The 72089-nt window shown below is 43.3% G+C and overlaps 1 protein-coding gene across 3 annotated transcripts; it reads left to right on the forward strand.

Annotated features, from left to right (window-relative positions):
* The first annotated feature begins 12671 nt into the window (after window positions 1-12671).
* DYRK2 (dual specificity tyrosine phosphorylation regulated kinase 2) lies at window positions 12672-34959 on the forward strand. 3 transcript variants are annotated; one of them, XM_075931376.1, is made up of 3 exons: window positions 12674-13028; window positions 13502-13638; window positions 29082-34959. In XM_075931376.1, the coding sequence occupies exons 1-3, from the start codon at window positions 12971-12973 to the stop codon at window positions 30681-30683; spliced, it is 1797 nt and encodes a 598-aa protein (XP_075787491.1). In that variant the 5' UTR covers window positions 12674-12970; the 3' UTR covers window positions 30684-34959. The 3 variants fall into 3 exon arrangements, with proteins under 3 accessions (XP_075787496.1, XP_075787491.1, XP_025039678.1); XM_075931381.1 differs by lacking the exon at window positions 13502-13638 and having other exon boundaries at window positions 12672-13028; XM_025183893.2 differs by lacking the exons at window positions 12674-13028; window positions 13502-13638 and adding an exon at window positions 27172-28190.
* Window positions 34960-72089: the final 37130 nt, after the last annotated feature.

Here is a 72089-nt window from a genome sequence, read left to right on the forward strand (position 1 = left end):
TCCATGCACCTAAAATGCACGGAGCTCTGTGAAAAAGGGGGAAACTGAGAATTTAACAGTTCAAAACTCTTCAGAAATGTAGAGAAATATATTCATGAAAATATTTACAAAAATAAAAATTGCTCCTTCAAGCCCTGCAAAAAGGAAATGGTATTTTCATTGAATTCTCTCTCTCTCTCTCGCTCTTTCTCCTAGCGCAGCCTTAGTCTGTTGGGGTATGTCTACACTACCCCGCTAGTTCGAACTAGCGGGGTAATGTAGGCATAATGCACTTGCAAATGAAGCCCGGGATTTGAATTTCCCGGGCTTCATTTGCATAAGCGGGGAGCCGCCATTTTTAAAACCCCGCTGGTTCGAACCCCGTGCAGCGCGGCTACACGGGGCTCGAACTAGGTAGTTCGGACTAGGCTTCCTATTCCGAACTACCGGTACACCTCGTTCGAACTAGCGGGGTAGTGTAGACATACCCTTGGGGAGTATGGTATTTTGTCCTCTCAATGTTACATACAGGTAAATAGGTGCTGCTACTAGGCTACATATTTTAGATTTTTTGAATGTAAGGTTTAAAACTATAAGGGTATGTCTACACTACCCTCCTAGTTCGAACTAGGAGGGTAATGTAGGCATACTGCACTTGCAAATGAAGCCCGGGATTTGAATTTCCCGGGCTTCATTTGCATAAGCGGGGAGACGCCATTTTTAAAACCCCGTTGGTTCGAACCCCGTGCAGCGCAGCTACACAGGGCACAAACTAGGTAGTTCGAACTAGGCTTCCTAGTTCGAACTACCGTTACTCCTCATTTCACTAGGAAGCCTAATTCGAACTACCTAGTTCATGCCCCGTGTAGCTGCGCTGCACGGGGTTCGAACCAGCGGGGTTTTAAAAATGGCGGCTCCCCGCTTATGCAAATGAAGCCCGGGAAATTCAAATCCCGGGCTTCATTTGCAAGTGCGGCATGCCTACATTACCCCGCTAGTTCGAACTAGCGGGGTAGTGTAGATATACCCTAAGAGTTCATGTTCACCTTAATCCTTCCCCATCCTGCAGCCCTTTGCTATTATATTCTCCATAGAATTTCCATCGACTACTTGATTAGTTGAGAAGAAGGGGAGGTGCAGCAGGGAACCCAGTGCAACCAGGATTGCTTTAGTCCCCGCAAGCACTAATTCCCATCTGCTGCGCCTCTGCCTTTTAAATGTAATAAGAGCTGAGGGATGGGGGGGGGGGGGAAATGTGCTTAGTCGACTCGACTACTCTTTTACATCCCTAATCAGGGTTTCGCATATTGTGCTCTAAGTGCACAGCTATGGAGAAGCCAACAATCAAGGCCTCATTCCTGTGTTACAGTATGTAGTATTAGTTGTCTGCTTTCCCAGCATGTGTGGGAGCCAAGCAGATGCTGCAGAGGGGTCTATAAATAAGTTATAATCAATGTGTAAAAGTACAAAACTTACAGGCTGTAGCTTTCTACATGATACAGTATCAACAAGCTTTATTGTAAGTCCTGAAACAAAGAGTTAATAACAGATGGGTTGTAGCCTCTTAGCTACCGTACTATTACCAAGCACCACTACAGTAACAAATGTTGCTGCTTTGAACTTCAGTATTGTTTCCTTTGTTTTTTTGCTGACACTCACTGGGAAAGCCAGGAATCTGCACAGAAGCCCTGGCAAGGGTTTCACTGTCTTTCTGATGACGTGAAGCTACACATTTCAGAGGTGAGGGGAATTTATGGGGTGGGCTGGGATTTGTTTTAGTTTTGTACTTTGGAAGGATTTGAGAGGGGGTGAAACTAGGTTGGCAAAATGGATCCCTTCTCCCAGACCACTCTCCCAAACATGTCATGCACATACGCTCTTCCACATCACCTCTGAATTTGGCTCACTTCATGCAGCAGAGCTGAAGCTGATGTATTGCCAGGAATACAACAAGAAAAGCAACTAGCAGGAGGAGATGAGGCAGTGTAAGTTAAAGCAGGCTAGCCCTTTCTTTACCATAAACATTATCAAAGCTCTTTCCTTTTTTCTCTGGATATACACTTCACCAGCGTAGGCTCACACATTTGTAAAAATGGGTCTAGATGAATAGAAGGGAATCTAATGTATATCAACTCACACCTCACCTCTGAATGTGGCTCCAGAGAGTATATATTTATTTGTTCGATTTATACACACTAAAAGAGTCTTCAGTGCCTGGGAATTCATATCAAAAATCGACTCCATTATCAATGATTCAGTTCTGTCCCATTTAGCTCCTAACCAGTGAGCTGTGCACACTCAAAGTTAAAACCACTCTTCAGCAATTAGCTGCTCTTGTAATTTCCTGACATCACCAAATGCTGAAGGGAAACAATGTTGTTTGCAGCATGACTGAGATCCACTGAGTGACCTTGTGTAAAATCACTCCCCTGCTCTGTGCCTTGGTTTTCCCATCTGTAGAACAGGGATAATGATACTGACTTCCTTTGTAAGTGCTCTGAGATCTACTGATGAAAAGTGATGTATAAAAGCTATTATTATTATCTGATTCATTTCAGACCAGGTAGGAAAATGAGCTGCAAAGCCATGGGGCTCCCCTTAGACAACTCCCTATTAGTAGCCCCTTCTCAAAGACAATGACAATATTTTAAATGTTACCCAGAAAGCCACAGGCTGATTATGGGCATTGGCATCATATGCATGTGGCAGGATAATCCCAGTTATGTCACTCACAATAGGTATACTGTAAAAATCAGTCATCATTCCCATTCACAAACCAGAGTACGATATGCAAACTACCTGGAGACACTGATTCATAAGTAGCTTGTCCACTGGTGCAGTTCTCTATACATCTCTGCTTCCTGCATCTCTCTCATTGGTTGCTTCATTCCCTGGGGAACTAACTGCAGAGAGAAATTTACCAGAAAACTGATCACTGCAGAATCAGCACACAACATATGCAGACTGATTCTAGCAGATGGGGAGGAGCAGCCTGGGAAGGCAAAGCAGACACTGGACGGGAGAGAGGGATAGAGGAAATAGGAGAGACCCTCAACACCAAAAGAAGAGAATTACAGCTGATATGGACAGTCCAATAAAAAGCCCTTCATTACCAAGGGCACCTCATGGTTTAAATCAAAACTTTCTGAAGTTCCATTTAAAAATCCAGCATTTTGTTTTACACCTGTCTGCTCAGTTTTTACACTGTGACCTACATTTTGTTTTGCCCAGGGTTTGCCTTAGGGACGGATGTGCAAAATGGTCACTCTTGGCACCAAATTCTGGGAAGGGTGTCAAATCAACATGAGGAAAGGAGATGACCATTTTGTTTTGTTATCTGAAGTCACCACTTCAGGTCAGAGTAGGGGGACAGTTTTCAGCCCTAGGTGGCAAGAATCCCAGGGTGAACCCTGATAATGCTAAACAATGTCCCAAGGATCCTGTCAGAGAAGCACTTTTATAGTGTCCAATAGTGTAGATATTCTTCTCATCAGAACCTTGAATACACCTGACCCAGAATGGGTTTGAGTGTTAGCCTTACACTCCATGAACATTTGGTAGACCTGGACTTACTGATATTTGTACAATACCACACGCTACCAAGAGGCTTTGGCCCTTCAACCCAAACCACTGTTTTGTTATCTTCAAATTATTGATTCTTCTGCTTATTCCTAAATCTCCTCTCCTGAATCTTCAGAAGTATCACCAGGTAGCTGCTTCTTCTCAGTTAGAGGGCAATTGTCTAGTTGGGTCCATTATCCCCCCCCAAATCCAGGGACCCTGGTGGGGTGTTAGAAATCAGACTGACCCTCCTCCAACGGCAGTTACTAGGTGCAAGTAGGACTTTGTCAAGTATCTAAAATGGTGTTACAAAGAGGAGGAAGAAAAATGGTTCTCTTTGGCCTCTGAGGAAAGGACAAGAAGCAATGGGCTTAAATCATAGGATCATAGAATACTAGGACTGGAAGGGACCTCGAGAGGTCATCGAGTCCAGTCTCCTGCCCCCACGGCAGGACCAAATACTCATCTCTGATAGACATTTATCTAACCTAGTCTTAAATATCTCCGGAGATGGGGATTCCAAAACCTCCCTGGGCAATTTATTCCAGTGTTTGACCACCCTGACAGTTAGGAACTTTTTCCTAATGTCCAACCTAAATCTCCCTTGCTGCAGTTTAAGCCCATTGCTTCTTGTTCTATCCCCAGAGGCCAAGATGAACAAATTTTCTCTCTCCTCCTTATGACACCCTTTTAGATACCTGAAAACTGCTATCATGTCCCCCCTCAGTCTTTTCTTTTCTAAACTAAACAAACCCAATTCTTTTAGCCTTCCTTCATAGGTCATGTTCTCTAGACCTTTAATCATTCTTGTAGCTCTTCTCTGGACCTTCTCCAATTTCTCCACATCTTTCTTGAAATGCGGTGCCCAGAACTGGACACAATACTCCAACTGAGGCCTAACCAGCACAGAGTAGAATGGAAGAATGACTTCTCGTGTCTTGCTCATAACACACCTGTTAATGTGTGTTGTGTGTTAAATTGTAGCAAGGGATGTTTAGGTTGGACATAAGGAAAAACTTCCTGCCTGTCAGGGTGGTTAAACATTGGAATAAATTGCCTAGGGAAGGTTGTGGAATCTCCATCACTGGAGATGTTTAAGAGGGGGTTACACAGACACCTGTCAGGGATGATCTAGATGGTGCTTGGTCCTGTTGTGAGGGCAGGGGATTGGACTCGATGACCTCTCGAGGTCCCTTCCAGTTCCAATATTCACGATTCTGTGGTTCCGTTTCCCTTAAAGTTGTCTGCTCAGCCTCAGATGGTGCTATATTGCTCTAGTAGTTAGTTTAGGAGCTGGCTGCTACGGGGGAGGGAGTGTTTCCCTTTTCTGACTGTTTGTACAGGGAAGGCAGGCTGCTGCTTCCTGATGGCTTTGAAGGCTGGGTGGATTTTAAAGGAAAATGACTAATGCTAGAAGGTCCCCAAAGCTAGAAAATGGAGAAATCAGCCTCAGAATCCTCAGGCATAAGGCTTGGGAAAGGGGAGGGTAGGCTGGAGGGAGGAACAACCCAGCAAGAGGTGAATGGGATCAGGTCATTGGCCTCACTAGAAGACGGCAAAGGTGAGGTACAGGAGTCCAAAGACCTGAATAAGTGAGCTCCTGGGAGGCAGTGTGCTCTGGGATGCAGTTGCCTGGCAATTCAGATCTCCTAAAATACATACGTCCAAATGAACTAATAGGGGCTCAGGAACGGTTCCAAACTTCTCAGCAAGTCAGCAGCAGCTAACCCATGCCAGGGAACCCCCTCATTTGAGTTGATGAGCCCATATAAACCAGACTCAGGTTCATGGAGTCCTTCTTATCTTCCTTTAATTGCAGTAAGTGACTGATATTGAGAAGGCTGTATCATAAAACATGGGGTAGAGAAGATAAACTTTGTGCATTCTGTTAACCTCCCCCATTGTTATGGGAGCACTGAGAGATCTGTAGGGCCAGGATACAAGCAAAGAGAGACTATATAGAATAGAAAGCAGTAGGAGACAGACAGAAAATGAGTTGACAGAAAATAGGAGGAGACAGGTAGAGATAACACTGGCTGAAGGGAGACAAAGGTCACAGGTAAAAGGAAAAGCTCATGCCAGCAGATAAAATGTGATTATCTTTACACCACTTAGCTTCCCCTTTCTTGCTCCCTTTTTCTACTTGGCTCTCCATAATCTCCTTTTATAGCACTACTACTGCTTATTGTGTGTCTTTCCTGTGTCTCAGCTATTTATCACATGGTCATCATTGTGCTTTCTAATCAGAGTGACAGATAAAGGATCATTAACCTCCATGCACTGAAGTTAAACTATATTTAAATATATTGATATCACATTGAGAAACCTTCAACTGACTCTTGTGTGAATTGGAATTCTAAATACAGTTCTTTACAAGGGGAAAAAAGGACACAACATGACAGACCATTTTAAACAAAAAGAACCAATAAATATAATGCTCATATTGTGTCTTTCATCTGAGGTCTCAAAATATTCTAAATACATGTATTAATAAGTCTTGCAATATCCCTGGGGAATGAGAAGATAATATTTTTATACTTATTTTGTATCTGGATTAACTGAGATTCAGCCAAGGTATTGGCCTGATTTTCAGAGGTGCTGCATACTCACAACTCCCACTGCCTTCAGCACCTCTGAAAATTAGGCCGTAAGTGCCTAAGATGACACAGCAAGTCAACAGCAGAATGGCAGATAGAACCTATTTCCTTCTGATATCACTTAAAACCCAGCAAATAGGTTATGATCAGTAGCCAATGATCTCTCCTTTCTACAGCTTAAAACTAACAGCTACAATTAGAGCTGAGCAAAGAATTTGTTCAACGAATCAAGGCCCAAATCCTGTAAACTCTTAGTTCAGTGGCATTGAGTTCAGTGGTCTCTTCGTTTGCTTGCAGAATATCTGTGAGAATTCCCTTGTATTAATATATTATTCAGCAGTTTTTAAATTAATGTATTTATTTTTGCATTTTAACTCCTCTATAGATTGAGAAAAATAAATAAATATTTAAATAAAAATGAAGATAAATAAATAAAGGTTTTATGCCTCAGAAGAGCAGAATACAGTCAGAGCTATGGAGAAACCTTGGTAAGAGATCCCCTTGATACACCCATCCAACAGGTTTAGCCAGCATTTGCTACAGTGTGACTACACAGTGGGGGCGGAGCCATGACAGTTCTCTTGCTTCCTTGAGAAATGCCCTCTAACATTTCTGAGGAAGCCACCTTATCAGGCTTTAGGAACCATTCTGATTATGTGCTTCATCCTTACAGATGCACGTATAGAGGGTTGAAAAACTCCCAATACTTTTTCTCTCCTTCAAATATACCAGAGGGAGGCATAATTTAGCCAATATATCAGGATGATTTCTTTTTTGTTGCCCTACCACAAACCCTGAATATATTTTAATGAAAAAGGTGTTTCCTAGTATGTACCCTTACATTTGATTTTCAGCACTTGTTCACAACTTAGCTCAGAAGTCAGAGTGTAAATCCTGGCAGTAGATCACATCAGTTAATGATAACCGGCCTTGGGACGCACAGTTCATTCCTTAGTTGTAATGAATCATTTTCCTTTTATGATTAATAAATTCTGCCCAGAGTCATCCTATCTGAGGAAAGAAGTTGGTTGGAATGAGCTCCTTTTCGATTCTGAGGGTCTCTGACATGATTTAATTATGTCTCACTTTGGTTCTTTTGTAGCATGATCATTTAAATGAGCTTTACTGTAAGTGGCCTAGATTTGTAATTTCACAGTTTTAGCGCATCCTGTGAGGTAGCATTGCCTCAGCTTTCTTTGACTTCAAAGGGAGGTGAGGAGGACATGCAGTGCCATACAGAATTAAGCCCTGATCTCTATAAAATATTGCAATGGAAGAGAGCTCCCTTCTCCCTCTCCTCCCTTGTGAAGGATTGTCAAACTTACACATACTGTGGGGGGAGGAGGCGGGTAAAGATTAGCAGAGTTTATATTGCTGGGGCAAGTCCTGCCTTTATGTGAACAGCTGGCTTGGAAACACAGCCCTAGAAGCTGATTCACCCACATAGGTGCAAGAGAGGTTGCACAAAGTTTCTAAATTGGCTTTCAGTGTGACTGGAGAGAGGAAAATAATGCAAGGAAAAAACATAGACTAGCGTAAATTGGTGTTTTTTATCTGAAATAATTTCTCTGACTATCCCAAACTTGATCATTATCCTACTTAGGGAGGTTATTTCCTATGAAAGTTTCAGTAAAAGTCAACCTGAGACTGAGATAAGAACCAGTCATTTTCAACCACACCTAAGAGCCTGAGCATATCCCTGAGAATGTGTCTACATGACTGGGAATGAAAGTGAACCACCTTAAAAAAACCATCTCTGCCTCTGGGCGTGCAGAGGAAGTGGTGTGGATCCAGTGTCCATGCCAGGGAATGGGGAAGAAGAATAAGGGCCAGGATGATGGGTGCTTCACAAAATAGCTTTACTAATATAAGGGTGAAATTACCATTAGGCTTGCAGTCTCAGACAGTACCTGAGAGCATGCCTTTAAAGGCATATTCATAGACCAGTAAAAAACACCTTGTAATGAAAGTGTCAGCTTATCTTTTCTTCGAGTGCAGGATGAAAACACCCTAGAACAGAGATTGGCACCCTGCAACGTGAGGGCCATATATAGCCCATAGAGGCATTTTGTTCACCGTTGCTCACATGCAGGGCTGCCATAATCCGGTGGTTTCCATCCATGTCATTTTTTTCCCTACTGGTATCATTAAAGTGCCATGCATGTAAAGCAAGGGAACTTGAAGTGAGGTGCATGCTGATTATACATAACATTGACTGTGTGAGTTGTACACTTCCTCTGCATCCAATCAAAGAGCTGCTATGGTTCAACTGGAACCATATTGGAATCATATTCAATTGGCGGCAAATTCTAGGTACACAAGCGCAGTTAGCAAAACTACCTTATCTTGGGTCACCATCTTAGTTATGAGAGTCTTGCGGCCCACTGAGATGAAGGAGGGCGGCTCATGCGGTCCACTCACTAACCTTAGTTTCCCATCAGTGCCCTAAACCGTGAGATTGTAGTGTAGCTGGAGTGGAGCGTAGGTGAAGGAGTTTATGAGAGCCAGCAGCTATTTGAACCATGCAAATGACTTCAGCTTGGTATTATATTCCCACCACGCCTTGCTAGCATACCTTCTACAGTTCTGGGCAATGGTCCTCCACAGGAGCGGCTCGAGGAGTGACAACTGGCGCCCTAGGTGGAATGCGCGATCGGCGCCCCCACCTCCATAGCCCTCAATGGCGTCATCATTGGGTGCTGCATTTAACGTGGCGCCCTAGGCAACTGACAAGGTTGCCTACATCCACGGGCTGCCCCTGGTCCTCCAAATACAACATTTTCCTGTCTGATGCTATCTATACATTTCCCTTTATATCAACAAAAAACAACCGCAGAAATGTTTCAGAACTGTGTTGAAAAATCATCTGGACCCAGGCTGCAAGGGACATTGTGTTGGGTGAATAAAATGTTGGCAACAAATGTGACTGGTGGGGGGCATCAATTATCAGTTTGAATATACACAACTCAGAAAGAAAGGGCCCAAACCTGCTTCCAAAGATTTTTCAATGGCATTAGGAAAGGGAAGGCAATTCATCTGGATTCTCATGTTCTTCCAAAGCTCTGCTTGGCATAGGCAGGGTTAGTGGTAAAGGTACCTTTATTCCATCTATGTGCTTCCCTAATTCTGGGCTCAGCCCCCAGTATAAGTTAGAGTAGCCTTACTTTATGCCTGGCTGGCTTTGGCCAGAATGGGCTGTTATGACAGCTGAAAATAGCCAGAACACAGCAATGCCTGAACTGTACTGTAGCTTATGGGGATCCCTTCTTGTACTGTTTTCTTTTATGCTGCACATTTCCTTCTTTAGATGTGTCCCTATGTTTGTGAAGGTCATTGCTGGGAGCTGCCGCTTACAGGCAATGCCATTTGTAGTTCCATCTGCCTTTTCTCTCTCTATAAGCCAAATCCATGGAAATGCTCTTAGTTGCAGTTAATGCAAGTTATGGGTGCTCAGCACCTCTCAAGACTTGTCTTTCTTCCTGTCGTTCCTAACGTGTCATCACTGTAGCCTGCTATGTAGCCATCAAGTACACAATTAAGAAATGAAAAAATTAATTCACAAAGGCCGTGTCCACACTCAGGGGTTTTTTCGGGAAAAGTAGCCTTTTCCCGAAAAAACTTCCCCTGCATCCAGACTCAAGCCGCATTCTTTTGAAATTATTTCGAAAGAACGCGGCTTTTCTTTCGATGGCGGTAAACCTCATTTCACGAGGAAGAACGCCTTCTTTCGAAAGCTCCTCTTTCGAAAGAAGGCGTTCTTCAATGTAAAGAGGCCGTCTTCGAAAGAGAGCATCCAGACTCGCTGGGTGCTCTCTTTCAAAAAAGCAAGCCGCTTTTTCGAAATTTCTCCGTGCAGTCTAGAGCCTCTTTCGAAAGAAGCCTGCAGTCTAGACATAGCCAAAGATAACACTTGTCTCGTCTCCATGATTTCACTACCATGTTTTTTCTCGTTTCTTTTTCTGGAAAAAGAGCTGTCAGCCATTCATTAACCATATGTAGAGGTGTCTGGCACTGTGTTCTATGTCAGGGTTTTTGCCCTGATCTCCAGTTTCACTGTAGAGCCACAATGTGTACACCTCATTGATCTCAACTATCCAGCAGGATTGCACAGAGAATCTTTGAGTTATCTAGGCCTCAGCCAATGTTCCCTGTAAGCAGTGTGCTTGTGCATCCATGCTGGAGAAATTCAAATGCCACCCACCTGATTAACCCCTTGGTTTTTCTGTTTCTCTGGTGGTGCATATTTCCATATGCCTCAGTATACATAAAATTATTCTGCACATGAATGGGAAAAGTCTACACATGGATGGAAAAGATTAGAGGACAAATTGAAATATTTGAAGATTAGCACTAAAACCTTGAAATGGATATACAATTGGATAGGGAACCAAATGGGAGGGTCAGGCACTAATGGGATGTGCTCTTGTTGGTCTGGCTTATCTATCTGGCTGTTCACTGCATGAGGACTTTTCTATGTAGCCTTCAAAGTAGTCCAATGTTGAACAAACTGCAGTAAGCAAGAAGGTAGTCTCCTAGCTTGCTGATACTGGAAAAAAACATGTTGCTGTTATTTAGATGTTTTGGAGAAACAATGAGTCCAGCTGGAGCACAAGACATAATGATAACCGGAGCACACATCTTCAGTAAAGGTAAAATCAGAGCTCCTGCTTTGTTTTCCTCGTATTAGTGTAATTTCTTTCCAATCTGGATTGAATGTAATCTAGCTTCTTTTTCACCTCAATATTTATCTTACTCACACGTGTCTCTCTCTGTCTCTTTCTCCATATACAGTAATCCTGCACTTCTCTTGACCATTCCTTGAACTTCTGTGCTATCAGTACAGTTTATGGGAAATGATAATGTTCCCATGGTGACTGTCATCTCTGGTGCTCCTGACGTGCAGTTTCATTGCTTGTATAAATGTTTCCACTTTTTGACACAGTTGGAGTTGCAAATGATAATTAGACACCAGCATTTATACAACTTTATTTTTATACAACTACCATAGAAGCAGGACTCCTTTTCAGCTTATTTCTCCTTCAGACCTCTCTCCTCTGTCCTTTTAGTTTTGTTTGTGTTTTCTGAGGCTTCCTAGTTGGTCTTTGTACTATTCTCATCCCAACATTGTTTCACCTTTCCTCAACCCCATCCATTTCTTCTCCCCATCCCTGTCCTCTCTCCACTGGTGTCTTATTGATACTCTCAAGCAAGGATGGGGAACCTTTTCAGGGTGAGAGTCTGCACAAAAGTGAGAAACAAAGAAAAAAAACACTTTGCTGATGTGGCCCCTGACTATGAAGTAGAAAGACACTCCCCCACATTCCCCTCACATACCAGAGCATGGGAGGGTGGGGACGGGCTAGTAGATTCTCCTAGGCTCTGAGACTGGGCCAAAAGTGAGGGGTTTAGTGTATGGGAGGGGGGCTTCTGGGAAGCAGGCTTGAGGTGTGGGGTCTGGGAGGCAGGTGCAGGCGTGGAGAGAGAGAATTGAGTCTGGGCAAGGGAGGGGTGCTTACTCGGTGCAGCTCCCCATGGATGCACATGGGTCTGTGTCCCTCCTTGCACCCAGGCAGCGCCCCCTGCAGCTTCTATTGTCCATGATTACAGCCAATTGGAGGGGTGGGGGGAAAAGCCTCCAGGCAATGCTTTGCTTGCTGCAGCAGCTGGCAGGAGGGGTAGTGCAGGGAGCTGCTTCCTTCCCCAGACAGGCAGTTGGTTCCAGCTCTGGCTTGCCAGACTCCTGCCTGCAAGAGTGTAGCAGGGAGCTGATGCTGGCGCTCCAGCACTGCAGGAAAGGGGCATGGGACTGGAACACCAGCATAGACTACCAGATGCTTGGGAGGGAGTTCTGAACCTTGGGGCCGGCTGGATCCAGGCAAGCCAGGGACCCCAGGCCTTAGGTCCCCCACCCTTGCAAGTTCTGCTCACCATCTAAGGGCAACTGATTTTTTTTGCTGGGGGTGGGAAGGAAGGGGGATATTTTGTAGCTGTCACCCTTTGTGTCACTGAATTGTCTGCCCTCAGCCAGGCATGTGAGGAGAGGGAGGAGGATGTTATTTCTTTGGAACCGGGACTCCTTTCCATCACTGCCAGGCACAGAAGAGGCAGGGAGGGAGCCTTTACATACCTTTCCCCTTTCCTTTCTTGCCCCAGCCAGGGAGCCTGTGGCCACGGGGAAGGGGAGCTAAGTTTTGCACGGCGAGCTGCAGACAGCAGCATCTTGCATGCAGCTCACTGGAGCTCTGCTTCCCCCCCCAGGGGAAGCCTGCACAGACAGGCAAGGAGGCAGGAGACGGTCACCGCCGCCGCCCAGCCCAGGCCCTTGGGGAGCAAAGGGGGCGGGGAGAGATTCCCCTTTGGGGTTGCTGGGAATTTCGGGGCGTGCCCGGGGCTTTTAGCTTCTGAAAGTGAAAGTGTCGCTCGGGGTTGGGGGCCAGGCGGGGAGAGAGGCGGGGGCTGGGGGCGGGGAGTGGAAGCGGCTGGGGGCGGAGATTGCCCCTCTGGAGCTGTGTTGCTGTGTGTGCGGGGGGAGGAGGGTTCTGGCCGGCCGCCGTGCCCCGCTCTCTGCCAGGGGACCGGGGAGCCCGGCGCCGGGAGGGGCGGGGGGATGTGCCTGGGCCGGGGCGGCGGCGGCGCTGCTGCAGGAGGAGGAGGCTAGCGGGGCTGCGCTCTGTCCGGCGGCCCGGGGCCGGGGGGATGCCGCGGCGCGGGGGCCGGGGGGGAGCCGCTCGGAGGAGGCAGGCAGGCGCCGCCGCCGCCGCCCGGAGAGGCCGCGGAGGAGCGGAGCGGAGCAGCCCTGACATGCCTTTCCCTCTGCCTCCTCTCCAGCGGCCATGTTAGCCCGGAAAGCCTCGGCCAGCGCGGCGGCTGCGGGAGCTGCCTACCCGGCGGGTAAGGAGCGAGCCGGGCAGCGCGGCCTTTGCTGGGCAGCCGGGGGCGGGCTCAGCCCGCTGCCCTGCCGGCGCGGCGGAACAATGACCCGGCCGCGGCAGGGAGCGAAGCCCGGCGCCGGGCAGCGCCGCCTCCCCGCCCGGGGGCTGCTCGGAGCCCGGCCCGCAGCGGGAGGGGGGATGTGGCGGCGGGGAGCCGATGGGCTGCGGGGGGCGTCGCGGCCAGACCGCGCGGGCGGCGCCGATCCGGGCTGCGCTGCCCGGCGGGGTGGGCAAGGCGGCTGACAAGCGCCGCGCACCGCGCGGGGCCCGATCCTGACCCTGCCGGCTCCCCGCCGCCGTGCCACGTTTGCGGGCCGCTCGGCGCGGCTGCACCACGGAGCCAGGCGGCGGCAGGAGGCGACTTGCTCCCGGCCTTGGCGCTGTCCACGAGCCCCTCTGCCCGCTCACCGTCTGCTCTCCCTTCCTCGGCAGGCAGGGCAGGTGAGAGTGGCCGCCAGCTGCAGTCTTCCCCGGGCATCGGAGCCGGGGGATCCCGGACGGGAGCTGGGACCGGCCCGCCGTCACCCATCGCCTTGCCGCCGCTTAGGTCGAGCAACGCCGCCCACACGGTGAGAGCCGGGAATGGAGGGGGCAGGGGGCAAACGGCTGGCTTGATCCATTTGCAGTGACCCTGAGCGGGGCAAAAACACTCCCCCTCCAGCCCCGGAGCATGTTCATTCTCCAAATGCAACCACCTCCCACCAGCCGCCCCCCTCCCGTATTAATAGAAATGAATGTGCTAGGTGCAGTCAGGCTGCCAGCCAGCCCGTCTGCCAGGGAGCTGTGAATGAGACTGGTAGGATGCCTATTAATTACCCTGCCTGTCTGATCGTGTCTCATTATTCCTATTCCCAGCCTGCTTTCAACAGGCATAGTAAGGGGGGAGGAAGGCGCTTTTTTGAGTCACCTGAAGTTGGCATGGTTGAGATAGGACCCCCATGAGTCCTGTGTGAAGGGCTCAGGCTTGGGGAGATGCGGTAGGTTAGCCAGGCTGTTATCTGTAAAATGAACAATACATAAACACTGCTCAGTTCATTTTGAAGGCTCTGATTAAATGTGGCATGACTAGTTTTGAAGCTGGCACCTTGTGATTCCATTGAGAAGCTGCAAATTCCCCCCCCCCCCCGTCTGTTTTACTGTCTGATTTTCAGTGACAACTTACACCTTCCAGATTTGCATGGAAGGCCACACTGCTGGTACCTGTGTTCATATGAATTGACATTGTTTTGAAAATGAAGTTAGTCACTGTCATTAGCGAGTGGCCTTTGCTACAATGGAAAATAAAAGCTGTTCTTTTCTCATTTGTTTGATTAGCTCAGGCTGATAGCTCTTTCCCAAGGTAACAACTATTACTGTATTCAGGGACAGTAAGTGGATGAAAGACTGATATTTTTGCTGCAGCATTGCACTAAGGAAGCATGTGCTGCTTGACCTGAAGGGGATTTTTATTTTTCAGGTCTGTGGTATCTCACATTATCTTCCAGTCCTAGCTAATCCCAGAGGAATGGAAATTCACAAGTGTGCCACTATTTATGGATGAGAGAGGGCATATCCTCAGTCTGTGACTGAGTGGATGGGGCAGGTCTATATGATTATATATTAGCTCTAAATATCTCAATTTTTATAGCACAGATTTTAAACGGTGAAAAATATATTATTTAAGAAGCATAGTGAGAATATTTTTCTTTGCGCTAATGATTACTTCATTGGATATTCACATGCTATCTTGGTAACCATATGGCATAGCTTTCAACTGTAATGTGATTATGGGCTGATGGAAGGTGGAACTCTGCATTTGGATATTACTGTGGCACTGACTTTCTATGCTTTGTGTTAAAAGCATTATCCATTTGCTTTTAAAAGAATAGGCCTTTTTTAAACTAAATTATGCATTTAGGTTGCACTAGAAATACTGATATGATAGTGTACAAATTGCAGCTGCATACTCAAAATCAACATCACTATATATGTGCCATACAGTACGTGTCCACAGATACAAGTGCCAAATTTTGTTCTGAGTTACACTTATGTGAATGAGTCGAGGTGGTGGTTGAATTAAAAAGGAATTAGCAGCAGTTTTAAAATGTTTCTATTAAGAGCAGAACATAAGGCAATAACAAAAATCTTAAGCAGTGAGCGTGCAGATGCGTGGGTCCATTCTTGAAGAACACCCTGGACTTAATTGGAGATCTGCATGGATACAGCTAATCCTGAAAAATTTCCACTGCATCCAGGGAACACGTTTGCTCTTCCACTTTCTTTTTGCGGAAGAGCAAACGCACTCTTTCGGAAGCCCCAAAGTCCTTGTTCCACGAGGAAGAAGGGGGCTTTTGAAAAAGGGTTTTTTTTCCGAAATTTGGCCCAGTCTAGACAGGCCAAATTTTGGAAAAGCCTCTTCTGACAAAAGTATCAGAAAACTATACACTCTGGCTGTGTCTAGACTGCATCCCTTTTCCGTAAAAGGGATGCAAATTAGACACATCGCAATTGCAAATGAAGCGGGGATTTAAATCCCTCCCCCCCCGCTTCATTTGCATAAACATGGCTGCCGCTTTTTTCCGGCTCGGGGCTTTGCCGGAAAAAAGCGCCAGTCTAGACGGGGATCTTTTGGAAAATAAAGCCTTTTCCGAAAGATCCCTTATTCCTTTTTTCCTTTTTTTCCTCTTAAAAAAAGGAATAAGGGATCGTTCGGAAAAGGCTTTATTTTCCAAAAGATCCCCGTCTAGACTGGCGCTTTTTTCCGGCAAAGCCCCGAGCCGGAAAAAAGCGGCAGCCATGTTTATGCAAATGAAGCGGGGGGGATTTAAATCCCCGCTTCATTTGCAATTGCGATGTGTCTAATTTGCATCCCTTTTACGGAAAAGGGATGCAGTCTAGACACAGCCGGAATGTGGAGAGCATTTTGCATATCTTTTTCCGATAGATCCTCACAGTCTTGGCATACCCATAGAGACTGACTTGCATAGCTCTACTCACAGAGTTGGGACATAATCTTGACAATACAGACTCCCAATCTGTTTTTTGTTTTTGTTTTTGTTTTTAATGCATAAGGTTGGATAAGCACTGGTATTGTTAGCTCTCAGGTCCCTCTAACTTCTGATTGTTAGAATCTGATGCTTTTGGAACATATGTTCTACCACACACAACACATTTACTCTTGAGTACTCTCTTAGAAATATTGCAGGATGTTTTTCTGAATTTTGTAGGTTGTTAATTTGTGGTTAATAGAAGATGCTAACATAACTTTTTATAGGAAGAATCAGATGTGACATTAAAATAGCGGGTTATAACTGTAAAAACCATTTGGATATGTCCATTATATTATCATTTTAGAAACTCAGTCCCAGTGACCTTGGTTAACACTGACTGACTAAAATCCCTTTAATGTTACATCCTAGTGCGTCCATAGCGACCTGTGTTTAAAAAGAAACTTCTCATCTTTCTGTCTGAACTGTTTCCCCAACGTCTCTCCATATGCTTAAATGGCCCTTATCGCCATATCATCTGAGTGCTTCCCAAGTAACTAAAAATAAAAATAACAATCTCTCCCTTTTGCCTTCCCAGACAGCAGGAAAAAATAGCTTGGCTAGTTTACAGGTTCTGAGTATGCTGTAGGGATGTAATAGTGTAGTCGATTAACCAATAAGCAAAAGCTTATAGGTTAATGCTATAGACTACACACATTTTCCCCCCCTCCACCTTGCCAGTACATTTTTTAGCAGGCTAGCCAGCAGCCCGGTTCAGTCCTGGCTCATGCCAGGTCTAGGACCTACCCTCGCTGTGGCTCTGTATTTAAAGTGTATTAGGAGCTGGGTGGGCAGGCAGCCCGGCTCGGTTCTGGCTCACGCCATATCTTGGAGCTCTGCCCCTCTCTAGACAAGGGCAGCTGCCATCCTGCAATGCTGCCTCTTTATCTGAGGCAGCAGCGTGGGGCGACAGGCAGCTGGTCCATGAGGGGAGCCGATTTTAAACTGGCTTCCCTCGCAGACCAGCTCCTACCTGGCACCCCATGCTGCTGCCTCTGATAGAGAGGCAGCAGCGTGGAGTGGCAGCAGGCTCCTCAGGAGTGAAGCTGGAGTCCACTGACTGCCAGCCCCATCCCTGGGGACTATAGAATAATCAAGTAACCGATAAGAACTCATGAGGTTAATTGGCTATTCAGTTAACCGATAATTAACATCCCTAGTATGTTGTGTACATGAAGAACTTAAAGAGGAAGGGAATGAGTTTTGCATTTAATTCTGAAAGGGAAGAGATCCATTGTCATTCTAATCTTGTACAGGAGGGAGTTAAGTAGTTTTAAGGGCATATCTCCACTTGCAGGAAGATCAGCACAGTGGTGATCCTCTTATTCGATTTAGGGATAAAGACCCACTAAATTGAATGCAGAGTCCCCCCCCCCCCCCCATCAGTGCTGGTACTTCTACTCCTCACGAGAAGTAAGGAAAGTCAACAAAAATGTTTCTCCCATCAACTTCTCTCTGTGAGGACGACGGAGAAGCTTGGCTTAATGTATGTTGACTCCAGCTACGTATTTTACATAGCTGGAATTATGTACCTGATGCTGACCTTCCCCCATAGTGTGGACATGGGCCAGGCTTTAATCACACTGACAATTGACCAACAAAGCTATTGTCATTTACAGATGCTTAAATCCCTCTGCACACTTTGCCTGGGTAACAGGGATGTCATCCTGTAGACGACTACCTGATTAATTGATAAATTTAATCTTATTGGTTAATCTTGTGAACTACATGCATCTTCCCCTCCCCCCGCTGTCTCTGTATCAGAGGCAGTAAGGTTGGGGGAATAGGAGCTGGTGCCTATGAGAAGCTGGCTTAAAAGCTGGCTCCCCATGAGCACTGAATCTGCCTGTCCCCTCACCCCCACAGCACGGAGGATAAGGGGGGGCAGGCTGGAGACAATATGCGTGGGGAGCTGGCTTTTAAGCAGGCTCCCATTGCATGCCCGTTCCGTGTACCTTCCTGCTCCCCTGTTGCTGCGTCTTACAGAGGAAGTGGGAGAGAGACAAGAGCCGGTGCTGGGAGGGAGCCAGCTTAGAAGCCAGTTCCCACCAGCACTGGCTCCACAGTGCCACCTCTTGCCACCCCGCGCTGCTGCCTCTATTAGGGTACGTCTAAACTACATGGCTCCATCGACGGAGTCATGTAGATTTGTTTGTTTGGCAAAGGGAAATGAAGCTGCGATTTAAATCATCGCGGCTTCATTTAAATTTACATGGCTGCCGTGCTGAGCTGACAAACAGCTCATCGGCTGTTTGTCGGCTCAGCGCGCTAGTCTGGACGCTCCCCTGTCGAAATGAAAGCCTTTTATCGACATCCCCGGTAAACCTCATCCTACGAGGCATAACGGGGATGTCGATAAAAGGCTTTCAGGTCGGCGCGGAGCGTCCAGACTAGTGCGCTGAGCCGACAAACAGCTGATCAGCTATTTGTCGGCTCAGCGCGGCAGCCATGTAAATTTAAATGAAGCCGCGATTATTTAAATCGCGGTTTCATTTCCCTTTGCCGATCTGTCTAATCTGCAAGGCTCCATCGATGGAGCCATGTAGTCTAGACACACCCTTAGAGGCAGCAGCACAGATGGCGGGGGCAGGAGAGGCTGCCGCAAAGCAGCCTATGTCTGCCAGGGGTCCGTGCTCCTCACAGACAGAGGCTGCTTTGCATCCCACGGAGCAGCCTCTGTCCACAGCCAGCCTGGGCCCACCGCAGACAGAGGCTACTTCGTGGCAGCAGCCCCCGTCCACTCTGCCAGCTTCTTTTGTATTATTGCAATTCGGAAGCTTTATCTGCAACGGGGTGGGCTAAGGGGCCTTCATGGACTGGATCCGGCCTGAGGCCACCCTGCCCCTGCCCCACCCCTGATCTACAATTACTGGCATCATCCATCTACTTCAGAGTCAACATACTCTGAAGACCTGGGGATGAGGGAGTGCGTGTAGTCTCCTTCTCCCCGCCAAGGGCGCGTGATGGCTAGAGAGAAACGCTAGCTGTTGTAAAACAGCCTGTGTTTCTCTCTAGCCACCATGTGCCCTGGGCAGGGTGGGAGCAGGAGGCGAGAGACTTCGCACACTCTCCCTCCCTCCCCCGCCGCCCTCAAGCCAATCAGGGCCTAGGAGTGGGGGGAGTGCACAAAATCTCCTCCCACTGCGGTACCTAGAGGGAACTGCCAGCTATTTTAAAGACTTCATGTACTCCCCCACCCCCAGGCCAATCAGGGTCTTGGGAGCAGGGGGGCATGAGAATTCTCCTGGTCCTGCCCCTTCCACCTGAGACCCCACCCCTTCTGGGGTGGCCCGGGTCCACTTCAGAAATTTCTGATGTGGCCCCTTTTTAAAAATTATTGCCCACCCCTGATCTACACTTACTGGCATCATCCATCTTCTTCAGAGTCGACATACTCACCATGGTGTCTTGTGTGCAGTCAGGTCAGCGGGGGATATTCTCCCATTGATGCCAGCTATTCTTCTTGTCTTGGAGGGGAATAAGTGTCGACAGCAGTGCGCTTGGAGATCAATTCATTGCATTTAAGCAAACATGATAAATTGACAGACAGTCAATCGATTGCTGCAGCGTCGATCCACTGCATAGGATAGACAGGACTTTAGTCTCCTTCTCCCAGTGCCTCAGACTGGATTGACCTTCCTTCTGAAATGCATCAAGACACATTTTTCTCCTGCATGAGCCTCCTAAAATTTCCCTATAGCTTTCTTGTAGTTAGATGGACCATCTTCCATCTATGCCCTATTTTTGTGCCTCAACTCATAATCCTAACATTTATCTTAAATTACAGTATAATAAAGGTTCCCAAACTGGTCCACAAAGAGCTGATTGGTCACATGCTGCTAGTTCTCCTTGTTTTTAATTGCTACCTCTCAGTAAGACAGCTGAAAATACATTGTTTTCCTAGTGTTACTTTTCCATGTAATCAGCTGCTCTCATTGCGACAAAGATGTTAAGTGAGTTTGAGTAGACCTGTCTCTACAGTAATGAGTGACAGAAAAGGCATTGGTAAGACAGTCTCTTTATTAAGATGTGGTCCATGCTATGGAAACTTTAAATATTTAATATTGAGTCCAAGCTCTTCAGGGCAGGGAGTTTGTCTTTTTAGAATTTGTCTTCTGTAAAACACATGATAATAATCAAAACCATGTAAATAATGCACTACACTGTATAATACAGGTTGAATCTCTGTGGTCTGGGACTTTGATCCAGCAACACAAATGGTTGTGAGACTAGAGAGCCCCAGCCGTAGAGGTTGCTGGTGGCTTGGTGCGGAGCAGGGCAGCGGAGTCCGGGGGACACCAGAGCTCACAGCCAGTGGGGCAGAGAAGGCAGCGTGGCTGCTGGGAGCTCTGACAAGGTGGTGGGGTGGTGTGAGGTCATCGGGGTTGCTGGGAGCTCCGGCAGGGCTGCCCCAGCTCACAGCGCTGGGAGCTCTGGCAAGGCTGCTGCAGCTTGCCGGGTCAGAAGGCTAGGGAGGAGAGCCCAGCAGAGGAGGCTAGTGCCCCTCTTCCAGACCTTCCCTAATCCAGAAAACTCCCTTGTCCTGGCCTTGAGGGTGCCCAGACCAGGGAGGTCCAATCTCTGTTGGCTAGTGAGGTATTTTTAGACTTTATGAAGCACAAATACACTTGAATCCATCTATAAAAAAGGGCATTCATACATACATGCAGGCAGCTAAATAAGCAATGAAGTGTGCTACACCTGATACCCATATGCCGCTTGCATGTTATGGGCAATAAGGCTGAAAGCCAAATGCCTTAACCTATCCTAGAGAGTAGAGTATTTTGTGTAACCATCTTTCTAGAAGCATTTTATTGCTTTTACAAAATGTTTTCCCCCCACATATTTTTATAACATCAGACTGACAAATCCTGGTTCTACTGCATAGCTCTACAATCAGAGCTTTTGTCAGCCCATCATATTGCTTCTTTAATATGATTCATTGTAGGGTTCTGATGACAACATAAACTGTTGTTTGGGTTTTTTGTGGAATTCATTCATTGTACATAATAGTTTAACGATTTCCCAGTTAATACATAAATCTATTTTAGGATTTTCTGTATTGCTCATTGCTGTACAATCAAGGATAAGGTTTATACTTGATCCTACAGCATTAGGCAGTATAACAATAGATTTATGTATTGACTGGCTTTTGTCTACACATATAAAAGCGATTGCTTATCAGTCCCATTTGGTTTTGGAACACCGGAGACAATTTATAATTTGGAAGTGCAGGTTGAATCTCTCTTCTCTGGCATGCTCTGGCCTAGCAACATCTGTGGTCGAGCATGATTTTAGTTAGCTGGATGTCCACTTATCATGGATGTGGTCAAGTTTCACACGGTCCTATAAAGTTTGTTTACAGCCACTAGTCCTGGCTCTCAGTGTTCTGTGCTGTTATTTAGCTCTAATTTACCCCTAAAAGTCTTCTAAGAACCCAGTAAGCCCTGGAAGTGTTGGTAATGCTGCTAGACAATACTGACCTCTCGTGTTTAGGCAAATTCTCTGGTTCGGCACCAATCAGTCCCGAAGGTGACAGACTAGAGAGGTACAACCTGTATTTACAACTACAGGTTTGATCTCCCTGGTCCAGCACCCTCAGGACCTGACTGGTCCCGAATGATGGAATTTATCAGACCAGGGGAGGTCCCCTACTGCCGGCTTTCTAGTCTGTGCTGGCTCTGCTTTCGGCTTTGGCTGGTCACCCTGCTAATGGCCCCAGCTGGGCTGTTTAAGAATGGTCCCAGCTTGTTGAGATGCTGTGCGGCCCTGGCCACAGCCAGGTCCCCAGCTGCACTGTTGTGACCCTGGATCCGGCTCTCCTATTAGGCTGCCACACAGCCCCAGTTTCAGCTCCAGCTCCCCGGCATGCACAGCTCCGGTCCCCTGCCGGGCTGCCACATGACCCTGTCTCCCCTGCTGGGCTGCCGTTCAACCCCACTTCCCTTGCCGGTCCCCCTGCGTGTGCGGTCCCAGCTCCCCTGCCGGGCTGCCGCTAGCCCTGCCGGGCTCCCAAGGGGTCCCTGCAGCCAGCTCTCTTGCTGCCTGACTCCCTGCCAGCAGGGCTTTCTGGCCTGGGAACATCTGGTCTAGAGAGTCCCGGTTTAGGGAGGTGTAACCTGTAATATAGTTGTGGTTGTAGAACAGCTTGCCTTGGAGCCCCTAGTCTGCACACACTGATACATTTCTGTAACATATATTTATTTTAGTCCGAATTTTTCCAGTATGGGTCTTTAGTTGAAGAGGATATGTGCGTATTTTGTATCCTGTCCTACCTATTTCCATAAAATGAACAAATAAAGTTTTGCTGCAGCTAATTTACAATTATGAAATAATAAAGAGAAAACATTTTTATTTTTATTTTTTCTCTCTCTTTTATAATTTATATTCCCAAAGAACTCTAGCAGAGGAATTTTTCGGTGTCAGACCTGATCTATTGATAAGTTTTAGTGATAATTGTGAGAAGAAATGACCTATAAAATAAGTTACGGCTTTGAAAATGTAGTTAGGAAAACATCCTGTTCAGTGATATATGCTGCACAGGTCTATGCAGATGTATCATAGAATCATAGAACTGTAAGGGACCAGAGCAGTCATCCAGACCAGTCCCCTGCCCTCACAGCAGGACCATCTCTGACAGCTGTCTGTCTAACCTGCTCTTAAATATCACCAGTGACAGAGGTTCCACAATCCCCTTAGGCAGTTTATTCCCATGCTTAACCACCCTGACAGGAAGTTTGTCCTGATGTTTAACCTAAACCTCCCCTGCTGCAATTTAAGCCCATTGCTCCTTGTCTTATCATCAGAGGTCAAAAAGAACCAATTTTCTCCCTCCTGCTTGTAACACTTTTTTAGATACTTGAAAACTGCTATCATGTGCCCTCTTAGTCTTCTCTTTTCCAAACTAAACAAGCCCAGTTCTTTCAGTCTTCCCTCATAGGTCATATTTTTTAGACCTTTAATCATTTTTGTTGCTCTTCTCTGGATCTTCTCCAGTTTCTCCAGGTCTTTCTTGAAATATGGTGCCCAGAACTGGACACAATACTCCAATTGAGGCCTAATCAGCACAGAGAAGAGCGGAAGAATGACTTCTTATGTCTTGCTCACAGCACTCCTGTTAATGCATCCCGGAATCATGTTTGCTTTTTTTGCAACAGCATCACACTGTTGACTCATATTCAGTTTGTGGTCCACTAGATCCTAGATCCTTTTCTGCAGTGCTCCTTCCTAGACAGTAACTTCCCATTCTGTATTTGTGAAACTGATTGTTCCTTCCTAAGTGGAGTACTTTGCATTTGTCCTTATTAAACTTCATCCTGTATCGCTCTGTAGCTGCTTGGTTACAGGAGTTTACAAACTCCTCTACAGAAGCAGGAAGGGTTTATAAACCTCTCAGGCTTACACTGTCAGATCAAAGGATTGTGAATGCAACAAGCTGTTCACTGCTGCACTAGGAAGTGCATAGACATTTATAGCTCTACAGGCCCATTAAGAGTGGTTCATGGAACGTACAAGCCTCACTGAGAAAGTTTGGAAGTTCTACAAGCCTGATCTTGAAAAAAAAAATCCAACACCTACTGTTCAGACCTGGTAGGCAGAGATTGAGCAAAACCCTGCTGAGAGTTCAATCTCTGCCCCTCGAAACTGGTTGGAAGAAGAGTGCTATGATTTCTATGAAATACTATCCCTGGATTGTGTGTGGGAGAGGGAGGTACTATCTTTCATATCTGGTTAGCAGGGGCCTGATAAATCTGAACTCCCTTCAGGTTGTTGCTTGGGAGAAAGAGTTCTCATTCACCCCAGAACTACTTGGTGCTGTAGGAGCAGGAGAGTGGGCTGCAAGTTACTTTTGAGCCCTCTTTCTCTGTAAATAACTTTCTAGTACTTACCTCTGCTTCTGTACTTACAGTCTCAAAAAGCAGCTGTGTGACACTGAACAACTGGTCTAGTGCTATCTAGAATCTAGTGAGATGCAATAAAAAACCCCAGCAGTATTCACTCTTAATTTTTTCCACTCATGTGCAGGATAAATTTTGTTATGGGCACCAAGGCATATGAGGCTGTGTACCACCTGTAGAAACACATGCTGGTGGCTGCTGCCAGCTTTGTTCACTCTGCTAATCAGCTGGTGGGCATTGGAGTCTCTGCTGGGCAGCTGCCCAAGTGCTCAGCTTACAGTAGAGCCTGCTGAGCTGTCTTGCCAGTTTTATTCTTCTGCTTGGAAAACCTATGTGCAGCAGGACACACACTGAAACTGTCTAAAGGCTCAAGAAGGCAGAATTATATTGTTTAAGATTTGGAAAACTCATCTGAAGCTATGTACATTAGTAAACAATTCCTACTTGCAATTGCTGAGTGGATAAATAGATTTGTTTTTTAACTCCCAGTATAAGACAAATAACTTCAGTTCAAGAAAGGTACATCCTCTAGTGAAACCTACAGTGCTGTAAAATGCAGATGCCAACTAGTCCTTAAAACCAGGAGAATCAAATTTAAAAACTAAAGTCAATTCAAGTTTAGATTGTGGCACCGAGTGCTGATAAAAATTCTGAAAGAGACGTTTTCTTCACCATTTCAGTCTCATTGTTCATAAACAGTATTTTGTACTCTTGAATTAAGTATGTTCCAATTTTTGTTATTAATGTGTATCTTAAAATGTGCTTGAATTAATGTTACAGAAGAAACCTTAACTTCTCAAATTTCTTGGTGTTTGGGTTACATTACACAAACACCACATTTTTACATGATTCTTATTTACCCAGTGTTTTAATTCTATATATACTGAAGCCTTCCCCTTAGTCCTCTCCCAAAACCAAAAAAATCCCCAAACCACTTCTGTGTGATTTGAAGCTTCTGAAATATGCTTACTGACAGCTCTGTGGACTGAAGTCCTCTCTTCACCCACCAGTAGTATAGCACAGTGTTTCTCAACCTTTTTTTATAAAGTACCCCTTTAAAAAAATTATAAGTACCCCCAGCTCTAACTCAATGCCCTCCCCCTCCCCCAGAGCCAGGCACTGGATGTATGGTAACCCTACCTTTGAAGTGCCCGCTCCTTTATCTGACCCTGCCTCAGTGGCTTGTCTGCAGAGAGCAAGAGGCGCACCAGTGCTGGGCTTGCTGTATGGGGCTGTGCGCTCCCACACTAGCCCAGCGCCTCCCTAACGTTGTGCTCAGGGGCAACTGCTCCCTCCCCCCCTCACTATGCCACTGATGTGGGAGGGTTCTTTGGAGCACAGCTTATTGTGGCACTTCACCGCCTTTTAGCTCCGCTCCGCAGCGTTCTGGGGAAGGGCGATGGGGATGCGTTGTACTGAGCTTCTGGCGGGGGTGGGGGTAATGCATGTCTCCAGGTTCAGCCGCCCTCCCCACTGGAGCACCCTCAGGAGGCTGCCGGAAAGGAAATGAACTAGGAGAGGCAGCCGTGGAAGTGATTTTATTTTTCCTCCCCTCCCAAACCCGTCCCCCAACTTGGAACTGCCCTGGGTCTCACCAGAGCCGCCACCACTGCAACCACGCACTTATCCCACCAGCGCTGGGGCGTGTGCACAGAGCGGCTGTTAATGTCTGGGCGCGCAGCTCCAAACATTCAATCTGACGGGCGCGTGCCACCGCCCCCTCCCCGATACCCTTTGCAGGGCAAAATCCCGGACATTTTTTGCCAAATTTCACTTGTGTTGATGTACCCCCCCCCCAGACTTTTCTCATGTACCCCTAAGGGTACCACCAGGGTTGAGAAACACTGGTATAGCACACTCAGGAGCACAGCAACTTTGCAGTCCGTGCCACACCAGTATTCTTCACACTTGACCTGGAGGAGTTGCCCTGAGGGGTCACAGGATAGTTAAGACTTCTTGGGGGTTTAATTCAGTGTTTCTGAGACTTCAAGCAAGAGAAGCAGTTAGTTTAAGTATCTCTATCTCTCCATTATGCTTGAATGATACAAACTCCCGAATGATGCCAGTGTGTTGTCAGACTTCATTTAAGATCAGTGAGATTTGATTAGAATCATAGAGCTGGAAGAGACCTCAGGAGATCATCAAGTCCAGCCCCCTGTCCAAGGCAGGACCAATCCCAACTAAAGCAACCCAGCCAGAGCTTTGTCAAACGGAGACTTAAAAACCTCTAGGGATGGAGATTCCACCATCTCCCTAGGTAACCCATTCCAGTGCTTCACCACCCTCCTAGTGAAATAGTTTTTCCTAATATCCAACCTAGATCTCTCCCACTGGCCTGAAATCAAGTGTACTCTAGTCTTTTCTGAATTTCATTTTACTGGACTTTTAATAATGTTCTTCTGCTTGCAAGACCAGGAGAAGGTTCAGATGAAAGTCTACTGGCCTGATCCTCCTGTCTGACATCAGTGCATCTTTGGTGAATGGTTTGGTATTATTTTTGATGCCATTAAGTCAAGTGGTGAGATGATAGGAGACTTCTACAGGGGAGGGATAGCTCAGTAGTTTGGCCACTGACCTGCTAGAGCAAAGGTTATGAGCTCAATCCTTGAGGGGACCATTTAGGGATCTGTGGCAAATCTGTCAGGTATGGTACTTTGTCCTGCTGTAAGGGCAGGGGACTGGACTCAATGACCTCTCAAAGTGCCTTCCAGCTCTATTAGATTAGGTATATCTCCATTCTTTCTCACACATTTGTGTAAGACCAAGCAGAAAGAAGGAAGCATTATAGTGCACCAGTTGACAAAATGGCATACCACATTTGGTGTGCCATTTTGACAATTGGTGTACCACACAGACACATGGTATAAGACAGTTTACACTCTGAATTACACTTTGAATAGACAAGCAGTCAAAGAGTAGAAAAAAATGAAGTGTTTCCTTCCTATTTTGCAGATGGGGAATTGAGAGACAAAGAGATTTAAAAAAATGTGTGGTATAGTTGAGAGATCTCCAAAGTCCCAAACCAGTGCTTTAACTGCAAAACCATCTTTCTTTTCTGTTCAACTTTTAGGCTGCGTCTAGACTGGCCGCTTGAATTTGCGCAAGAACACTGACGATCTAATGTAAGATTGTCAGTGTTCTTGCGCAAATACTATGCTGCTCCTGTTCGGGAAAAAGCCCTCTTGCGCAAATGGCGATCGGGGCTTTCTTGCGCAAAACCGCATCTAGATTAGCACGGACGCTTTTCTGTAAAAAGTGCTTTTGCACAAAAGCGTCCGTGCCAATCTAGACGCTCTTTTCTGCAAATGCTTTTAACGGAAATACTTTTCCGTTAAAAGCATTTGCCGAAAATCATGCCAGTCTAGACGCAGCCTTAGAATCTGTTATTGGTAAAAACTGTCAGTTTGTTTTTGACAAGTTTTTATCATCAAGACATTCGTCCAGTAATCTTTGTCTAGCATGTTAACAAAAAACTAACCAAAGATGGCACCTTTATTTTGTTTATGTCCCACAGGAGTAATATCAGAGTGGCAGTCTATATTCTGGTTTGAATCATTTTTTAAAATTAAGCAGTGAGCTGTCATTCACAGCCCTTATCTTGATACTGAAGTAATGAAATTAACTTCAAAGATTAATAGAGTTGTGTTAATGATTTAGACCCATATTTGTAAATGAATCTTAAATTAGAGTTGCATAGCCTTAGCTTTCATTATTTTATCCTTGCAAGTTTTCCCAAGAAATTAATGTAAAAAAATCAGACCCCAGGTCATTATAACCCAAGTTCATTACAGGTAGAAATGAAGAAGTAACATTTAGATTCTTAAGGCCTGTTTCTCAGAAATTCTAAGAATCTTCAACTTCACTTGAAGTCATTGGGACTGTTCAAAAATCAAGTTCTTGGAACCATGTTCATCCTGGGTTTAACTCCATTGACTACATTTTTGTTACTTTAACTTTAATTAATTAGTTTTGTTACCTTCTAAGACTCAAATTTATTCCTCCATTGACTTCAGTTGAGTTATATTAAAGATAATTTGAGTTGTAAAGTTACAAAAAGTTATTTTTAATTTTAATCATTTTAATTTACAGCTTGTAATTAATGTATTTACAGATTATTTAAGGTCCTTTTTACAAGGCTAACTATCCTCCACATACAGCAAATGAGGAATTACAAAGAAATCAGTGTTAGAAGCAAAGGTTTGCTTATATATTTCTTGTTTCTCCTTACAAATTGCCATTATTCAGATCATTACAGGAGTGCAAAATAGGTTTTGATTTGTGTGCTCTTTGAGGCAGGAATTTGTTTGTTTGTTTGTTTAGTGTTTGTAGAGTGTCCATCACTCATTCCTGATAGGTGCTGTTGTAATACAAATATAGGGCTCAGTTCAGTGGTGGGCTTAAGCATGTGCTTTTAAGCCCTGTTAACTTAAATGCATTGCAGAACTGCGGCTATCAAATCAATACATGTAACACTCAGTCTCTTGCACTTTTGTAATAACCAGATTTTTTTTCTTTTATAGTGTCAAAACACATTTTCTGTGGCTTACGCTAGTATGTGACAGCTTTTGTCCCACAGCAAATTTTGGAAGGAGCTAAAATCCTGATTTGTAAGAATTTGTAGAGGAGGTGGAACTAAATGTGCCTTATCAGTACAAGTTCCTGCAGGCAATGTGAATCTCTAGCAAAACTGAAACTGCTATTTTGTATTCTATAGAGTCAAGTTTAATTTCCCTCAAGCATATTTTTGATATTATTGGGCTGTTGCCTTGCAGATTCCCCTGGGGAAATTATTAGTCCATCATAGTACCATACCCTTGTTTGCCTTGTTGCAAACCTCTTATTTAAATGATTATGACAGTGTGGAAAGTGTAGAAGAAGACGAGACAAGAAGATCTTTAAAATCCAACCAATAACTTAAGATATCATGGGGCTATTGGTCATGTTTTTAACGTAGCTATAAGCAGCTTTAGAAAAATGGTTAATTGAAGTGAATTGGGCATGGTGGGGAATATCAGAAGAAATTTTGAAACATTTAAAAAAGCATAAAACAAAATGTTCTAACTGGAAAAATATTGTTTTTAATTTTAGGTTGGAGGCAGTAAGCACACAATGAATGAACATCTGCATGTTGGTAGCCACGGACAGATTCAGGTTCAACAGCTGTTTGAAGATAATAGCAACAAGAGGACAGTTCTGACAACACAACCAAATGGGCTTGCAGCAGTAAGCAAATCTGGATTGTCAGTGGTGCAGGACAGGCAGATAGACAGTGCTCATAGACAACAAGGGAGCTCCAGTTCTTTAAAATTAACGGACGGAACAGGGAAGCTGAAAGCCTCTTTTATGACACCAGAACAAGCAATGAAGCAATACATGCAAAAACTATCAGCCTTTGAGCACCATGAAATTTTCAGTTACCCTGAAATATTCTTTTTGGGTCCAAATGCAAAGAAGCGGCAAGGTGTGCTTGGAGGTCCAAATAATTGCGGTTATGATGATGACCAGGGGTCTTATGTGCAAGTACCCCATGATCATATTGCATACAGGTATGAAGTCCTCAAGGTTATAGGGAAAGGAAGTTTTGGGCAAGTTGTCAAGGCTTATGATCACAAGACCCATCAACATGTGGCGTTAAAAATGGTAAGAAATGAAAAACGGTTCCACCGCCAAGCGGCAGAAGAAATTAGAATTCTGGAGCATCTAAGGAAGCAGGATAAGGATAACAACATGAATGTTATTCACATGCTGGAAAACTTTACATTCCGCAACCATATCTGCATGACATTTGAGTTGCTGAGCATGAACCTTTATGAGCTAATAAAGAAAAACAAATTTCAGGGCTTCAGCCTGCCACTAGTTCGGAAGTTTGCCCACTCGATTTTGCAGTGCTTAGATGCGTTGCACAAAAATAGAATCATTCACTGTGACCTTAAGCCTGAGAACATTCTGTTGAAGCAACAGGGTAGAAGTGGTATTAAAGTAATTGATTTTGGCTCTAGTTGTTATGAGCATCAACGAGTCTACACTTACATTCAGTCACGTTTCTACCGTGCTCCAGAAGTGATCCTTGGTGCTCGTTATGGGATGCCTATTGATATGTGGAGCCTGGGCTGCATTCTAGCAGAGCTTTTAACAGGTTACCCACTCTTACCTGGAGAAGATGAAGGGGACCAACTGGCCTGTATGATAGAGCTACTGGGCATGCCTGCCCAAAAACTACTAGATTCGTCAAAAAGAGCCAAAAATTTTGTGAGCTCTAAAGGTTATCCCCGTTATTGTACCATCACCACATTGTCTGACGGTTCTGTAATACTTAATGGTGGCCGCTCCCGCAGGGGAAAATTGCGTGGCCCACCAGAGAGCAGAGAGTGGGGGAACGCGTTAAAGGGATGTGATGATCCCCTCTTCCTTGACTTCTTAAAACAGTGTTTAGAATGGGATCCTGCTATACGCATGACACCCAGCCAGGCTTTACGGCATCCCTGGCTTAGGAGACGTTTGCCAAAGCCTCCAACTGGAGAAAAGACATCGGCAAAGCGATTAACAGAAAGCACTGGTGCTATAATGTCAACTTCCAAGTTACCTCCAACGTCAACCTCAGCTTCAAAACTGAGGACTAATTTGGCACAGATGACAGATGCCAATGGGAATATTCAGCAGAGAACAGTGTTGCCAAAACTCGTTAGCTGAGTTTGAATAACCCAATGCTGGTCATACAAGAAATTGTACATTGCTGAGCCTTATTCATAGGAAAAAGTAGCTCAGATTTTTTTTATTTGCTCAATAACTTTATTCATTTGTATCTTTTCAGCACTCATTTTAAATGTAAGAAATGTTGATTTTTTTTATAACAATAGGGGGACAATGCTTTAAGTTTTTATACTTCTTTTTAAAAGTGTTTGTTTTCTAAAGTACAATTAGCCTTACTGTAATCAGTGTGGTACAGTAATAAACATCAGTGGCAGGCCACTGGTTACAACACAACTGTCATGCATTACAGCTTGGTGTCAAAGGTTTTAACCATTTTTTCCCCATAGCTCATATTCATTTTTCCTTGGGGTAAATTTGCAATACTCTTTCATCTCAGAATTCATTGCAGATGTAGGTCCTGATCCTGCAAAACCCTTAGGCTACGGCTACACTAGCCTTCTTCTAGAAAAGCTTATGCAAATGAAGCATGGCGTGGAATATCACCACGCTTCATTTGCATGAATAATTAGCAGCTGCTTTTGCGCAAGAGGCTTTTCTGCAAAAAGGAGCTGTGTAGATGGCTCTTTTTTGCGCAAAAGCCCCCTCTTCCGCAAAAGCCTTTCTTCCTGCAGGAAGCAAAAGCCTCTTGCACAAAAGTGGCTGCTAATTAAATATGCAAATGAAGCATGGCAATATTCCACGCCGTGCTTCATTTGCATAAGCTTTTCTGGAAGAAGGCTACATTGTAGCCTTAGCCTTACATGGGTCTGCTCATTTGAGTACAGCCAAGTATCCATGGAAGAGTTTGTTTGCAGAACTGGAGCCATAACAAGTTGTAATTTTCCATATGGTAGCTTGGAAGAAATGATATTTTGTAACAATGACACATCTGTGTCCTATAGACTTTTTAAAAGAAAAAAAAGTAATGATTAAAACAAATGTTCAAATATAGCTAAAAATGAAAAAAAAAGTCCATAACTAAAATTACCCTATTGGGATTCATTCTATGTGTACAAGAGACAGATAAGCATACAGCGGGAGGATAAAATGAAGGTGGGAATATGTGTTTCTCTAAAACTTAACATGACAGATGAGTTACTTTCTAAAGATGAAGTAATATAAAACAAAATGTTTTGCACAGAAGTTTAGGTGTATAACCTATATTTATGTTTGGTTTCCTTTTTTCTCTCCTGTTTTCTTCTCTTGGCGCTTAAGTGCAGCTAGGCATCCCTGCATCACACATTCAGAGCTGACTGTGCTCGTGCTGTACCTTCCAGACTGTTCACGCAACACAGATTTCATAGACCTTTTTTTTTTCAGCTAATCTGTCTGATGGACAAATTCTTTGGCACATTTTAACTTCAGATCAGATCACTGTTCAAGGGCCAATGTCATTTTGCATCTTCTAGATAACTATTCATTTTTAGCAAACAAGACACTAGACAAGTTATTACCTAAAGATTATTAATTGTAAGCAGCTGCAAGTGTTAATTGTTTCCTCAATAGAATGCTTGGAAGACATTAACTTAATCAGTGAAGTAAGCTGATGCACTACATCTCTAAAGGGGAAAAAACATTAAGGAGAAGATAAGTGGTATGAATTAATGGTTAGCATGGTAGCTGAAGAGAACTTTGAAGGAACAGTAGAGCTTTACATAGATTTGTATTCGTGTGGGTTTTTTTTTTTAAGTCACGGAAGGAAGATTGTCTTTTTCAAGGAGTGATCTCTATAGAGTTAGGGATCAGATTGATCACCCATGTAGTAAGTTTTCACTAATACCAGTTTGTTAATATCAGTATTATATCACAAGCAATGACCATGGTCATGACAATGACTATGTATGAAATACATGAAAAGAATTTTTTTAAAAATAAAACATAATCAAGAAGGATTTGCAGATATCAGTACATGAAAGGTTTGGGTGGGTTGCATAAAACTTTAATAATGTTCTTATGTTTATATTAATTAAATTACTTGTAAAGTTATTTAAAAGACTTAAAGCATGGTCCCCAGAGAGGCCAAGAAAGTTTCCGGTTAAGTTCTCATTCATACTCATTCAGCATTTTCACTTAAAAAGAAAGTAACATAAGTTTTATTTAACTTATAACTCTGGGGGCAGGGATGGAAAAGAAATAACACTATTCTCAGGACAACATATGATACAACCATTTGCCAAAAGCTCAGAAGAAAATCCTAAAAATTAATTCTGGAGAAGGAAGGTCTTTATTGAGGATTGATAAACTAATTTTCTTACTGTATTTTTAAAATGATAGTTCCTGACTCTGGTTAAATTAAATTATTTAGAAAGTGTTAAATGTACACAATTTTATACAATATATTGAAGTGCAATATATAAACATGTATGGAATCATGTTAAATATGAAATGTAATACAAGTAAGCAACAGTGACTTCTGGAACCTAAATATTTGGTGATGTACAAAAGGTAATTTATAGGTCTGGAAAAACATTTATTTACATGTAAAATAAACCAATTAAGCACCTAGGATCTCTCCCCGCAGCCAGCTCATTAAGAAATCAGCAAGAGTTAAAACATAGGACTTCAATTTAAAAAATTTAAGGTGAAAATATACATAATTTCATGGGTCAGAAATGGGCTAAAACCCTGTTTTCTTTTTCATATAACTGATTTTTAAATGCCAATAAAGCATTTGTGATCATTTTTATTCATAAAGCTACCGGAAACTTTTAAGCCAAAATATAGTGTGCGGAGCTATTTTTGAACCCAAATACAGTAAACTTCCTCTACATATGAAAGAGCAGCTATATTATGGATTTTAGTGATATAGTTCTTGTTATTGTAGCTTATTTATAAATATAAAAGGGGGAAACAAGAAGATGATATTGCCTCTTGCATTGATGTGGTTTGATAAGGGCTGATAATTAGGCCGATAGAAGTGGCTTGGAAACAGTGCTTAGTCTCACATGTTACCATTGTCTAGAGACGGCTGAGCTATTTTCAGATTTAGTAATAGCATAGTGTCTTGTCTTTGGTTGCAGTCTCATTTGGCTCAGTTTCTTGCACCACCGGAGTGTTCATTACCACTTAAATGTGTTGGAACAACAGTGTGATGCAAGATGTGTAGATTAACAACAGAGTTTAAATTGTGCTCTTGATGTTAACAATGTGCCTTTTGTTATAAATGCCATGTTGTAGGGCAGGCATCTTTGCCTCTTTAACCCTTTGAATACTAGATAATAAGGATGAAATCTATTTTTAAATACTTTGCCTATCTTATAACATCCTTTACATTTTCAAGGCCTTAATAGAACACATAAGGCAATCATACTATGTTGGATAAAATATTCTGTTTTTGTAGTAACTTCTAAGTTGCTTAAGGGGTTAAAGATGGCACTTCATGGTTAGTTATATCTTAACATCGGACTGATTTTTTTAATATGTTTTTGTTATGGTAACAGTAGACAGAAATCAGCTGTATTTGTAAAAATTTACCTCAAACTGTTTAATTTTATAGTGTGATTTAATCCCAGGGCATTTGGTATGAACCAAAGTGCATTCCTTTTATATGTGCCTGGCTCTAGTAAAGGTGGCCAGGGATTTTTACAATTTGGGTGCAAGGCACTTAAGCCACTTTTAACTTGGTGGGTGGTTTGGAGTGATAAAGGACTCCATAAGAATGTTAGAACACTTTAGACATACGTAGCATTGGGCTATATTTGAATCTTTAGGCAAGTGTGTGCATTATTTGATGCTCTCCATTTTTGTAACTTTTTTTTCACCATGAAGAATTTTTCTGGTAAGTAGGGGAACTTTTTTTAAAAAAAAATTCTTGCTGTCAGTAAAGATTTTAATATTGCCCAACTTGATGCTGCGGTAGCATTTAAATAAAAAAGCATTTGTGAATTATTGTTTGTAGGGGCTTGTACATCTCTGCTACAAATTGTAATTACTCAGCTCAACTGCTTCAATTATGTCTAAGCAGTAGCTTGAGTTTGTATTGAGCAACGACTTAGACACGTGACTGTAATATGCTGCAACTGTGTGTACTGAAAACATGTGAAAAATGATTGAATGTGGATTGTGTATATATGTTTGTATAATTCTCTGTGAGATGCTGCTGTCGCCACTTAACATTAAATATGTTGTAGTGGATTTTAATCCTAGTGGCCAGTTTTATGATACTGTATGTATTGTACAGCTGATGACAGGAGTAAGACTGTTTTAGTGCATATTTGTTACAGTTTATTGTTGTGGCCAGAGATCATTTCAGAATAAAACTTTATGTCCTACTTTTCCTCTTTCTACTGCAGTTTGGGTTTTGTCTTGACTGTAAGGAGCCTTTGGAATGCTGGCATTTCCTTGACAAATACAAGCCTTTTCCTGTGCCCATTGAAGTCAATGGCAAGGTGCCCTTGTTTTTTGTGAGACTCTATGGCCAAGATCCTCAAAGATTATTTTGATGCCTAAATCTCATTGAGTTAGGCACCTTAATATCTTTGAGGATCTGGGTCTAAATGCTTAATGAGACCTATATAAGTATCTACAGATTAATGAAGCCTGATTTTTGTTGCTTTTTTGCATCCCTTAAATATCGTGCAAAGACTGCTTCTGGCCTGAAACTTCTCATGTTCATCTCAGGAGCTAAAGTATAATTTTTAAAATTATTTTTAAATCAAGTTGTTACCACACTCCAGAGAAAATAAGCCTTTGGTAGAAGTTTTCCCTATATAAAAAAAGCATTTAGTTGCTTTTAAAAACTATTTAACATTAATTTTAAATAGCTTCTGTGATTGTCATGTCATTTATGAAAACAAATCTTTTTTTTTTCTTTTTTTCAAAACTTCCAATAAAAGTAAATGTCAGATGTTTTGGGATGTAAAATGTTATGGGATTGATCAACATGACAAATTTTAGTTAGATATTGGAGAAGCAGTACCCAACAGTATTTGTCATAGCAGAGAGGCCTATGTACCCAATGTTCCTTGGTGCTAATTATGTATATTGGACCAAATTCTGCTCCATTAAATTGGTATAAATCCCGAATAACTTTATTCTTCATTGTCAAATTACAAGGATCCCAAATACAGTTAATGGGCCAAATTCTCTTCTCAGTTACACCGGGGCACCTCCAGGGCATCTTCATTGAAGAAAGACACTAGTATAACTGAGAATAAGCTGATACTGGAAGCCTGTGGAGTTTGATGTCACTTTTAGTACCCTTTTCTCACTGTAACAGGGGATTTTGTACTTCTATAATAGGATAATGAATGCATAGAAATGTAGATGGAAGTTAAATTAAGTGTTTATTCCCAAACCCACATAACCAATTCTAATACAATTTCATAACAGATAGAAGTTCACCATTTTGCCCATCTATATCCTCTTTTGGGGTCAGGACAGATGCTGTATTTTGTTTTAAAGGATTGCCCTTCCCTCTTAAATGTGTTACCTTTCCTTTATTTTCACTACCTCCAGCGGTATATCTTTCTATGCAAATGCCTCTCTGTTGCTTCTGCTTATTCATGTAATATGTTTGTATGTATTAAACAGCATTTCCAGTACAAGGAAAAAGTGTCAAGGACAGGAGAGGGAAATGTCATTATATAGCTGTATACATGTGCGTGGCTCTTTAGCAGCTAAGTTACCCATACATATTTCCTGTGGCTTTTCCATGGCCAGGTGACTGGAGTACTATCACTACAGATTTGACTTCTCCAGGTTTTCTATTCATTGATCCAAATAAAGAATATGAGAAGCATAAATATTCACAATTGGGTACAGGATAGCATTTCTCAATTTGTGTTGCTGCTGCTTTTCTTGTAAAAAGTCTTTGGCTCTTTATTTTGAATACCTTTTTTCACCATCCTGAATTAGCTTAGAGTTGTCCCTTAGCCTATTTCAAAACATGTTGAGAAAGGCCTAGAGAAGCAACTCAGGGAGGACTTTCTGTTCAGAGGGTGCGGTGCGTGAAAAGGTATAAAGACACTGATGGGGAAAAACAGACCGTTGTGTTTAGGTCAGTATGTTTCCTAAGGAAATGAATGCAGTGTAACATGTTCTGCTTTAGGCTTCATTGCAGGATCAGGTAAGACTACTAGATGGGGCAGAGGTAGGATCAACCTAAGTAAACATAAGTATTTGAAAACTGTTGCTGAACTGAACTATTTAGGAATAAAAGTGTCTTTAAAACTAGCAATACTGTTCTGCTCTTCAAGCTTGACATTTTAAATCCTATGCTAATAGTTAAAGGATAATTTTCAAGAGTCTAATTTTTTTATGTTAAATTTCATAACAGTGTTATAACTTTCCTTTAAAAATATAATTGCTGTTCATAAGAGAGACAAGGTGGGTGTAAGATAAGATCTTTTATTGGACCAACTTCTGTAATGATACTGTTAGCACATTCTTCTAATTAATATGTTAAAAGTTATAGGGGGACGGGGCGAATATAATTTCTCTAGTTTCAAGTACTGTGGAATTAAGGTCTACCCAGCAGCATTATTGATTTCGGAGTAACTAACGTTTTTCCGAAATAACAAAGAGTGCATCTATGCCACAAGCCTTTATTTCAAAATAATGCTGGAGGACTTCTTACTCTGACTCGTGGTAACCCTCATTTCACAACGAGTAAGGAAAGTTAAAGGAAAAGCATTCTTCCTTTGGCTTCCTGCTGTGTAGACAGCACCAAAAGTCAAATTAGGCTATTTCAACTTAAGCTATGCAATTGGCATAGCTGAAATCGCGTAGCTTAATTTGACTTTAGCCCTGCTGTGTAGACATACATAGTGACAAATGGTAGAGAGGAATAGAAATACTGAGATTCAGCACTGGATATAATCAGAAGATCTGCTCTATCGAGGTCGTCTTCTGTAACTCTTGGAAACTCAAATTCCTTGTGCCATTTCCTCTCTTTACATGGGGGAGAATTGTTTTTAATGAAATGCTTTCCAGTTTCCTATGGACTTTGCGAGGTCTGACTCTTCACTGAATTTAAAGCACTTTGAGATGTGGAATGGAGGGCACTGCATTTATTATGTTTATTCATTATATTTATTATGTTTTGCTCTGCGTACAAACAGAAGATGATCCTTATGGGTGGCTATTTCTAAGTTAGTACTAACGTCTGCTATCTCAACACCCACAGATTTTGCAGAACTTCATATTCTAATCCAAACTTTGGACCCTATATTTAATTCACTGTCCCAATCTCTGATAAGAACTGGCTTATGAGACAGCCTAACTTTGAGGAAAAAATAGAATCCACTGAAGTCTGGAGGCAAAAATCACCTCTCCTCCCACCCTCCTCCACTCCTGGAGGTTCAGGATACACTCTGTGAATGTAAAAAGTGCCTTTGATAAACTGTTGGTTGTGATGGTCTGAGTACAGGACTGTCAGGAACTTCAGTCAGCTTTGACTCTAGCTCCTTGTGGGTGGGTTTCTTAACTTTTCTGCCTTGGCTTTCCTGTCTGTAATCTTGGCATATTAATACCCACTCTTATGAGGTATGAGATGCATAGAAGTGCTATATGGATTAATTGTAAAGTGATCTGAGGATGCAGTGAAAGTGACACCCCATTATTGCAGAAATCCACCTACACAGATCAGTTTGGGGCTTAAGGACCTGCTCCAGCAATGACTTCAGCCTGTGCCTAACTTTATGCACTGTGGGTAAGCCCACTGGCTCTTAATAAGGCTACTCACAGTATGTGAAGTTAAACACATTTATAAGTCTTTGCAGGATCAGAACTTCAATGTATAGCTTAGGCCAAGTCACATGAAAATTTTCAAACTTTGATGCCTAACTTTTATCACCCAAATAGATGGGCTAATTTACAGTGGTAATAGCAATGTCAGTAATAAGCCTTTAGTAATATTCTGAGTTATGTGCTACCCTTTTGTAATGTGTAAGGGTTCTGTTGGTGACACAGAATCATAGAATCATAGGACTGGAAGGGTCCTCGAGAGGTCATCGAGTCCAGCCCCTCGCCCTCAAGGGAGAACCAAGCTCCGTCTACACCATCCCTGACAGATGTCTATCTAGCCTGTTCTTAAATATCTCCAGAGAGGGAGATTCTACCACCTCCCTTGGCAATTTATTCCAATATTTGACCACCCTGACAGTTAGGAATTTTTTCCTAATGTCCAATCTAAACCTCCCTTGCTGCACTTTAAGCCCATTACTCCTTGTCCTGTCCTCAGAAACCAAGAGGAACAAATTTTCTCCTTCCTCCTTGTGACACCCTTTTAGATATTTGAAAACCGCTATCATGTCCCCCCTTAATCTTCTTTTTTCCAAACTAAACAAGCCCAGTTCATGAAGCCTGGCTTCATAGGTCATGTTCTCTAAACCTTTAATCATTCTTGTCGCTCTTCTCTGTACCCTTTCCAATTTCTCCACATCTTTCTTGAAATGTGGCACCCAGAACTGGACACAGTACTCCAGCTGAGGCCTAACTAGTGCAGAGTAGAGCGGCAGAATGACTTCACGAGTTTTGCTTACAACACACCTGTTGATACAACCTAGAATCATATTTGCTTTTTTTGCAATAGCATCACACTGTTGACTCATATTCAACTTGTGGTCCACTATGACCCCTAGATCCCTTTCCGCCATGCTCCTTCCTAGACAGTCGCTTCCCATCTTGTATGTATGGAACTGATTGTTCCTTCCTAAGTGGAGCACTTTGCATTTCTCTTTATTAAACTTCATCCTGTTTACCTCTGACCATTTCTCTAACTTGCTAAGGTCATTTTGAATTATGTCCCTATCCTCCAAAGAAGTTGCAACCCCACCCAGTTTGGTATCATCTGCAAACTTAATAAGCGTACTCTCTATCCCAATATCTACATCATTGATGAAGATATTGAACAGTACGGGTCCCAAAACAGACCCTTGCGGAACTCCACTTGTTATCCCTTTCCAGCAGGATTTAGCACCGTTAACAACAACTCTCTGACTACGGTTATCCAGCCAATTATGCACCCACCTTATCGTGGCCCTATCTAAGTTATATTTGCCTAGTTTATCAATAAGAATATCATGCGAGACCGTATCAAATGCCTTACTAAAGTCTAGGTATATGACATCCACCGCTTCTCCCTTATCCACAAGGCTCGTTATCCTATCAAAGAAAGCTATCAGATTAGTTTGGCATGACTTGTTCTTCACAAACCCATTCTGGCTATTCCCTATCACTTTATTACCTTCCAAGTGTTTGCATATGATTTCCTTAATTACCTGCTCCATTATCTTCCCTGGGACGGACGTTAAACTGACCTGTCTGTAGTTTCCTGGGTTGTTCTTATTCCCCTTTTTATAGATGGGCACAATATTTTCCCTTTTCCAGTCTTCTAGAATCTCCCCTGTCTTCCATGATTTTTCAAAGATCATAGCTAAAGGCTCAGATACCTCCTCTATCAGCTCCTTGAGTATCCTGGGAAGCATTTCATCAGGACCTGATGACTTGCTGACATCTAACTTTCCTAAGTGATTTTTAACTTGTTCTTTGTGTATCCTATCTTCTAAACTTACCCTCTCTCTGCTTGTATTAACTACGTTAGGCACACCTCCAGACTTCTCGGTGAAGACCGAAACAAAGAAGTCATTGAGCATCTCCGCCATTTCCAAGTTTCCTGTTACTGCTTCTCCCTCCTCACTGAGCAGTGGGCCTACCCTGTCCTTGGTCTTCCTCTTGCTTTTAATGTATTTATACAAGGTCTTCTTGTTTCTCTTTATGCCTGTAGCTAGTTTGATCTCATTTTGTGCCTTTGCCTTTCTAATCTTGACCCTGCATTCCCGTGTTGCTTGCCTATATTCATCCTTTGTTATTTGTCCTAGTTTCCATTTTTTATGTGACTCCTTTTTTATTTTGAGATCATGCAAGATCTCCTTGTTAAGCCAAGCTGGTCTTTTGCCATATTTTCTATTTTTCCTACACAGCAGAATTGTTTGCTTTTGGGCCCTTAACAACGTCTCTTTGAAATACTTCCAACTCTCCTCAAGTTCTTTGAGTATTCTCAAAACATATTGGAAGGCAAGGAAGGGATGTTTTCTTCCAATACTTCCCTTTTACACCCTTACTGGACTCCATCAAGGTCAAATTCCTGAGGGCATGTCATGGTGGAGCTGAAGTGGCTTTTAGAATTAGGCTGGAAAGGGGCCGGGCTTTAGGGCAGTACTGTCCATAACATGTGGACAGGAAACTGTAACTTACCTTTCAGGGATAGCTAAATTTTCTGGGGTCTACACTGGCCAAAGCTGCATCCCAGAATTAGGATGAGGCACCAGTATCTCAAAGCCAACTAAGCACCAGTTCTCCTGGCCCTGTGCCACTGAATCTGTGTGGTCAATGCAGCTGGGATTGAGCCTCCCAGCCTAGGTAGATGAACTTGAGTTGCCAGTGCGAGCACTAGCGCACTACAAATGGCTGTGTAAACATTTCAGCAGTGATGAAGGCATGGTCTAGACACCTGAGTTGGGACTCACACTGGCCTGAGTCTTTGGTGGTGCCACAATGTTCACAGAGTTATTTTTGGCAGCCCATTGTGAGCCTCGCTAGCACAATTCTGTCTGACAAAACCATGTCCCAGGTGCAGCATAGAAACACCTTTGAGGTGCAGTGAAAATCTCCTCTTACATGGCATTTTGCAGACTTCTTGTTCTTTTAAAATAAAAGTTTCTCCCCCTCCCCTTGTCCTAGCGCAGTGCTCCATTTTCTATCCATGTGTGGCACTTCCGATAAAGTGATCCACACTTCTGTGGCTGAAGAGCTATATTTTGATTTGAAATGACATAATTAGGAATTAACCAACAGCAGTTCTCTTCACACATTCAGTGAGAATTGCTTACAGCAAACAAATCTAGCCAGAGTCATCTGCAAGATGTGTTAATTCGTCTTTACAGTTCTTGAAGTCACACATTTTCAGACTGGCATTTATTTGAGTCTGACAGACAGGTCCTCAGTGACCACTGCTCAGTGACTTCTTTTCACTCCATGGGCTTTCAATAAAACAAGATTTATGATCAGAGTTCTACAGATGTTGTAACATAGATAGACTTAACAGCGTTTGCGTGGGGGTTGGATGTACATCCCTCTACAAAGTCAGGGTTAAGACAAGGGTTTCTGTGCCTTCAAATAGATACTAAGTTGCGTGTGTGCTGGGTAGGTTGTAAAGAGAAGCTGCCTCTAATTTTTTAAGGTTTGAGACCTACACCTGCTTTGTTTTATTCAGAATTTTTTTGGTCCCTTTGCTATAGAAAACCCAGTATTTTCCTGATGTGGTTGTAGCAGGCCATGTTGTACCCCACTGCCTTGAGCTCAGCAGTTGATTAGTTTTTATATTCTTACCTAAATCCAAAGAAAGTATAGATGCCAACAGTAAACTAGAGGTGGAAAATAAGGAGTGTTTTAAATGTTCTCAGTGAATTTACTTTTTAATGATTATGAGGGGGGAACAGCTAAACTGAGCTTCATGGTGTAGGCTTACTTCTGAGTTCACGCAAAAGTGTGATGTGAACTGTCACTTTAGGCTTTGCCTATTCCCACTGTTCAGCCAGTCAAGAAAAGGTTATTGCATATGAGAGGGGGTAGTGAGGTGGTTATGTGTGACTTAAATTCAGTTTCACTCTCATATGTGACTTCAGTCCAGGATTTGAAATCACATCTCCAGAGATGTGATACTTGGTATATTGACCAACAGGACCACATATTCCTCAGAACATTGTACTTTAAAATCATAAAGATTTCTCACAAAGTATGTGTCCTGTAACTAATGACCAAGAGGGAATTCTCCTAATTGATCCAATAAGGTGTCTTTTATTTGTGGTGTACAGCAGATTTTAAAATAAAGTACTGTGAGTGTGGATTCTGCACACATTTCAATACAAAAAAGGAATTTACCTACAAACAATAGTTTCAGTGCTCCATGCTAAGTAAGCTAATATTAATCTGTGTGGGGAGGGGCTAGGAAAGCGCTATGGATAGAGTTAGTTTAAATGGGAAGAAACAGTTAATTTAAAAAAATTGCAAATTTTGTTTTGAGGTTTTTAAAAAGATTTTTAAAATATTTCCAATCTGTTTTAGATTTACTTATAGCTTATTATTTTAACATTTTAGGAGATAAAACATACAAATAAAAAATTCCCAACATATACATGGAAATGTAATTTAGAGGCATCAAACTTGAGAAGCCTTACATTGTGTTTAGATTTCATTGTTGCTCAATTGTATTAGAAGTTTTAACTGACACACCTTTTATGTGAAATGCTTAATTGTTCTGTCATCTTGAAAGATATTTACATATATAAAAAGCAAAAAGCCAGGAGTGGAATCTTCTCCCATAACCATTTGTTCTGCTACACTAGCAAGTGGGGAATAGAAGATTAGGGATGAATGAGCTGAGAAATGAGAACTAGGACTTACCTCTGGTATTAGATAAATATTTATACACAGCTATTACTTTATTTTATTGTAGGGCTTAAAGGGCTATAGTATTTTGGCTTGTCTAGAATGTTGTTGGAATAAAACCCAGCCAAGAGACTGTATCAGTGTCCACATGACATGATATCCTACCTATAATTAGATATGAGGCTATGAAAATCCTGGAGGGATTTTGATGTTTATATATGCATTTGCCCATTCAATCAACAGAAGAACCTATATAGTTTTCATTGCTTGCTTTCATACCTGGACTGAATTGACACATAGTTAACCTCCAGCCTTAACCTCAGCACAGGCAAGGGAATGAAACTTGTAAAATATATCAGCTTGTGTATGTTGGGTGGTGCAGAAGCCAAAAGGAAAAATGGACAAGTTTTGATTACTAGCAGCTGCTGCCCAGCTGATGTAACTCAGTAATAGCCCATGACAGGCAGACACTATAGAAAAGACAAGCACTAAGTCCTCAGGGAAGCGACTATATTAATAATTTATTGAAGTGCATTTTAAAGTAGAGGTCAGAAGAAAATGAAGGCAGCTTGAAAGCTAACTCTAAAGGAGAAACTAGTTTTGTGGAGGCCATATGGATGTGGACCGTAACCTAAATAAAAAGTAAATGAAGGGGAAAAAGTGACACCCGTAATGGAAAGAGAGTAAATGGGAATTAACTAGATAAAGGCAATGGAGAGACAGAAAACAAAAATTAGATTTGAAAAAAAAATCATTTTTAAAAAAGCCCTCCCATTATAATTTGTGGCAATCAAGATGTTCAGTTGGGAACAAGTCCATTTGTGTTCAGAGAGAAAAAAAATCAAAATGAAGTGTTTTGATAAGGCTTTTGGACTCTGAACCCTGGTCTATACTAGGGAGTTATTTCAAAATAACTCCCCTTATGTAAAAGCGACGAGGAGTCCTGTGGCACCTTATAGACTAACAGATTTATTAGAGCATAAGCTTTTGTGGGCAAAGACCCACTTTGTCAGAACTTATGTAGGATTAATAAGCAGAGTGTCCACACTATCAAGCCTGTTATTTCTATATAATGGGCTAGTTATTTTGAAATCTGTACTCCTGCTTTCCTTAGGGAATACCACTGATTTTGAAATTATTTCAAAATAGCATTAGTGTGGATGTCCCAGTGCTGCTAATTCAAAGTAATTAGCCTCCAGAGGCCTCTCACAGCTGCAGTCCAGACCACTCTGGTCAGACCTGGCATCTCCACTGCTCCTCTTCTCCTGCAGAGCATAAAACTCCTAGCGGCAGGAGAGTGGCTTGTCCCATGTGACAAGCTGTGAAAGCCCCAGTCACACAGCAGTATGCCAGAGAGCCATGACTGACCCCAACACTCCCTCAGAGTCTCCCACAGCTGCCAGCACTCTTGCCGCTCCCTTGGCTGCCACTGGCCAAGGTTTCAGTAGCGCGTGTGTGGAGATGGAGTCTCCGGTGTGGAGATCCTGGACCTCATCGAGGTCTGGGGAGAAGAGACCAACCTCTAGGATCTCTGTACCAGAAAGTGAAATGTGGATGTCTATGGCTGGACCACCACCAGCATGGCTGACAAAGGCCACAACTGGACCAATGCCGGATGAAAATTAAAGAGCTCTGGCAGGCCTACCACAAGGCCAGGGAGCAGACTGGATGCTCCCGGGCAGCACTGCACAGCTGCCTCTACTTCAAGCAGCTGGATGCCATACTGCGCAACGGGTCGTCATGGAGTCCGGCCAGGACACACCCAGCATCAGCCTCCATGAGGGCGGGATTGTGGATGAGGAGAAGAAGGCCAGCCAGGACATGATCTTCACTCTGGAGCCAGTCCCACACCTCCCAGAATGTCTCCCAGGTGATGGGCAAACCAGGGGAAGGCACTCCAGGTGAGCTCTATAACTTGACCTATCAACACGTGGGGCAGGTGATGGGCTGTGAGAGGCTGCATGATCCTTGTTTGGACTACTCAGCCTGGGGATTGCACAATAGCCTGTGCATGGGGGTGCACATTGAGCACCAGTCTGGAGTACTCAGCCCTACGATGCTCTCACACAGGAACCCCATGGTCCTTCTCACAAAGTTCCTAGAGAGGCCTGCCTTACTCTGGCTTCTTTGGTGAGACACCTTCCTGTGACAAGCCACTACTACAGAGGCTGGGGTCATGGAACCACACAGCAGTGCCACACATGGCACAGGGTCATGCCAGCACTTGGACAGCATTCACTTCCGGTCAAGTGTGGTGATGCAGAGAATCCCGTGCATGGGAACCTGCCATGGGGAGGAAGAGACAGGGAACCCATTAGCACCCTTTAGCAGTGTCTGCCACTTCCACAAACCTCCCCCAATGCCCCTGCCTCCTCCAATGGGCAGGGATAGAAGTTCTTTCTCCATGGGATGCCGCCAGTGCTGGAGCTGGTGTGTGCAATACACAGTAGGAAGCCGAGCTTCCCTGTTCCCTCCTCCCACCCACAGGCTCCTGGCCTGGCTGGCATGTTGCAATGCCTGCTTGTCCCCTGGCCATAGGTGTTGCAATGGTCCCCTGGGACATCTGTGCCCCTGCTGGAAAGTGCCTGCTGTCTAGGCAACAGATGGCCTTGCTCAAAGCTCAGATTAGGACAAGCTCAGATTAGGACTAGGTTTCATACACAGTGTCTCCTGGGATGACTGCCCTTCTCACTTGTATTCATAACTGGGCCAGCTGCAAGCTTGGCGCATCCCCCACCTGCCACACCATCTGCACGACTTTGTGGGATCTGCAGGCAGAAGAGAACCAGTGCAGACATGATGCAGGAGCTGATGGCTGCCTGTAGTCGCTCATTCAGGGCCTTGAGGAGAAACACCAGGCAGGGGCCCCTGATGGGAAGCAGAGGAAGGTCGCCTGGGACCAGCTGGCATGCCAGGCCATGTGCTCCTCCCTCACCTTGGTGATGGAGCGCATGTGCATGGAGCGGGCCACCAGCCACCTCCCCACCCCACTCATGGCTTCCCCTCCTAGTCTCCCGAGGGGTCACCGGGGCCCCAGAACATGTGGCGGTGGGACCTTTCAGGCAATGGAAGCCTCACAACCACCCAGAGGCAGGAGCCACTCCCAGTCCCATCTCTGAGCCCTCTTCCCTCCCCATTCCAGGTTCTTTTCCCCAGTCCCTCCCCTGTTGTATATCCCCCCAATAAACAGTTCTGTTGTTTCAGAAAATAAGACATTATTATTTGCTCTGCAGGGGAGATAGAGGGAAGGTGGGAAGAGAAGGAAGAGAAAGGAAGGGGTGGGGAAGGAAAGGCACACGGAGGGAATGCAGGGACCCCTTGTGGAGAGGGACGGGGGAGAGTCTACAGCCGGCCTTGCACAAAACTCTCCTTCAAGGCCTCTCTGATGAGCACAGCCCCTTTATGTGCTCTTCTGACGGTGCTGATGTCCAGCTGTTCATATGTCCTGGCTAGCCATCCACCCTGGAAAAAAAGTCTCCTTCTTGCTCGCACAAAGGCTGTGGAGCACACAGCAGGTCTCCACCACAAAGTGGATGTTGCTCTCACTGACATCCAGACAGGTGAGGAGACTTCTGAACCTCCACTTTAAATGGCCAATGCAGACTCCACTGCCGTGCGGGACCTGCTCAGCCTGGCATTGAAGTGCTCCTTGGTGGGGTCCAGGCTGCCCGTGTAGGGCTTCATGAGCCAGGGGAGCAAGGGGTAGTTTGTGTCACCCAGGATGACTATGGGAATGTCCATTTCCCCAACTCTGATGGTGCAGTCAGGGAAAAAAGTGCTGGCGTGCATCTTTCGGAACAGGCAGGAGTTGCCAGAAGATGCGGGTGTCATGCACCTTTCCCGACCACCCGATGTTGATGTCAGTGAAGTGTCCCTTGTAATCCATGGAGGCCTGCAGCACCATGGAGAAATACCCCTTCCTATTTATGTTGTCCAAGGCATGGTGTCAGAGGCCAGGATGGGGATGTGCCTGCCGTCTATGCCCCCCCACCACAGTTGGGGAAGCCCATGGTGGCAAAGCCATCACTAATGGTGTCCATATTGCCCAGTGATGACACTCTGTAACAGCACATGATGTGCTGTTACAGAGTGTCATCACTGGCTATCTGCAGGAGCAAGGTCCCGACTGTGGATTTCCCCACGCCAGATTGGTTCCCAACGGAGTGGTGGTAGTTTGACCTGGCAAGCTTCCAGAGTGGGATGGCAATGTGCTTCTGCATGAAGATGGCAGCTTGCATGCAGGTGTCCTATCACCTGAGGGCAGGGGCGAGCCACTCGCAGAGCTCCAGGAAGGTGGCCTTCCACATGCAGAAGTTCTACTGTTGGTCATCCCATAGCTGCAGGATGATATGGTCCCACCAGTCCGACCTGGTCTCCCTCTACCAGGGATGGCATTCCAGTGTCCAGGGAATTGAGGGGCATGCACAGCAGCAGGAGCGCCAGGACCTAGGTGATGGGGGCCTGTAGTCTGGGCTGGTCCTCGTCCTGCTGGAGCAATATGTGGGCAGTCTTGATGAACTGTGCCACGAGGTGCAGCATGAGGCCTGTGAGCCTAGCACTGCTCTGCAGCAGCTCTGCCTCCAGGCTGTGAGTGCTGTGACATCCTCAATGGCAGCCAGAGCACTCTGTGGCCCTTTTGTGCCCCACGAGCGGAGAGGCAGTAGAGGAGTGGTGTATGAGATGTGGCTGTAGAGAGGAGCCCTTGAAAGCACGCATCATAACTTGCCTGACTAAGCAGCCACAGGAAGTCTCTGCCCTCCTTGTGCCCTCCCCAGAGTGCTTCTGGGGCTCTAAGTCCAAGGCTGGCTCCAATCAGCGTGGACAAACTATTTCAAAATAATTCCAATTTTGATGCTTTCCCATAGTGGGAATATGCTATTCTGATTTTTTAAAATAGGGAGTTATGTCGATTTTACTTATTTCGAAATGCTTTCCTAGTGTAGACACGATCTAACTTTCTGTTACAATGAAATTTATTCTTGTGCCAACACTTTAGGCCCCTGCTTTCAGATGCTCAACCTTTTCGGGAGGAGGAGAAACCCCCCTCAATTAAACTGAAGCTCTTTTTTCTTGTATTTAGGCCAAAGATGAAGTTTGGTGTGCAGTCCTATTAGAGTTCTCTTAGCATATATTTTTTCCATGCAACAAATTGTTCTGACACTTTTGTTTAGGTTTTGCAATTGATATAATATGAAAGCTCTAACTCACTCATGAATTTTGTCCTTGCTGCGAACAAGTGTTTTTGACATATTTCAATAAATGTTGGCTTAGAAATAAACTGTTATAAATGCTTGGAAATGGCATGTTACTTATGTGCAGAGCATGATTTACCACCAAGTTCATAGGTTCAAAAGTGGCTTCTTATTTTGGGTACCCACATTTAGATACGTGGAAACTGATTTTTAGAGATGTTGGCTACCCACAAGCCTGACTTATGTCTACTTTTAATTCCCAAAAATAGCATCCCAAGGATGGTGTACATTACTGCATATAGCGGCCCTTATTTTATGCTGATCCAAATTCTTTTTTTCTTTATGGGCTCATCTAGACTACGTGGAAGATTCGAAAGAGAATATGCAAATTCCACGTGAATTTGCATATCTTCCAATCTCACTTTCAAAAGCAGAGCTTTCGAAAGTGAAAGTAGTCAAGATGCATTTTTTTCAACACCCCACCCCCCTTTTTCGAACAGCCACTTTTCCTCAAAAAATGAGGTTGACACGGCTTTTCGAAAAAGGGACGGGATTTGTCAAAAAAAACCCACATCTTGACTACTTTCACTTTCGAAAGCAAGATCCCGCAGAATTTGCATATCCTCTTTCGAATCTTCTGGGTCATCTAGATGACCCCTATGTCTGCTAACTATGGACAGTCTAATACAAGATATTTTCCCCAGGTACTTAGATATTATAAGTGTCTTAACTTGGGGAAATTGAATCATTATTTGCCAGAAACTGAAACTTCCATAGCGTCAAAGATCTTGTTTTCATCTGTTCATCTACAATTATGATGAGGACCTTTATAAAGACATATAATTACAGGCTTGAAATAACAAATAAAAAACGAGTGGTGCTGGGGAATAATCCCTTGCTTCCAAAAACCCACTGTAAGTTTGTTGTTTTGATGCAAAGAACCTATTTGTTCCCTGTGGAGAATCTCTTTGTTGTTATCTTGGAAAGGGGGCAGTGGTGCTATATAACTTTCCACCCCCTCATTTTGGTGCAGTCCAGAGAAAATGAAGGTCTGGTAAGTCTGCTCTGTGCATGGCTTGGAGTTGGGGGAAGACAAGGAAACACATTTTAAATGCAGAAGGAGACTTTTAATTCAAAAGTCGGTGAGCTCAGTATTATATTTTCCATTCCCATAGCAACTCAAAGCTTGCCCACTTACACCTATTTATAATGAGGAACTTTTCATTCTCTGTGTGACAATGTTCCATATGCTTTATGAAAAAGGGAGAGAAACATACTGAATTAAAGCACTTATTTTACTTTTCAGTGACAGATTTTACATTGACCATTTTTGTATGGGCATAAACAATGCACTCAGAAATTCTGCCCCGATTAAAGATTAATTTATTTGGTTGAATAAGTTAGAGAATGTCTGAAATAATATCCCTACTTGTGTGTGGAGGGGGGAAGAGGGAGGAAATGGGCAAAATTAACTATTTGTACAAATTACAAAATCCAATTACCTGATCTGTGGGTATAAGTGGGAAGTTCTTTGAAATCAAGGAGCGGAGGTAGGGCAATGCTGAGTCCTTTTGAAAACATGACCCTGAACATTCTAGTGTTACACTGCATATTGAGGCCAGGTCTACACTATAACTGGAGCTCAGCTTATGGTATGTAACTCCATCTACGTAGACTACGTTGGCTTCTCTTACTCCTCACAAAAGCAGGAGTGCCATATGCTGGTAGGGGTGCCTTCTGAGTTTGATTTAGCAAGCCTTAACTAGACTCACTAAATCAAACTCCAGAAGATCAATCATGGCAGCGGCAATTTTTCATTTAGCGTAGACAATGGTTGTGAATCTTTCGCCCACAGTGAACTTCAGGCACAAAATTGAAGGCCAGTTCTAAAAACTAAGTCCTATATGTATTAATACAAGCATATTAGCATCCTTTATTTTTAAAGATCATGGAATTGACATTTAAAATAGTATAGATATATCAGCAATACTTGGCTGTATGTTATAACAGATCAGCTAGTTACCCAATATATATATGGGCTCATGCTGCAGGTTTTTTAACCTTTCAATGCTTCAGCATAAGTCTATTAGCAAGCCACATCTGTCCCTAAAGAAGGATTGGAGTGTAATCACTTTGAGGTGAAGCACTGGAGTCTGGAGTCCAGATAAGAGAACATTTATCGAAAGTCCAACACTTATAAAAATAGATTCTTCATGGCTCTCTGCATTTGCTGCCTATGTAGTTAAATGCAGAGCTGGCAGATACTGCCTATTTGTGATTTATGCAGTCAACACATTGGCTTATGGTATTTGTGCATTATTTGAGGGCAGTTTCACTTTTCTAATGTTTTTGGAGAGCAAGTCCTTTAGAATCACAATAAAAAGGAATATTTGTTTTGATTTTTATGTGCCTGGGTCTTGACAATCACACTGAGTGTTCAAAGCTTCAATAATTTTTATAGATGCTTCTTTACCATATGTACTTGCCAAAATTTTGTTGACATTATTTTCCATTATCTTCCCTGAATCTGAAGAATAACTTGTAGCAAATTATTTATACGTTGTCATCCCTTCAAGACTGAAAGATACCATGTAGCTCTTTATTTTAAAGAACAATGCCAATATGACAGATTAAAGCATAATATAATGGTGCAGTCTTGTGAATTGCTGTCCATAAACCCCTTTTAGTGTCAGCTTCTCTGTCTTGATCCTGAGAGTGACAAATTCCATTTGAGGAAGGGAGCACTTTCAGATATTGAAGTGTAATTTATGTTTTCCTTTATGGGGGTTCTAGAACTGATTCCTTTAAATGTATGTAACGTGTTTGACTTAAGTCTCATGGGACTTAGACTAGCATTGTAAAATACCAGCATTTCCTAGCTTCCTTCATTATCACTTAATAAAGCCAGAATGCCCTTTGTCAAATGAACAATTTTACCCTCTGGGTGAATTAAATGGAATTATATTTTAACTTTCACTTAAAATTGGAACTAAATGAAAATCATATAAATAACTGCAACTTCAAGACTGATATTTCTGCCTAATAAGTTAACTGCTCTATGATAAGTTAACTACTATGATATAGTATAGTTAATATGCTTAACAAGCAGTTTCCTTAAGGGAAGAGCTAATAAGGTGTCCTACAAGATATACGACTCTGAAATGATTTAACTGTATTGCAGATTCTGCACATGCCATATGTCTTGTGTGAAAGCCTATATGTGAAAATTCTTATCACAGTGTTTAATATTCCATTTTTGAAATTAAGTAAATTTTTAAGAGTTAAAGCAAAATAAGTAAACAAGTCAGTCTATAACTATTCTAATAGCTTTTTTAAGGGCAATTCAGGATGTGAACTTTGCAGAAGATACACACTAGAATTAGAATCTTTTTAATAATTATTGTGTACATAGAATAGTGATAGAGATGCAGCCGTGTTACTCTGGTCTAGCTGAAACAAAAGACAGAACTATGTAGCACTTTAAAGACTAGCAAGATGGTTTATTAGGTGATGAGCTTTCGTGGGCCAGACCCACTTCCTCAGATCAATATGTGGAAGAAAATTGGCACAACCATATATACCAAAGTGATACAATAGAAAAAATGAACAAATGTGAAATTAACAAATCAAATTTTAGAACAGAGTGGAGGTGAGGGGGGAAGGTTAGTGTCTGTGAGGTAATGACATGTGGTGATAATTGGGGAAGTTATCTTTGTAATGGGTGAGATAATTAGAGTCTTTGTTTAGACCCATAAATAAAGTGTCAAATTTAAGCATGAATGACAATTCTGAAACTTCTTGTTGAAGTCTGGAGTTAAAGTCTCTTTGAAGCAATATGCATGTTTTAAGGTCATTGAGGGAATGGCCAGTCTGGCTGAAATGGCAAGCAACAGCTTTCTCTCTGTGAGAGAGTCTTATGTCTGTTTTGTGGGCATTGATTCTTTGGTGAAGTGTCTGAGAAGTTTGTTCAATGTACATAGCAGACGGACACTTTCAGCACATGATGGCTGGTATTAGTGTGGTATGTCCTGTGGTTGTTGGTAAGAATCCTCCTGAGGAAGGTGGTTGTCTATAGGAGACTATGGGTCTGTCTCCCAGAGCCTCTCAGAGTGTAGTATCCTGTTCCAGTATAGGTTGTAGTTTATTAATAATGCATTGGACGGTTTTAAGTTGGGGGTATAGGTGATGACAAATGGTGTTCTTTTGTTGGTTTTCCTGGGTCTGTCTTGAAGTCGATGGTTTCTGGGTATTCGTCTGGCTCTTTCAATTTGTTTTTTTATTTCTTCGGGTGGTTAATTGAGGTTTAAAAATGCTTGGTAGAGATCCTGAAGTTTCTGGTCTCTGTCAGTGGGATTAGAACAGATGCGATTGTATCTAAGGTCTTGGCTATAGACGATGGATCGTATGGTGTGTTGTGGATGGGAGCTGGAGGCATGTAGATAACTGTAGGAGTCAGTGGGTTTTCTGTAGAGAGTGGTATCTAATTTACCATTGGTGATTTGTACTGTGGTGTCCAGGAAATGGATCTTTTGTGTAGAATGGTCCAGGCTGAGATTGATGGTGGGGTGTAGGTTGTTAAAGTCTCTGTGTAATGTATCCTGTGTTTCTTGGCCATGGGTCCAGATCATAGAGATGTCTAATGGTAAATTAAACATAGATTTTCATTTGCCATTGTGATGTTCTGTTGCTCAATTATTTACAGTGGCCTGTTGCTTAGACTCAAGAAAAATATTAACTTAGTATCTTTTGCAGTACATCTTCTTGGTAATTGTTGTCAATACTACTCTGATGAAGATTTAACCCTAGAGTGGTCCAGAAGGAAATCTGTTATCTGTAGAACCGTAGGCAGCACTGATTCTGGATCAGAGGAATAATTTGGGAGTGGGGTATAACCTAGTGCTGACAGACTTACTTAACTTTGGCAGTGACCCATGCTGTCTAAGAGAATGCTATTAAAAGATGCTAAGTACAGTAGAACCTCAAAGATATGAACATCAGAGTTACAGACTGATCAGTCAACTAGACATGCTGTGAAACCAGAAGTAACCAATCAGGCAGCAGCAGAGAGAGGAAAAAAATCAAATACCCTATTGTGATTGTACTGCATCTCATTGGTAGGTACATCTGGGCTGCCTGTCCCCACCTTCACCCCCACAGGCAAGGCAGCTACTTACAGCTAGGAAGTGAAGATAATAGGGCTACTAGCCCAAGGCACTTGCAGCCAGCAGATCAGGAGCAGCAGTGGGATCTCTGCCAATTAGTCTTCAGCTGGCTTTTGAAATTGATCCCCCATCCTAAGAGAATACACAAGAACACCTGGGGAAAAGGAGAGCGGAGGAGCATTGCTAGGGGAATGAGGAAAAGGAGAGTCAGCATTGCTAGGAGCTGGGGAAAAGGAGAGTGAGAGGGAAAGATCAGCTCTGCCTTGAAGAATTTTACCTGAAATAAGGACTAGGGTAAGGAACTATGTTTTTTAACAATTTATTTTAGAATATTAGGCTTAGCCGGTGTTTTATTTTTGCTTAGTAACTTATTTTGATCTGTCTGTTTTCTCTTGCAAGTACTTAAACCCTTCTTTTTTATATTTAATTAACCATTTGTGTTTATTATCAAACCCAGTGTAAATAATTGTTTCTTGGAAGGGAGGGGACAAAATCTGTTCATATCTCCCTTTCATTGCTAAAAAAAGAGTTTTTTTTCTGTGTAAAACTTTAATACAGAGTAAGATTCATTTGGGGCTTTAATCCTATTTGGAGCTATGCTCCTGGGTGCTGGCAAGTCCCTGTACCAGCCCTCCCAAAGCTGAGCTGTTATTAATATCTGTATTACTCTGCTGGGAGGCTGTTACCCCAAATCTGTGCCTGTGCTGGGGGGAGACCAGAGCTTCTGGACTAATGGAACAGGGTTGTGTGGTATCCTAGAGGGCAGATAGGCAGGCTTAGTGGTATGATCAGCATTTAGGGTGACAGTCTCAAGGGAATCTCTGTTTACAATCCATCACAATGGACAACCTCCAGTCTGGAGATACCCATAACTCTGAGGTTCTATTGTAATATGCTGTGTCTGCACATCATCTAGTGAAGTAGCACTCTACCTGATGTCACTTACTTTGCAACTTCTTCTGTAAATCAAGTTTCTAGAGACTTTCCTTCAATCTCATGACTTCCTTTGCACGTTGTGTACTCTCTTATAGTACTATGCATATCATGGACAAGTGGGAAGCCTCATTACAGAAGGTGTGTGTCTTCTTTTAACACATTTAATAGGAAATAATTCAGGGACGCTGTGTCCATTTCGCTATGGTCTATACTAATCCAAAACCATACATTTTAATGGCAGGATGAGTTGAGGAATCCTTAATGATCCACTATGTGACAGGACATCTGCCCCACACTGACTCTATAGGGGTTAAAACAGTCCTGGGGCTATGGAGCAAGCAGCTGTGTCAGACATTAGCCAGTTAGGACCTAGTTGAAGGCAGTATAAATAAAGGAGGGGAGGAGAGACTCACTCTTGCACAAGATTGGAGTAGGAGGGACCTGGGTGCCAGGGAAGCTAGAGGCTTCTTGACACAGCAGGGCTAGGGAAAGGCAGGCTGAGCTGGGGAAGCTCTGGCCAGGCAAGTTCCCAGGCTACAGGGCCTGTGACAAGGCCTGAGGCTCCCAGGGCTACAGAAGGCTGCAGGCTCACACCCCTTGCCAGAGTGATGTTTTTTGAGCATTTGAGGTTGGCAACACTCCAATCACAGCCCCTCTGCTGTCAATGAGTGTAGGCCTGCACAAATGAAACACTTAGGACCTGAGGCTTAATGATGACATCACCACATTTGAAAAGAAAAAAGGAACTTCTGAATTCCAGCCCATGGCTAGGACAGTTATTTCCAATAGACTTACTTTCAACTGTAAAGAAATAAGGATGCCACTGTATATGTGGCATGACAGAATTTCTTCTCTTTTTATGTTGTCCCCACCTTCCTTCCTGGAACTACAGTTTATGCTTTCTCTGCATTATTTCTTTTTTCCTTTATATTACTAAGTTTCCTTTACAACTTGTTACATGGGGGCTATGTCTACACTGTAGGCTTCTTGTGCAAGAACGGCCATTCTTGCACAAAAACTTGCAAAGCTTCTACACCGCACACACATTCTTACACAAGTAAATTTACAGTACAGTGTTGGAACAAAGGGCTTCTTGCACAAGAGTTATTCCTCTCCTCGTGAAGAATAAGCCTTCTTGTGCAAGAAGGCAGTGTGGATGCGCAGAAGAGGTTTCTTGTGCAAGAAACCCCTTTGGCTAAAATGGCCATCAGAGCTGTCTTGCACAAGAGAGCATCCACACTGCCATGGATGCACTTGCGCAAAAGCACATCTCTTGTGCAAAAGTACATGGTAGTGTGGATGCGCTCTTGCACAAAACTCTTCTTGTGCAAGAAACCTGCAGAGTAGACGCAGCCTAAGGTTTTCCGTTTATCTGCCTTGTTTTTTGAAACCAGAGACAATTTAAACAAACCACTAAAACATTGAAGAATCCAATTTTAATATTAATAATATAGTAATTCCTTATTTAACACTATAGATGTGTTTCTGAAAATGTTCGTGCTAAGCGAAAACGTGCTATGCTGCATCAATTTTCCCATTAAAAATAATGAAAAAGGTGGGGGCTGTGTTTCAGGTGGTGGTGGCAAAGTCAATTTTTTGTTGGTGCTGGGTCGTTAACATTAGATATCTAGCAACACAAGATATCTAGCAACACAAGTCGCTGCAGTTTGTTAAAATACAAAGAAACACGTGAGTGAGCGGAGGAGCGCTGTGACCATGTGTTTTCATCCACTCATGCATATTACCACTGTTTTCACCAACTTATACTGCTGTGTAAAGTAGTCTGCCACTTGAGTATTTTCATGTTATTTCTAGGATGGTCATGTTATTTGAAAAATGTCCCTCCCCCCCCCCCCAAAAAAAAACTGTGCTATTGAAAAAATGTGTTAAGCAGGCATGTGTTAAACAAATAATTACTGTACAAACATCATCATATATGCAATTAATAAAACATGGAATTCGTTCAAAGTGGGGACAGAGCACCTCGCCTTCCATTTTAATGTCATCTTTGTTGTTGGCAATTGGCCCAATAGAGCCCTTGCCAATCCTTCCCTTCCAAAGCTACTAAATAGTGAACTAGAAACAAGAGGAGCAGCAGATAGGCCTACCCAGCACGTAAGGAAAGAGAGCTGCACTCTCCAAGCACAATGACAGCATCACTCAATGCTAACATTGCGATGGATTCCTAAGGCAGATGGACAGGCAAAGTGATTCACATGACTGAGCCCCAGATGGAGAATAACTACTCTGTATGTTCATAAATGGGAACACTGAAGCACATTTCTTTAAGTTTAGCCACAGAACAAATCCAAGAGAGTCAGCAAGACAGCAGCAGCAGCAGCTGCCTACCAGCCCTGCCTTTCAATCCCGTCTTCAGGGATCACTTCTAAGAATAAGAGGCCATTCAATCTATCCCTTTAGTTCCTAACTGCTTTGTTCCAGCTGCCATTATGTTCCAATGGCCCTGGCAGCTTTGCCAGGTGGGTGCCATTAAGTAGGAGTTGGACTGAGACCATCAACTCATTTCACATAAGCCAAGTTACCTTTAGATTAAAAGGACGTTAATATTCACTAAGAACCATCTTTTACTGTATGACTCTAAATCCCACTATGAAGTGCCTAATCTAGCCAGTTCCCTTGATAATGGATAATCTGTAGTTTTTAATGTCCTTGGTACATGAAGATTTCTAGTATGGTGTGTACAGTGCCTCCTGCTGGTCACTTGGGAATTAGACCAGTCAGTGCTGGAGTGTCCCCTTCTGGCCGGTGTCTCACCTGCTGTTACCTTTTCTTTCCTCACTTTGTGTTAGAACCCACGTCCCTCCCAGACAGTGATGCTTTTCCCTCTGGATACTGCCCTGTTGCAGTGCCCCCACACTGTGGGGTACTCCCCCTCAGGGATCCCCTATGCCCACTTTGCCTCAGTGTCCCACTGCCAGTTGTCATCTAGTTCCTGCTTCAGGGGCTAACAACAGTCTGAAATGGCCACTCATCACTGGCAAGGGTGTATGGACCTGCTGCCTTTTCCTATCCTGGCTGCCCCCCTGCAGCCTTAGCACAGTCAGGCCTTGCCTCAGACCCTGCAGCCTGGGAGTGAGGTCAGGCCGCACTTTCCAGCACTTCCTGCCTTTCCCCAGCACTGTTCTGTTTTAGGAAGCCTCCAGCTTCCTTTGGCAACCAGGTCCCTCCTACTCCCCAGCTAGAGCAAGAGTGTATCTGTCTCTGCCCCTCCAGGAGCCAGGGCCAACCTTAGAGCTGGGCAAACTGGGCCCATGCCCAAGGCACCATAGCCAGAGGGTGAGGGGCAATTGGGCATGGAGGTTGCTGGGTAAAAAGGGTGGAGGGTACTGAGCAGGGGGGCAGTGTGGTGGGGCATTCTGGAAGCACAGGGCTAGGGTGAAGGGCACAGGAGAGAGGAAAAGGCAGAAGTTGGGATGAAGAGGGTACAGTACAGGGACTAGTGGCAAAAAGAGCACAGGTTGGGGGTGCAGGGGTTGGGGAGCCTATGGCTGCCAGGGGAAATGGATGGTGCTAGGTGTTACCCCAAAAATTCCCACTGGAGACCACCCAAGGTTACACTAGTATGGATTTATTGTTAAACTAAAGAAGATAGAGATAGCTGGTTCCTTCTTTAGTTTATACCTTTAGTGCCAGCTCTGTCACAAACACACCACACACACATTCATTCCTGCCCTCAGGCACTCTCACAGGCATATGGGTTGCAGAAGGAGCCAAAGCATGCAGATTCTGGAGGGTCTGTCTGCTGATTGTGGCTGGGGAGCTGGTCAGGAAAGAAATTGGCTGCTTTTTCTCAGAAAGAAAAAGGGTTTCTGCCACTGCTCTCTCCTTCTATTGCCTTTGTGGAATCCCTGTGACTCATCCACACTGGTCACCAGGGAGCATGCCCAGACTTCCCTTGATCCAGCAGAGCAGCAGTCTCCTTAATTGGTCTGATGACTCATCACCTGGCTCCATGTGCCTTGCAGTTTCCAATCCCAAACACACAATAGTCTCCTCTCACACACACATCTCAGGGAAGAATGCAGTTTAGAGCAAGTTACAAGCAAAGTGGCTGAGAGTTACAAAGATTACAAAGTTGCAAGGCTTAATCACCACCCTTACAGTAAGTTTCTAAACTTATAAAGCAAAGTTGCTGAGAGTTACAAAGTTGCAAAGTTTTACAAAGATTACAGAGTTGCAAGGTTTAAGATCACAAGGAGTTGCAGAGTTTAAAAAGCAATGCAGTTGAAACAATTACACAGCTTCAGAGAATTATTTACAAATCAATAGTAATGAAGTGACTTAGAAGACAAGTGCTCCCCGCCCCCAGCAATGCAGTCCCAGGAGGTTTCTGTCAGTCTTTAAGTCATGTGTTGGCAGGACCTTACAATTTAGTGTATTTCCAGAAAATCCATGCATAAAATCAAGTAATAGCTCTGGCAGAGGCTTTTATGCAACACAAGGTCAGGGGCACCAAAACACAAGTTTGCCCAGGGTGCCATTTTCTCCAAAGCCAGCCTAGCTAGGCACCCTTATTTATACAGTCCCACCTGGATTCTGATTGGCTGAATCTGTCTCAGCTGCAGGCTACACTCTCTCCACCTTCTCCCAGGGTTGAGTTTTAATCCTTAAAGGGCCAGTGCGGGGCAGATGCTCCATCACATTGCTTTTCCAGATCATTTATGGACATGTTGAATACAACTATCCCCAGTACAGATTCTTAGGCACTCCATTATTTACCTCTTTGCATTGTGAAAACTAACCATTAATTCCTACATTTTGTTTTCAATCTTTTAACCAGCTATTGATCCATGAGAAGACCTTCCCTTTTGACCCATGACAGCTTACTTTGCTTAACAGCCTTTGGTGAGGGACCTTGTCAAGTTCAAGTGCTCACTATCCACTGGCTCTCTCTTGCCCACATGCTTGCTGACAACCTTTCAATAGTCTGTTGGAGTGGCAAGGCAAGATTTCCCTTTGCAAAAGTCATATTGATACTTTCCCAACCATTGTGTGGATCTATGTGCCTGATATTTCTGTTCTTCAGTTTCAACCAATTTGCCTCCTACTGAATTTATGCTCACTAGCCTGTAATTGCCAGGATAGCCCCCGACACCTTTTTAAATGTAGGTATTACTTTAGCTATCCTCCACTCTTATAGGCAGCCAATATGTCAGCAGAAGGAGCTTTTTAGTTATGTAAAACCAAAAAAGATGCATACAGGCTGCGGTGAAAATATGTTCATGTGTCCCAGTGCACTGCTCCAGTAAGGAGGAGCCAGCTGGTTGGGGTGCTTGGCTGTAGTGGGAGGGGCAGCACGCTCCCAGTCTGGCTCCTTGGGTTTTCCTGAAGGCTGTAACAAGAAGCAGCAGGCAATCAGGTAGATTAAAGGAGCTGCTTGGGGGTGCACTCTCCCACAGTCTGGGCTTACCTCTCAGAGCACCATTTAGGAAGGGCTGAAGCCCTCCACCCCTGAAATTACTACCAGGACACTGCTTGTTGTTCCCCTTCCAGCATGGAGCAAGAACATAGCACACAGCCAGAGTCACTCCTCTGTCTTGTCCCTTCCCTATCCAGGAGGGAGAGGAATGTGCACACACCTCTCCAAGCCCATGCCCTGACTCCTGCACCCCCCACATTTCCACTCCCTGCCTGGAGCTTGCTATACTTCCACGCACCACAACCCCCTGTGGTGCCCTGCACTTCACCGCACTCTTAAATTGCATATAGATACCATAATATTGCAGCCCCCACCCTCCAAGCTCCTGCCATGACCCCCCAGAGGGTGCAATACAACAGTGCCTGTAAGAAATCTAAGTTACTTTCACCTCTGGGCCTAGGGCTCTGGCTGCCGCTGCTCCCTTTTGAATTGCAACTGCTCCCTTACTCCCCTTCCCATTGGCAGACCTGGGTGGGAATAAACTTCACAATAAGAAACCAGGGCAGATAGGCCTGAGGCAAGAAATTTATATTTTGATGTGGAGGAAAATGGGTAGCTGAAGGAGCAACTTTAAAGTGTTGGGTGGGGAGTGAAGCCGGAGTGGCAAGCTGGAAAATTGTCTGTGCATCAACATTTTGAATGGACTTGAGGGTACAGGGGGGAGGTTTAAGAAAATAAGGTGTGAGAGGATCAAAGTTCATTGGTGCTGGCAGAGGCAGAGCCTAGTTTTGGAGCTGTGGAGGGGAAATTGAGAAGTTTAGACGTGGATATATGGATCAAAGAAATAGCCAAACTGAAGCCAAAATATAGACTCGAGTGACAGGTAAGATGATTGGAGGGCAAGAGTGGGTTGGGGAAAAATGAGGGGCTCTTCAGTGGGACTATATGTAGGTATAAAGTTAAGCACGTGGTATTGGATCCTACACTATTGCAATAAACAAGACATTCCTCTTGACCAAACTCTGTTTATTTGAATTTTACTGAGTTTGGACAGTAAACATACCAGCCTGCCACTTTAGCAATCCCCCTGGCCTATTATGGGCTGTGTGCATATGTGCAAACATGTGTGGGGTGCAAGAGCTCATTGTCATTCAACGCAAGTCATTCTAGAGGACAAGAAATCCCTTGCAGAGCAGGTGGAATTGTGGAACTCCAGGGATTTGTTGGCTATTTGGTGTAACTTACCTGACATGAAAAGACTTATGTCAACTTGTACCATGGCTGATTTTTAGCTCCAAGGCTGTAACGTTAATATTTTTCCCTTTATTTATTGTCCATTTCTACTTGTTGATCTCTTCCAGTTCACATAGACACTGATCTTTATGTAGGTTAATCAAGTGCGCAGGACAGCATGTATTTAAATAAACTACAACTTTGCTTACCTTTCATGTCTGACACCCTCTCTGCTCATGTAACAAAATAACTTGTATGGGAGTTTATGCAATTTAATATGGGTTATTTCTTGGATGGCTATTGATATGTTTAGTCAAGCTGTTTGGGAGTTGGTGCTGATTTACTACCATTGGAATTAACTGTGCAGCTGCTGACATTTTCAAATGGGAAACTGAGAAATTGCCTGCTCCTCCTGGGTTTATGATCTGCTAAACCAGTAGTCTTCTGGATTAGATGTTCAGAACACACATTTTGTTGAGGTGGCAGAAGGATATTTTATCTTTTAAAAGCTTATAAAATCTTTGTTTAGAAACTAGAAAAGCTGTTGGCAGTTCTTTGCAATCTAGGCTTTTAGGTTATGTCTTGGAATGATCAACATTGCATATAATATTCCATAACAGTGATACATGGCTATTGCATATCTCATTTAACACGATACATGTAGTAACACCATAGGCGAGCAAAATGACAAAGTCCCTTGCTGTTTTTAGTATATTAAAATACTAAAAATGAGGAGAACATCTTTGGGGCAAACTATGGGGCAAATCATATATATTTCCCCTCGAGTCTGGAACCCTCAGGGGTATGGCTGTCTTTTGCAGGCTCTTCAAGCTCTTTTTCACTCAAAGTCTGAGTTTCCACCATAGCTTGCTCTGCTTCCTATGTCTGTCTGGGCCCTCACTATCTCTGCTACTTCCTTATTGCCCCCTACAGGCAATGTACTCTCTAAGGTGTGTGGGAGCACAGCTTCACAGGTGATTAATCAGCCCTGCCCAGTCAGTCAGCTCCATGCTAGCGGGGCTGATTAATCACCTGTGAAACTGCTGCACAGCTTAGAGGGAACACTATGTAGCCCCGAGAGCCTCTGGCACACTTCAGTCCCCAGACACCTTCTTCCTTTTTCCTGTTTCACTGGGGTCTGTGTCTTCCCTTTTGCTATCCTGCCCTTTCTTCAGAGGGCAATGCCTTATTATAGGGCTAACCTTGTGGCACCTAAAATAGATTCTTGTTCTTGCCTTTTCAGTAGGCTGTGTGTTGGACTTCTCTTGTCAAGCACCTCTCTGAGTTCACTTTCACACTGCAGCTCATGTATGGCCATCTCCTTCTCAAGAGCCCCTTCTGATCTCAGGCAAAACATGCCTCTCCCTCTCCTGTTCTCCCCACACATTGGATTCTTTGGAGCTTCCTTTCCCTCATCCTAGTAGGAGCACTCCTTTTTTCAGGTGTTCTTGTTGCCCCCAGGAATAACACTGTTTTAGCCAGGTTTCCAGGCCTTGGTACCTCTTTTCCAGTCTTGCTCCCTACAACCTCTATTAACTTGTTCTTGCAGGAGATTAAATAACTAGAGCTGCTGCTCTGCCAAATAGTTGTGTCCAATAATTTTTCAGGTATACATAGGCTTTCTCCTGTCTCTGCTAGTCCTCCTGAAGGGCCTGGAGCCATTCCTGCTTTTTTCAGTCCTCTCTGCAGGACAGTGGAGTCCAACATGCATGGATGCCCTCTGCAAGAAAGGTTCCACAGAATGCATCTTCATTGTCTTTTTTCCTTTTTTCCTGCCCTGCTGTGCCTTTTGAACTCCCCTTGTGTCAGGGTAACTGCCTTATACACATTTTTTCAGTCCATCAGTGTGTCTCAACTTTACTTGTAGGGAATGACCACGTGCCCACATTCTCCACCAAATGTCACAGGGTACTCACTGCTGGTCACATCTCCCACTCTCAGCTTTGAGAATTGGCTCCAGTCAGGCATTGCACCCTCTTCTGGGAGCATCTCTCTTGCCATCCTCTGACCTTGTGGACTTTTCACACTCCAGGAACAACAGCCTTCTATTTGTGACTCAGCACTCCACCTGAGTCACCATACATCTTCCCACTTCCAGGGTATCAAATTCCTTCTTGACAAATGGGATCGGGCAGTTTCCCTGCTCTCTGCCCCATAGGTGCTACTCCATCATTTGTAGGCGGACCCAGGCATGCCATCTTCTATAGATCCTTGCTCAGGGGCCCTCTCTTTAGCAGCCATGGTTTGACTTACCGAGGTGCTTTTCCTCTGAGCATTGCCTGCTTCTCTGGTTCTCCTCTTTTCTAGGTTTGCCAACCTACACTCCCTCCTCCGAAGAAGTAACCATAGGCTACTTGCTTTTATCCCTAGACACACATCCCTTTTCTGTGGGAGTGACAGCAGAATCCTTCCCTGCAGCCCTTCTATTGCCAGCTTCTTGGCTCTGCCAAAGTAGAACAATTCTAACCAAATCAAGTTCCCATTTGCTCCCCCATCATAACTCTGCATTGGATCCCATTCTCCCACAAGTTCCTGTTGCAGTGGGGTACCAAATGACAGTCTTACCCACATTAACCTTCTGTGGCTTTTGGCTAGGGAGTTTTTTTTCCCCCAATAAGCTTATGGCAGCTGCTTTCTTGCTCTACCCTTCTGTGTCCTCTGATCTGCGCTAATCAAATGAAGGGCATCTGGGGGCTCTCGGATCAAGTAATGAACTAATGTTTCCCTCCAAACACAATCCCATCCTAGTTCCAGTTGTGTATCACTGTTTTAAGAGTGGATGTGGAGAACACAAAAGACCTAAAGAAATGAACACTTAATTATCCAATTAGTGGGTTACATTGTAAAATTTGTTTTGGATTAAAGATGCTTCGACAAATGTGAATTCTTCTAAGAGGGCTATATTTTTATTGCCTCTCATTTTCTGGTAAGATGTTTAAGAAATACCCTCTGAAATGCTAGTTACGGCTGGGATTTCACTTTTAGGAAATAAAAGAATAATGGTAAGTTAGAGCAGTTAACAGCTGAGAAAGTCCTAAATTAGTATGAGCAGTGCCAAGCATATCAGTACAATGCCAAAAATAGAACACTTTGGGGAACAAACCATTCTGTGTGCGGATGAGGGCTCATTCATTGTTATGGACTAGGGGGAAATAATGCCCAAATTCAATGTTTATTTTTCATTCATATAGACAAATATTGAACCACGACTGGTTTTGTTTGTTTATTTAATCCACTTTGAAAAGTCACTTTTACCCCCAACAAACACTTGCTGATTTCATTTGTCATTTTTGTACATAAATGGCTATGAGTGGGTATGAAAGATCTGGCATAGCATGAAAGACCTGGTGGAATAAGCTTCATTAAATCCAAGCACATTTTTAAGAAATAATCCTCATATATTGATCTTTATTAATGCAAAGTCCAAATTCCTTTTAAAAGTTGGAAAACTTAGTTTGCAGCTTACAGATTGCCCCCAGCTGGGAGCAAAGTCCTTATGTATACTCCTGCCTACTGCTGGGTTTTTACACCACTTAATAGCAGGTTAAATGACCACAGGTAGAACTGGTTACAAATGGTATATTACAATGAAAATTCTGTCTCAAAAAAGCTTTCCTAGGTTTTCTTAAGGTTTAAGAAATTAACTCAAATGTTTTGTGTGACAATGTTTTATTTGTTCCTTTTTTTTAAAGCCCTTTTGTGAGGGCACCATTTTAAAAATCGGTCTGGTATAATTATTACTCTCTCAGTGGCTGGGTAAAGGGTTAACATGTGGTTCATCACTCTTTGAAGGAATGAAGCATACTTCTTATTGCACTTGTCATGCTGCTATCTCCAAACTCCTTATAGATTTCTGAGTCAATGTGGAACCAGCAAAGTGCATCTACTGTGTGTCGGGAGTGGAATGTGGCTGTCGTGTACCAGTTTGTCATGCAAACACTTCCTGTTATTGGAACCTGAATCTTTCACTTCAGGAAAGTATAAGAGGAGGAAAATTTAGCTACAAGGAAGATCTGGGATAGCAAAAAGCAGTGCTATTGGCTGAGCTACTAGAATCTTTGAAGGTATGTCTACACAGCAAAGTTATTTCAAAATAACAGCCACTATTTTGAAATAACTTTACTAGCATCTACACAGCCAAACCGCTATTTCAAAATTAATTTGAAATAGCGGAGTGCTTATTTTGAATTTGGTAAACCTAATTCCACAAGGAATAATGCCAAATTCAAAATAGCTAAATCAAAATAAGTGCTGTGTAGACACTTATTTTGAAATAGGAGGCATCCAGCCTTCCCAGGGTGCCCTGATGGCCATTCCAGCCTCAACCAAGAACACTTTAGTAAGGCGTTTGATACGGTCTCACATGATATTCTTATAAATAAACTAGGCAAATACAACTTAGATGGGGCTACTATAAGGTGGGTGCATAACTGGCTGGATAACTGTACTCAGAGAGTAGTTATTAATGGTTCATAATCCTGCTGGAAAGGCATAACAAGTGGGGCTCCACAGGGGTCTGTTTTGGAACTGGCTCTGTTCATTATCTTCTTCAACGATTTAGATATTGGCATAGAAAGTATGCTTATTAAGTTTGCAGATGATACCATGCTGGGAGGGGTTGCAACTAATCTGGAGGATAGGGTCATAATTCAAAATGATCTGGACAAATTGGAGAAATGGTCTGAGGTAAACAGGATGAAGTTTAATAAAGACAAATGCAAAGTGCTCCACTTAGGAAGGAACAATCAATTTCACACATACAGAATGGGAAGCGACTGTCTAGGAAGGAGTACAGCAGACAGGGATCTAGGGATTATAGTGGACCACAAGCTGAATATGAATCAGCAGTGTGATGCTGTTGCAAAAAAGCAAACATGATTCTGGGATGCATTAACAGGTGTGTTATGAACAAGACAGGAGAAGTCATTCTTCCGCTCTACTCTGCACTAGTTAGGCCTCAGTTGGAGTATTGTGTCCGTTCTGGGCACCGCATTTCAAGAAAGATGTGGAGAAACTGGACAGAGTCCAGAGAAGAGCAACGAGAATGATTAAAGGTCTAGAGAACATGACCTATGAAGGAAGACTGAAAGAATTGGGTTTGTTTAGTTTAGAAAAGAGAAGATTGAGAGGGGACATGATAGCCATTTTCAGGTATCTAAAAGGGTGTCATGAGGAGGAGGGAGAAAATTTGTTCATCTTGGCCTCTGGGGATAGAACAAGAAGCAATGGGCTTAAACTGAAGCAAGGGAGGTTTAGGTTGGACATTAGGAAAAAGTTCCTAACTGTCAGGGTAGTCAAACACTGGAATAAATTGCCCAGGGAGGTTGTGGAATCTCCATCTCTGGAGATATTTAAGAGTAAGTTAGATAAATGTCTATCAGGGATGGTCTAGACAGTATTTGGTCCTGCCATAAAGGCAGGGGACTGGACTCGATGACCTCTTGAGGTCCGTTCCAGTCCAAGTATTCTACGATTCCAAGATTCTACTCCTCTCCCTCCCCCCACCCCGGAGTCCTTAAAGGGGTTACTTTAAGTCACTGCCCCTGACTCAGTGTCCCCAAAACATGAGCCAGCAAGCACTGACAGCCAGCCCTCCACCGCTCCCCAGGAGTAGTCTGCCTGCTCCCGGGAGCCTGCCAGGCCCCGGAGAAGGCGGGCATCTTCCTGGTCCAGGGTGGAGATCATGGACCTTATTCAGGTTTGGTGGGGATGCCCCCAAGAGCAGGTTCACATGAAAATCAAGTTGATCCAGCAAGACCCCCAACTTTGAGCCCTGAGCTTCCCCTCCCGCTTCTTCCTCTTGCTTCCCCCTTCAAGGTCCCGCCTCTCAGGTTTCCCCCCCCCCCCTCTCTTCCCCTTTCCCGCCTATCTCGGGATAAGTCCTCTTGCGCAAGTGTTCTTGCGCAAAAGGCCAGTGTAGACAGGTAACATCAATTTCTTGGGCAAGAAAGCCCGATGGCTAAAATGGCCATCGGAGCTTTCTTGAGCAAGAGAGCATCTACACTGGCACGAATGCTTTTGCGCAAAAGCAAATCTTTTGCACAAAGGCACATACCAGTATAGATGCTCACTTACTCAAATACTCTAACGCAAAAACTCCTGCGTTTAGAGTATTTGTGCTAAATCTTGCCAGTCTAGACGTAGCCAATGTGAATTCTTTACATTCCTCCATTTCCCCACACTGAGCTCTGTGTGTGGCATTATCCCTCCCTCTCAATTTCAAGGACTTCTGGGAACACTCCCAATCTCTACTTTCCCGTGCCGTTATTATGTATTTTTATGCCTGGGGCAAAATATTAATTATGTGCCCCCTCTCCTTAGGTTAGCATGCATCACATTCTTTATTTTTGCAGTTATATTATTTTTACTTATTGCATCTTTGCGCCCCTGATTATGATGGTAACTTTAAAAAATGCTATTACTATTTCAACACTGCATTGGCTAGAGAGAACTGTCTGGAGCAAAATTGAACAGATTGGTCAGCAGCTGTGTGGAGGCCATAGGTAACAATTCCACAGTGAGGCTGTCTGGCTTGATAAACAGTCCTAGAAACCCAGTTGTTCACAATAAAAGGCAATATGAACTGTCATTGAAAAATATGAACAATAAGCACTTCTCAGATGCTGCTGTGCCTGGTACTGTTACACAATAGCCAGAAGCCAAAGGCTCTTCTGTTTAACGTTTGCTGCAAGAAATATCTGTTGGAACATGGTGATTGTTGTGGTTTTCCTGGGGCTGCTGCATAATGTGCAATTACTTCTGACACGTTCCCCACCCCCACCTTTCAAGAACCATCTAGCTAAATGCTGGTTAACCTCTAAAGTTATTACTTAAACCCAACAATAATTGATCAAGAGTAGTAGGTTTCAGGTTTGAGCCAACTGAAGAGTTAACCTTATATGTGGGGGTGGCTTACGTTGAGAGTTCTTCACTTTATAGACCAATCCCCAGTGGGGAAAATTACCGGGACATGAATAACAAGAAGTATTTATGCTGTACAGGAGAAAAAGCATCCCAAAAATGAAGAGATGAGTTGGGGCGATGGGAAGGCTTTCAAAGCCTTCTTTTAGATCTGTCGAGCGATCTAAATTAAATTAATCATGTGATTTTAAAAAGATGAATTGTGATTAATTGCATGACTAATTGCACTGTTAAATAATAACAGAATACAATTTATTTAAATATTTTTGGATGTTTTGTACATTTTCAAATATTGGTTTCAATTCCAACACAGAATGCAAAGTGTGCAGTGCTCACTTTACGTTATTGTTTTTATTATAATTATTGGCACTGTAGTAAAACACCAAAAGTAATAATATTTAAAGATGATGTAACAATCTCGTGATGCAGGTAGTGTTGGGGAGGGTTACACTGTTTGGTTTGGGATGCAGTGGAACAAAGAAAGGGATGACCAGAACAGAGCTGTTATGGCAGCCAGTTCAGCTAAATTAACTGTGAATTACCAGTCTTCAGTCTCTTTTCTGTAATTGGACCACATCAGTGATAACAGTTCCTGACATATGGACTCAGGCTCCATTCCTGTACCCCATATTTTTAATAGAACCATTTGAACAACAGTGTACGTGTTTTCTGAAGCTTGAAATTATAACGAACAGATATAAGACTATGTGCTTGTCAGAGTATTCCCCTGATTGTGCATCACCATTCGATACATTGTACTTCTCTAAACATCTGAATGTACAATAGGAGATCTCCAATGTGAGGCACTAACAGCAGAAAAAAAATTATCCCTAAGACAGCAATGAAATAAAAAAGCACCATTTTCCTAAGGATAAAACTTAACTCCCACAACCATGTAACATATTTGTAAATTAAAAGCTTTTTCATTTAACTTCCTTTTTGTTATCCAGGTTTATTTGAATGAATGCCCTTAAGTCAGATATATCTAAGACAATTGCAGTCAAAATTATCTGGGGTCATCCTTAATTAACCATTCCCCTACAGAAAAAATTAATATACAAGTGTCCAGAGCTAACCCTGAATTTGTAGAGGTATTTTAATCTCGGAATTGGATAGACTTTTATTACAGCCTCGAGGTTATAAATTAGTCCTCTGGCTTGGTTCAGTTTTAGTTAATAAAAATGCTCTAGCTGGCTGACAGCATCTGCATTTCCTGTTGTCAGTAAAATTGCTTAATTTGCTAAAAAAGTATATAGTTAACCTTACATTTTGAAAACTGTAAAACTGTATTTGGAGGCTGATACAGTGGAAAAGGCAACTAAGCTCTGTTAAGATGAAATGAGTTTTCTTGGCAGCTGTGGAACCTAACCCTCATTTTAGGTTCTGAAGTATGGCTTTCCATACCAACTCCTCAGTTCCACAGTGGCACCCAGTAGCAATTTGAAAGAGGGACCCATCGGTGTTGCTGAAAGATTCCATCAATGATGTGCAAGGTATTTGCTGGACTTTTTAACTGTAAGAAGGAGTCTGAATTGATGACTGATTAGCAGAGAATATGCAGTTTGATGCCTAATTACAATAGCAACAAAAGAAAATGGGAAGGTGTGACGGGGTTCCCAGAGGAACCACTTGTGGCCACTCAATTAGGGTGAACTGCAAAGAGTGGAACAGCCAATCCCCAGAACTGATGGATATTCCAATGCTTGGATTTACCAAGGTAGCACAAAACAGTTTCTATAATACATCACTGGTTACCCAGAGGCCAACAACACAGTGCCCTTAAAGCAACCCAGCCTTAGGCTTCCACCTAGACATCCAAGTCAAATATGATGAGGATCACTGAAAATCTTATTCATCATATAAGAAAGTTCTACCAATCCCAAAGGATCAGACATATCACAGGTTAATGAATATTTCAGATCTTATCCAAAACACACAGGTAATTCTTTTTAACTAAACAAAAGTATGATTTAAAAAAAATAAAAAAATATAGTATTGGTAAAAAGAGATCAGCACTCAGACAGACATGAATTTAGTGGGCCTTTACTAGATCCCCAGAATTCCAGAAGGTCGACCATAGCAGCGTCAATATTCCGTGTAATAAAGACAAGCTCTCAGATTTAAAAGGACCAGGTTCCAAGGGTCATTATATAGTTCTAGGCTTCTCTTCACTGCTTAGAGTCTTTGGGTGAACAATAGACAGTCTTGATTACTTCTATCCTAAGCATCTCTGGTAATTGGCTACACAAATTAGCATAAGGCAACCGATCATTTTCTACCATTTAAAGGTGATTTTCTACATACGTCAAAGAGAGGTGAATAGTATATACGGAGGAGCTGTTTTGTTACACTGTTAGAGGTTAACAATACATATGTAAATACTGCAAACATAAACATTATCCAGCAGTATGTCTCCCCTACCCTTAACAATGAATGTAAGAAATGTTACCAAATACACATTTGTGGTCAGACTGCAGAAAAACTTTGAATAGACCCAATGGCCTGCTTTTTAATGGCGCCTCACTTTAGTTCCCAGTGATGGGATGGGCAATCTATCCTGAGCATGTGCCTCTCAGAGACCCCTTACAAATGCTCAGGGTGGCTAGCCTGTCCTGCTTCACTCTTTTTTTTTTTTTTTAGTATATCAGCTCAATGAGAACTAGCATGAGTACATCTCCTCAAGCCTCAGTTCCAAGTGTAGACATATACCCATCAAGTGGCTCAGTTTACTGGAATCCTAAGAACCATGGGGTCAACCCCTAGAAGTCCTAGTGGTCCTACATCTAGTCCACAAGTAAGTGTAGCATCAGTCTTGGTGTAATTGAGTGGACACAGGTCTGCATGGCTTTTGCAGTGTTGTTGCTCCTCACCTGGGTGAAAGTGATCACACCTGAGTACTGATCTTCCAAATTAACCCTGCAGTGAAGACATACCATGTGATAGGAGAGGTATTAGATCTCAAAGCAATATGTAAGGGTATGTCTACATTGCATTCCTCCTTCAAGAGAGGAATGAAAATGCAGACAAATGAAACTGCAAATGAAACACGGATTTGAATTTCCCGTGCTTCATTTGCATAATGGCGGCCAGCCGCATTTCTGAAATAGCATATTTTGAGAAAAAAACTGCAGTTATTTTGAAAAGAAACCCTTCCTTCAAAATAACCCTTACTCCTTATGAAATAACCCTGTTTTTTCTCTCGAAATACGCTATTTCGGAAAAGCGGCCAGCCGCCATTATGCAAATGAAGCGCGGGAAATTCAAATCCGTGCTTCATTTGCATTCCTCTCTCGAAAGAGGAATGCAGTGTAGACATAACCTAAGAGCATGTGTCACTCCACCCATTGGGTTTGTTGTAACCCAAGGTAATATACTCTGAAAACCCTTATGCCATTTTATCATTTAAATAATGTCAAAGGTTTCATTTAGACTAAATTGCCATGCCTCCAAGACAATCAGAAATAAAGGTTCCGTTTAGTTCCAGTGGTAAGCTGAGGGACCAGAGATGTACGTAGACCTCCCTTTGGCTAAACTTCTCAGTGAGCCTGGGCAGAATTTAAAGCAAACCGGTTAGTATTTTAAGGTGAAAACCATGTGACACATGGTGGGTTCATCCTGCATTCAGGATCAGCCTGGCAGGTGTGGCTGAGTGGTTTTGCACCGCTCCAAGGCAAACTTCTGCAATGCACATTGTGCCTGGGGGAGCTGGAGGACTCAGAAGAAGTGTTTGATAACTCGAGAGCCAGGTGTGAAGGGGTTGGTGATGGATACAGCCAGGGTGCTTTGCCCTGGGAAACATCAGAAGGAAGAACTCCCCAGTTCATCTTTCAGGTCAAGGAGAAGAGGGTCATAGGTGCAGACTGAACAGCGGAGCTGATGGAGCAAGGCCCCTAAGTGTAAAGGGCCTTGTGGGATTACATTTTTGTCACGACACAGAGCCAACACTAGGATCCCAGTACTCCCTGACTTTGGCAAACTGGAAATGATTTACCAAACCAACCAACCCACCAACCTTGGGGAGGAGTGTGTGTGTTTGCTTTAATTTTTCCTTTGTGGCAAGGCTAAAATCAGTTTTTTCTTATTTTATCTGAACTGATTCTCACATACCAGTAATCACTGAACATATATGAACTATTGAAATTATTTATCATTGTCTACATCTTACTTATAAATACTCTTTGTACATCCATGC

The sequence above is a fragment of the Pelodiscus sinensis genome, chromosome 1 (assembly GCF_049634645.1).
Source record: "Pelodiscus sinensis isolate JC-2024 chromosome 1, ASM4963464v1, whole genome shotgun sequence".
NCBI lineage: Eukaryota > Metazoa > Chordata > Testudines > Trionychidae > Pelodiscus > Pelodiscus sinensis.

Bases quoted from the DNA above. Each gene is read 5' to 3' on its own strand.
- DYRK2 (XM_075931376.1), top strand. From the start codon at position 12,971: ATGTTAGCCCGGAAAGCCTCGGCCAGCGCGGCGGCTGCGGGAGCTGCC. The intron at 13,029-13,501 runs GTAAGGAGCGAG...CTTCCTCGGCAG, and splicing joins GGGAGCTGCCTACCCGGCGG to GCAGGGCAGGTGAGAGTGGC. The intron at 13,639-29,081 runs GTGAGAGCCGGG...TTTTAATTTTAG, and splicing joins CGAGCAACGCCGCCCACACG to GTTGGAGGCAGTAAGCACAC.